At 44.7% G+C, this 71648-nt stretch overlaps 3 protein-coding genes across 3 annotated transcripts in view; 1 reads left to right on the plus strand and 2 right to left on the minus strand.

Annotated features, from left to right (window-relative positions):
• Positions 1-5927: 5927 nt before the first annotated feature.
• Positions 5928-10475, minus strand: LOC144153253 (uncharacterized). The gene is made up of 3 exons (XM_077684902.1): positions 10403-10475; positions 8353-9428; positions 5928-6167 (listed from the first exon to the last, which is right to left on the minus strand). The coding sequence occupies exons 1-3, from the start codon at positions 10473-10475 to the stop codon at positions 5928-5930; spliced, it is 1389 nt and encodes a 462-aa protein (XP_077541028.1).
• A 7108-nt stretch (positions 10476-17583) lies between these two features.
• Positions 17584-32440, minus strand: LOC144151595 (uncharacterized). Its single transcript, XM_077682704.1, has 6 exons — positions 32238-32440; positions 30500-30638; positions 24661-24812; positions 23978-24045; positions 22059-22139; positions 17584-17905 (listed from the first exon to the last, which is right to left on the minus strand). Exons 2-6 carry the CDS (start codon positions 30614-30616, stop codon positions 17769-17771), a joined length of 555 nt encoding a protein of 184 aa, XP_077538830.1. The 5' UTR covers positions 30617-30638; positions 32238-32440; the 3' UTR covers positions 17584-17768.
• Positions 32441-60497: 28057 nt separating this feature from the next.
• The window catches only part of LOC144153254 (uncharacterized), an 11404-nt gene continuing 253 nt past the window's right edge, over positions 60498-71648 (plus strand). Inside the window, exons 1-4 of the mRNA XM_077684903.1 lie at positions 60498-60620; positions 65488-65639; positions 66172-66239; positions 67922-68002. Coding sequence (XP_077541029.1) covers positions 60498-60620; positions 65488-65639; positions 66172-66239; positions 67922-68002 — 424 coding nt within the window. The remainder of the gene's footprint in view (positions 60621-65487; positions 65640-66171; positions 66240-67921; positions 68003-71648) is intronic.

Below are 71648 nucleotides of genomic sequence, written 5' to 3' on the forward strand. Positions count from 1 at the left end.
GGTACTTTCATTTTCAATCTATTTTAATGTTGTTTTCATGAGTATACGTCCACACCACTTAATAGTCCAAAAGAACTTAATTTTCTTCTAATGTCACGCTACGTTCAAAAAATTCTAGACGCGTTGCGAATGACGCCCTGATTCAGGTGGCTGCAGTTGTATCCCTCTGTGTTCACGCAAGGAAAGGCGTAAAATTAGAGTTAAGTAATTTGTTTCAAACCAATAACATAGCAATGGTAGCATGCATACAGGAAACCTTGCATACTGCAACGAATAGGGCAATAAATATTTTATTGGTCAAGGTTGAATGCGTAGGGTTCCTAACCCGTCGGAGGCAAACTTGCGCCTCTGGAAGTTTATTTATTTATTTATTTATTTATTTATTTGATGCCAGCTTGCCTTTTCATGCATTACAGAAGGGAGATACATAACACTAAGCATTAAATATGAGACAAAATAACAAAATATTTCTACAAAGCGCACTGAAAATCGTCAATATAAAAAGTTAATGCAATCATACGTGGAAGATAATTACACTGCAGTATTGATGTAAAATAAAATGAATCGCGCAAGGCGTCACCTTTAAAGAAAAGTTAATAATTTGCTTTAAGATAGCGGTCCCACTTTGCGATATGTAGAATGGCGCTTGGATATACTTCTCCCCTTCTACTCCAGTTTTCGAATGATAGATATTACGAAAAAAGTTCCACTGTGGTTTCGTCTGTGATTTTTCACGTCCTGCCATTTCAGTTTCCGTTTACTTTCTCTCATGCTAAGTTGAGCGTGCCAATTACCTAATACGAATCGCACTGAAATATTCTGTATCTTTTCGAGCGTATCAACCAGCTCTTTGGTGTAGGGATCCACGAAAACACATGCGTACTCCGAGATTGAGCGCACATGAGTGAAATACGGTTGTTCTTTTCAGTTAGATGGAGGTTCACTGAAATTTCATCTCAGCCAAAAACATATGCAGCCGTAACTTTTATGGCGTGAACCTGCCTATTTAACCTCTAACCACTCCCTAAATAAACTCCTAGGTATTTATATTCCTCGGCCGTTGTCACAGCAGCATAATTTACGGTATACGTATTCAATTGGAACGAAGGTTTTCTTGTAAAGGTGCCGTTAACACACTGTTTAACATCCAAAAACCTTTCTGAATCAGCACACCAGGATGTTATTAAAGTCGAATAAAGCTGCAGGTATACGTAATCACGTTCATTCGCTATAGTCCGGTAAACTACACAGTACTTTTGAACAAAGCTATAGGGCCAATAGTAATACAATGCAAAAACCGATTACTTCAGTTCATAGGATAAAATGTAAAACGCAGAAGGGGATATGGAACACCATCATTTTCTTTTTGCAGTCCAAGAATATACAGTCAACCACTTTAAGCTTATCTATTGCAAGAGCCAAATCGTGCGTGAACTCAACAATCTGCGTTGAGCAAGAAAATCCTGACAAAATCCGTGTTTGCTAGGATGCTGGCGATTATGTTTAACCAAATGAGTCATATCCAAAGAGTAGCTAAGCTCACCTTCAAACATAGGAACTAAATTAGCAGCTAGGCTTCGTCAGTGACAAAGCTCTGTTGTTATCGCAAATTTAAAATATTTTTTTTTCTAAATAGGCAGTCGTAAAATCCCATGAAGTAACATAGTGCAGGGCATGAAGTTGATCCTACCAATGCACGAGCGAGTCTCTTCTACGTTTATCACCAACAACATAGTGCAACATTGCTTGTCGCAATTTAATTGTAAGCAGAATAACTTGCGCTTTTGCTCGCACTTGCCCTTCTTTTGTGGGGAGTCCTTCACATGGTGGCGGTTTAGCTCCTGCGTGGTGGCTGCTTGCTCGACGCCCTTGAAGGCCAGTTATTTTGGTGAACCATCCCCATCTCGCCTCGGACATTCCTCTGCCGGGTCGATGTCTCCAATGCTCTCCATTTCTTGAGGGGGCGAATAGCCTTGAGCTGATGGGTCGACGAAGCCGGCGGCAGAGGCGTGGTAGCGGCGATGACTGGCCAGGCCTAGCTCACCCGTCGGTGTGGCACAGTCTTCTTGTGGCAATAAATGACATTTCGATGGCCTAAAAGGTTCCCTGCTAATGTCCAATGAGTCCTTGCACCTTGCCCGTTCACCGAGAACACTCATTACTGTTTGACAAACGATGTTCGTTCATTTAAAACGTAGAAACACGGAGTGGATGAAAAACGCGTCCCCGTCGTTCGGCTCCCTAACGGCTTTTTCTCCCCCCGGAAAAATTCGGTCGGTCTCCTTCCAAACACGTCTGTGCATCAATTCTTTCGCCCAGGCGCGTGCCGTTGTTCGGCTGTATGCCGTTTGCCGAAAAAATGACGTATAACCAGATACCTTACGTAGGCCGGTCTCCTCTTGAACACCGGTTGCCAAATATTCTGTGGCCATTCGCTTGCCGTAATTCGGCCGAGGACAGCTAACCGAATGAAAAACGTATATTCTGGGGCCGTACGTCGGCCGGTATCCTTCATAACACTGGTTGCCCGATATTCTACCGCGGGACGCGCGGTTCACCGTTGAAACAATGAATGCACGGCAGCCGCGCTCCGGCCGGTCTCCTTTCGAACACCAACTGCCGCAAGAATACGCATATTCTGTGGCCGGTCGCTTGCCGTGCTTCGGCCGATTACCGCTTCCCGAAGAAAAAACGGATGCCCTAAGGCCGTACTTCGGCCGTTTTCTTTCTCAACATCGGCAGCCGTAAGAGAACTGAATATCTGGCAGCCGGTTAGCTGCCGTTGTGCGTCCGGACACGGGCGGACGGAAAAATACCGAAGCGCTGGTTGCCGAATGTTGGCCGTTCAACGCATGATCAGTGGCTGCCAGAACCTGGATGCTGGCCGGACATGCCAGAAAGCGGCCATAGACGGGTCGGTCTTGGGGCACACTTTCTGTGCCGCCTGGGTTTTCTGCGGTATGGTGGCGCCAACTCGAGTAATAACGGTAAACAAGGCTTGTAATCGACAACAGAGGAGTTCCTGTGATGTGATTGCAAACGTCGCACTAAAACACATGGTTTTGGTGGGAGAATCAAAATTTTACCCTACATTAATTCTTCTGTGAATAAAGCATCGTTTCCTTCCGGACAAGCGCTGGGGGCACTATAAACACGAAATCTTTCGAATAAAGCAAACTTGTATTTTTGTTTGCATGGCCCATTTAAGGGGTGTTTATGTCATTTAGATCACACATCGCATCTTCAAGTCAATTAATTTAGGCGTCGCTCATAAAAAGCCGTCCTGTTTAACAAGATGAGGCAACAAGCGATTTTAGTAGGCGCTGTGCTATTTGTGCTTTACTTTGTGCGTCCCGTTTATCCCCCGTGCTAAATATGATCCACCTTGCAGCCTGCTGGTATCACCTTACCAGCAGGTGGCTGTGCACGTGCTCGGCCGTGGCCTCGACATTTTCGTGCTTAAAGTGTACATTTAGTTTCCTGGAAGGCCTTCCATGACGTGTTGTGTAGGACACTGAATGGCCATGGGCCCTCTATGGCGTTTGATTTCCGGTCGGCTTGTTTTTTTCTTTGTTCAGTTCCTCTTCAGGGTTCGTGAATTACTATGTCAGCGTTGTTCTATTCCTTTCCAGCCCCTGTATGCATACTGACTTCACGATCAATGCCATCAAAAGGGAGGCTCAGGGCATCGTTAGAAAAAAGTGCGAAGAAATATCTACGCATTATTTTCATGTGACTCGATTAAAACACTCTTGAGCCAGGTGTACTCTTTTTTACTTTAGTTTTTTTTTACTGTTTCATGCCCAGCGAAATCCTTTCGAGCCACCCCAACCGACTCCAACCGCTCAGCTACAGAGGACAGAAGCCAGGCAGCATTTGGCGTCGAGACGTCCACCATTAAATTTCCCAACAGCATAACGAACTTGTCAGCTATGAGGTCATGATGCCTAGCTACGCGTGCACGCCCCACATTCCCCCCCCCCCCCCCCTCCACGGATTGATAAACTCGCAACCGGTGTTGTGCGCTGGCTTAGGCCTGGAAGACACTACATCGGCCAGCTCGACCTTCGAGAACACTCTGCCCAGCGTTTGTGACGTCATCTCGCGCGTGTTGTTCTACTCTCCTGTTTCCGAGCATTCGCGCCTGAAGTGGGGAGCGCAGACGCCTAGTTCGTGCTACTGAGGTCGAGTTCACGAAGCCGGTTGCCGGCAGTTCCTAAACGGGCTTGCGGTGAACTTTGCGACAGATGTGAAAGCCTTCGGAAAAAAACCAATCCGGGGCTGTCAGTCATGGAGAATTTTAAGTGGCCGGTTTGGAATTTCATGTGAGGTGCAACGGCCGGGTGTTCGACAAATGGGCAGGGCCGCCAGCTGCGCTGTTTCTCCAGCCCTGCACTGCTGAAGGGAGGTGCGCTAATTTTTTCACAATGATATTGCTTCCACGAGTAGATATGCAATGATAAAGCATTATGTATTAGTAGAAGGCTCTGTTGGGCGAGTTGGTTCATGGCTTCACAAAATTAAAACGAACGCAAAGGACGAGGACAGAGAAACACAGTAGACTGGACGAGCGCTCGTCCAGTCTACTGTGTTTCTCTGTCCTTGCCCTTCGCGCTGGTTTTAGTTTTTTGAAGCATTATATGTTCAGCACTAAACCCAGCCGGTCATTTCATTTCGTCTTTCTTGTTGCTATGCAACGCAAGTCAAAGCGGTCTCTCGCAAAGATACTGCCGGGCCTAAAATTATGCTTACAAATTTATTCTTTTCTGTTGAACTTCTTCATCTGCTGCTCTTAACGACTTCACTTTATGTTTAGCTTTTTTATTTCTTGACGTTATTTGTTTGGGGCAGTGTTCATATCCTACGCGCGTCTTTTTAAATACAAAAACGGTTGATGCCCTTCAGGGTAAAAAATTACACGCCGCCAGTGTAGGTTTGAAATCTACCATCGTACAGATGACAAATCTGACAGAATTCTCTCTGGTAGAAATGGAATAAATTTAGCGTGCTCGATTTTTCAAAAGAGAATTCCGAGAGGCACTCAAGACACCTTAAGTGGGCCACGTTCGAAATCGTGTGCTATATTAGGTATGTCATCGGAGCGGCCACTGAAAATCAGTGAAAAGGCCAAGAGCCTTTAGAGGCAGCTGTGGTCACCCCAATTCAATCGCGCGGCGTAAATATCTGAGAATAATGGGCAGGAGTGCTGACGTCACAGCCAAACTTGAAGTGGTGAATCAGCTATGAGTTTTCTCTGGGCAGCTGTCATAATTCCCCAAAAGCACCTAGTGGTATACGTCAGAATAATGGTATGACTGTCAAAAGCATTGAAGGTGATGACAATTTGACTTCACAGTTATTTTTAGACCTGATGAAAGCTCTTGATTGAATTAACCAGACGATATTATTAAATAGATTGAGCAGATATATAATACGAGGCGTCGCCAACAAATTGATAGAAAGATACATAAACACCCGAAAACAGCTTGCTTGTACGCCTTAGAGAGGCGAAGTCAGGTTCCTTAACGATTGAGCGGCGTGTGCCTGAGGGGTTAAAATTGCGATCCGTACTCTTCTTGGCTTATATTGTTACGTAGAGGAATACGTAAAAATGAAGGTGTATTTCACACACACAAAGAAGGGAGCACCGCGTTGGACCTAGCCCGAACCTCTTCTTCCTCACAGCTGAGCCCCAGCACATGTCCGCAATGCTTGGGGCTATGTACTAACATTTCCTTCTTTAACTACTGACACACTGTAACATAACCCCCGCGGCAAAAAGCGCCGTCTCGGTGCTTCCTAGGGCGATGTTGTGGGAGGGCGATGGTACGGCTTGAGGCGGGAAACGTGGACAATGTCTGTTTTGCCGCTTCCAAGGGGGTAAGTTGGCGAAGGGGCGGCTTGGGAGATTTCATAGGTGACTGGAGTCACTTGACGGACCACATGGTAGGGTCCCGTGTAAGGGAACAGCAGTTTTTCAGAGAGCCCCACGCGGCGGGACGGCGACCACAGAAGAACAAGAGACCCAGGTGAGAACTGCAGGTCTCGGTGGCGGGAATCGTAAAGCGCCTTTTGGGAAAACTGCGATGAGCAGAGGCGAGAGCGGGCAACTTGTCGAGCATGGTCGGCACGGTCAACTGCGGCTCGAGCATATTCCGAAGTTGGAACTGAAGGCGGCAAGAGAGTGTCCAGTGGCAAAACAGGCTCGCGACCGTAGAGCAGGTAAAAGGGAGAATATCCAGCGGTGTCGTGACGGGACGAATTGTACGCAAATGTAACGTACGGTAACGCCACGTCCCAATCCCGATGGTCGTCGGAGACATACATTGAGAGCATGTCGGTAAGTGTTCTATTGAGTCTCTCAGTGAGACCATTCGTCTGAGGGTGGTAAGAAGTCGCGATCTTGTGTTGCGTTGAGGAAGCACGAAGAATATCGGCGACAACGCGAGACAAGAAATAGCGGCCCCGATCAGTAAGGAGCTGACGAGGAGCGCCATGATGAAGGATGACGTCTTGGAGAAGAAAATCAGCAACGTCAGAGGCACAGCTGGTGGGGAGAGCGCGTGTAATTGCATAACGTGTGGCATAATCAGTGGCGACCGCGATCCACTTGTTGCCCGAACTGGATACCGGGAAAGGACCAAGGAGATCGACGCCTACACGAAAAAATGGTTCGGTGGGTATGTCCACCGGTTGGAGAAGGCCTGCTGGGGATGTGGTAGGCTTTTTACGACGTTGGCAGAGGTCGCAAGAGGCCACATAACGCCGTACAGAGCGATAAAGGCCTGGCCAGAAGTAGCGACGACGCACACGGTCGTAGGTGCGGGAAACTCCGAGGTGGCCTGCAGTGGGTACGTCATGGAGTTGCTGGAGAACGTCCGAGCGCAGACGTTCAGGAAGGACCGGAAGCAACTCTTGACCCTCGGGGCGGATGTTGTAGCGATAGAGGATCCCATTGCGTAACTTAAAGAGGCGCAGTGAAGGGTCATGGGAGCCAGAGTTGAGACGGTTCATAATTGCGCTGAGAGATGGATCGCGGCGCTGCTCGTCCCCAAGGCGTAACAAATCCGTTATTGCGAGCACACTACTTGGGTTTCTCGAAACAGCAAGGTCGGGGTTGTCAACCGGGTAACGGGACAGGCAATCGGCGTCTTGATGCAAGCGGCCGGACTTATAAACTATGGTGTACGAATACTCCTGCAGACGCAGAGCCCAGCGACCTAGGCGTCCTGTAGGATCTTTCAGAGAAGGAAGCCAACAGAGCGCGTGGTGGTCGGTTATCACCGAAAAGGGGCGTCCATACAGATACGGGCGAAATTTTGCTACAGCCCACACCAGTGCCAAGCACTCCCTCTCCGTAATTGAGTAATTCTGCTCAGCGGACGTCAGGAGGCGGCTGGCGTATGCAATAACACGGTCTCTACCGTTCTGTCGCTGAGCGAGGATAGCGCCAATGCCATGTCCGCTAGCGTCTGTCCGGACTTCGGTGGCGGCAGTGGGATCGAAGTGGGCCAGGATAGGTGAAGTGGTGAGAGCGGATATCAATTTAGAAAACGCTTCTGCTTGAGATGCACCCCAATGGAACTCAGCGTCCTTTTTAAGAAGGTCTGTCAGAGGGCGCGCAATGTCAGCAAACCCCCGTATAAAACGCCGGAAGTACGAGCATAGGCCAATAAAACTGCGGACGTCCTTGGATGAGCGAGGCTCGGGGAATTGCTTGACTGCGCGTACTTTGTCAGCGTCGGGTTGAACCCCATTATTGCCAACAAGATGGCCAAGGATGGTTATCTGCCGGCGGCCAAAGAGACATTTTTTTGAGTTCAGCTGGAGGCCCGCACGTCGAAATATTATGAGGATGTCTGAAAGGTGCTGAAGATGCGTTTCAAAAGAGGGTGAAAACACTATCACATCGTCCAGGTAGCATAAGCATGTTGACCATTTGAAACCGCGAAGAAGAGAGTCCATCATTCGCTCGAACGTTGCGGGAGCATTGCATAGTCCGAACGGCATCACTTTGAACTGGTAAAGGCCGTCTGGTGTGACGAAAGCGGTCTTCTCTCGGTCCAACTCGTCAACAGCTATCTGCCAGTAGCCAGATCGAAGGTCAATAGAAGAGAAATATTTAGCACCGTGTAAAGAGTCGAGAGCATCGTCAATCCTGGGTAGGGGGTAGACGTCTTTTTTTGTAATGTGATTAAGGTGCCGGTAATCAACGCAGAATCGCCAGGTGCCGTCTTTCTTTTTTACCAGCACCACTGGTGAGGCCCAGGGGCTGCACGAAGGCTCGATAATATCCTTGGAGAGCATCTTGTCAACTTCGGCTTGGATGCCGTCCCGTTCAGCGCGAGATACCCGATACGGGCGCCTGTGGATGGGGATGGCGTCACCGGTGTCGATTCGATGAGTCACGAGGCTAGTTCGACCCAGCACTGGATTTTCCAAGTCGAAGATGTCACCATACGAAGCCAACAGCTGACGCAGAAGGTGTATCTTATCTGGGGAAAGGTCAGGGCTAATCATAGCGTCGAATTGAGTGGTGGGCGGAGGTGTAGCGGACGAAGTGGGCGGATGGGATATGGTGTTTACAGTAAAAGCGGAAATATGGAAATCGGAGACCGGACAAACAGTAGCGACAGTCATTCCTTGCGGAAGAACCTGGGTGTGGAATGCGAAGTTCAGGAAAGGCAAGGAGACGTGGTTCTGCTGTATGGAGACAATAGTATGGGGAAGGGCGACGTTTCGGGTGAGTAGAACGTCAAGGACGGGCGCAACGACGTAGTCTCCATCGGGGACGGGCATGCTTGAAGAGAGAGGGACATAAGTAGCGGCTTGAGGCGGCAGGCGAACGTGCTCATCAGAGCGTAAGTGGAGGAAAGGTGGGGCGTGGTCGTCGGAGGAAAGTGGGAGCTCAAGTCGAAGCAGACCCGTCGAACAGTCGATTAGGGCAGAATGGTCTGAGAGGAAATCACGGCCGAGAATGACGTCATGAGGGCATTTGTCCAGAACAAAGAACATAACAGTGACGGGGTGTCCAGCTATGCTCACTCGGGCAGTGCACATACCCGCGACAGCCGAAGTTCCTCCGTCAGCAACGCGAACGTGCGAAAGGGCAGGGGTGAGTACCTTGCGGAGGCGAGAGCGCAGCTGTGCACTCATGACGGAGATGTGGGCACCAGTGTCAATTAGGGCATTAACAGGGACTCCATCAATTTCAACTGCTAGCAAATTGTCTTCAGTCGGCAACGTCAAGAGAGGGTTTGCGGGGTCGGTCGTTGATGCAGCGTCACCTCCGGGAGCTGCATCAGCTAGTTTCCCGGAGAAGAACGGCGAGAGTAGTGCGGCGAAAGTCGACGAGGTTCCGGAGAGCGAGACAGGCGACGGCGTTGGGAGGTTGTACTCTCCGGTGGAGCATCTGCTGGTAATTGGGTCTCACGGTGGGGCTGCGAGCGATAGTAGGTTGGGCGGTGTCCATCGTTGCGGGGGGAGTCGTCCCAAAAGGTACTCCTGGAGGACCAGCGGTTCCGACAGTAGCGCGCGACGTGCCCAACACGCCTGCACGTGAAACAAATCGGCCTGTCATCCGGAGTTCTCCATTCAGCGGGGTTTCGGTAGCGCGTAGGGCCGTACACATTGCGTGGTCCGGGTGGGGCATAACTGCGGCGGAGAGCAGGAGTTACGGCGCATACTGGCTGGAAGCCCATGTTGGTAATTTCCTCACGAACGACAGCTTGAATGAGTGAAATGGCTGGAACAGGGCTGGTGACGGCATGGGGCATAGTTTCGGCAGGAGCTGTCGCTTCAAGTTCTCGGCGTACTATCTTTTGGACGGTGTGTTCTAGGGCGTCGCGGTAAGAAGGCGCGGGCGAAAACGACTGAGGGGCTGGTGCGTCGCAAGAAGAACTAGCAGCGGTGTTGGGCAGCCGTTGGAACTGCTGCGTGATGCGCCGACTCTTCGCATGCTCGAAGCGCCGGCATTCTTTCAGTATAGCATCGACTGTCGTACAGTCCTTGCATATTAGCAAGTGAAAGGCGTCGTCAGCTATTCCTTTGAGCACATGCCCGACCTTGTCCTGCTCGTTCATGCTCGCATCGACCTTACGGCAGAGAGCCAGAACGTCGTGGATGTAGGCGACGTACGGCTCGGTCGACGTTTGGGCACGGGAGGCAAGTTCACTTTTTGCGCGTAACTGGTGGGCGACAGGGTTGCCGAACTCTTCCAAAAGCTTGGCTTTACAATCGTCCCAGCTGGTGAGCGTGGATTCATTCGTCTCAAACCAAGTGAGGGCCGTACCTCTGAAGCAGCAAGGGAGGTTGGCGAGCATGATAGTGGGGTCCCAACGGTTGTGAGTGCTGATCCGCTCGTAGTGCTTGATCCAATCTTCGACGTCAACGTTGTCAGTGCCGGTGAAGAAACCAGGCTCGCGGGGCTGAGTAACGACGACCAGCGGGGTCGCCGACTGGCTGGGCGGAGCCATGGTGGCAGGGTGAATATGACGCCCGCTGCGGAGTAACGTGATGAATGGTCACGAAACCTCGAGGATTTGAGCGGCAAGACGAGAGGTAAGGGATGTCGGGCAACCTCCACCAAGATGTTACGTAGAGGAATACGTAAAAATGAAGGTGTATTTCACACACACAAAGAAGGGAGCACCGCGTTGGACCTAGCCCGAACCTCTTCTTCCTCACAGCTGAGCCCCAGCACATGTCCGCAATGCTTGGGGCTATGTACTAACATTTCCTTCTTTAACTACTGACACACTGTAACAATATTAATGACATAACTTCAGTTTCGAAGTCCCCCGAGCTGATAATGTATGCAGATCACACCAATGCCCTTTTCGCATAAAAAATCTACCCAAAAACTTGAAACAGTATCCCTCATCGCTTTCCTTGTGGCCTCGGCCAAACAAACTGCAACTAAATTCTGAAAAAAAAAACAAATACGTAATATTCAACCAATAAACAAACCAATCATAACAGAGCCAACAGTAAGGATTGAGTAGGCCCAATCAATACGACGAGGAAGCGAAAATTTCTTGGAGTATGGTTCAACGAAAAGTTACTTGGAGTACTCACAATACACTATTAAGCAATGAACACGCCCGGACGGTTCGACTGTTGTACCAAATCGCACGAGCCAACCCCTTTCTTTTACTCCAGGTTATGTTATAGTGCACTTGTATGGGGAACTACAACTGGGGAAATTACAAAAAAATATTTACATTGCAGAAGAGAATGCTAAGAATTACCGTTAATGAGAAAGGCGGCATCAGTGACCTGCGAACGGCTTCATTATTTGGTCAATACTGCTTGTGTCGGGCGTACAAGATCTATTACTTAAGGCTACTGCAAATCATTCATAAAAATAAGACACAGCGCGTATACAACTAACCCGACAATACCTACTATTCCTTAAGGCACTCAAATCGGCTTACTCTCAGAACAGGAACCAATTAGGGAAAACAAGCCTTATCATATCAAACTAATATAGCCCTAAACAAACTATCAGATGGAATCGACTTTAATGTGTTCATTACAAATATACCAGCCAAGTAAGAGATCTACTCCTTACAGTGAGTGAGTGAGTGAATAAATTTTATTTAGACGAGCTTCAGGCGCTGATGGTGGGGCGCCCGGCCGGTGGGGGGCCTCCTTTAGCCCAGCAAACCCTCTTCCGCGCTGGCTGCACTGCTCTTCTCCACCAGTCGACACTGGACAGAGGTCGGTGCTGGCCAGCTGCGCCGCCCTCCATCCGTACGTTGGGTGAGGATTGGGGTCAAGGGATGGGGTTTTCTGATACTCCCTTACGATGTGGTACAAAGTGCCAGGTAGGAGACATAAATTACAGGTAGCGCAGTAGAAGTTGTTGTCAAGGAGGTTGTATAAAACTTCTGGAGTGGAGGCCGCCCATAGCGGGCAACGCGGGGAGGTGAAGCCGGGCGAACCGGTCGGCGGCCATATTGCCGTGGGTAGAAAAGGTGCTGCGCCGGCAGGGACGCTGAAGCGCGGTCGCTTTTTTTTGGCTTTACAAGGGAGAAAACGATGGTAAGCTAGTATATCGATTACGATATTTGAGGGCAGACTGAATTTTGCCTTACGCGTAAGGTTTTGACGAAAGATATGGTTCAAGCAGCGAGTTCGCCTGTGTATATCTTACGGTGGTCAACAGAGCTGTCGATGCGGGAAAACGCGCAGCGCTATGCTAAAGGCACCACCCCTGATTTTATTTCAATAAACGTTTATTCGGTATAGCTAAGGCTATAGACCGCCCCCTTAACATTAAAATTACCTCATGTTGCGCGCCATGGCAAGAGATTCCGCGTTATATAAGGTTACTATTACCCGTGATTTCACGCTGGAAGTGCGGGACACGCGAAAGCGCGATTATTTGACGCTTGTTTCTTTTAGCGGCGTGGCTAGGATTAAAGAATGTTTATTCATTAATGATTAATAAATAATAATGCAGTAGCGGTTCGAATGGTTTTTAAGCAGTACTGCAAGAATCATATCCATCAAGATATTGCAATCTTTATATGTAGTGCAAATGCACGTTTTCTGGTTTAAACAACATGCCCAGTTTTGCCCTTGCCGAAGACCAAATTAAGCACGAGCTTTTGATTGATTGATTGATTGGTTGATTGATTGATTCATTGTGGGGTTTAACGCGCTGACGCAACGCAGGCGATGAGGCGCGCCGTAGTGGAGGGCTCCGGATTAATTTTGACCACCTGGGGAATCTTTAACGTGCACCGCAATCTCGTTCACACAGTAGTTTTCGCTTTTCGCCTTCACCAGAAAAGCGGCTGCCGCGGCAGGGAATCGAACCCGTGTTCTAGGGATGAGCAGCACAGTGCATTAGCCACTGAGCCAACGCGGCGGGTCTATTTCCAGCTTTTCAATCGTATTTTGCGAAATGGATTTGGCACACACTGAAGCACATTAAAGCAGGTTTTTTTATTCCGCGTGCACTTTACAGAAGGCATGGGACTCCCATTGACTTTATTTTTCAAATCCAGATGGTTACTTAATTGGATGCACGACTACATTAACCGCGCACGTTGGCACGATAGTAGCGTGCTATTGATAAGAAAACTACTCGCAGGAGGTTACTCAATCACATTAACAACCTAGTTGACCGCGCTCGCGAGCAGCGTGCTATTGATAACAAAATCACGCGGACGAAGAACGCGGGAGAGCATTGCGGTGCATCAAAGACTTCTACGAAGCAGCGCTAACGAGAAACGTCAGTGTATTCACGTATGGCCGGATGTAAAGGAAATGTATTAAACAAGAGTGCCTTGATTTTTGACGGTAACTGCCTTAGCAATACTCTGCATTTAAATTAGTGCGGAAAAACAATTTGCGCCCCACAGAGTTACAAACATGTGATTTCGCGCCGCCAAGCGACTACAGGACCACCACAACTACAAGCGAAAACATTCGCATATCTGCGCAAACAAGCGCGTACGGTATGCTCAATAAGCGGACGGCAGGTGCTACGGCAAATTTTCCCTTTACATCACGCACAAACGGCGGGCAAATGTGCACTCATAACGTTATAATACTAGTAATGCCCTCGAAACCCAAAACAAACAGATACCCTCAGTACTTACAGATGAAAGGTGATCCCCGACGCCTTCTTCGCGCGATTAGCGCAGCCGAACGCGACGCACGAGCAGACCATTTCTGCTTTCTACACCTTTGGAGCATCCATCCGCGAACGAGGATCGAACGAACACGAGTTCTGCTCTTTGGCAAGAGAGAACTCCGAAGAACGACACATGGGGCAGAAAAAAATGTCATTGTGTCTACTGTTTATTTTAGTTGTTAGCGCCCAAGAATGTAAATAATTACCAGATGTGTGCGCCCCCGGCGCACGCACGGGCTACTTGCGAAGCGCTTAATTCTAGAAACACGGAGAGGGGAGCATAACCGAAACCACATGCGGCGAAATGAACGCGCGCAAGAAAAGCTCGGTGCGCTTGAAGGTAGCCGCATGAGAGAATCAACTTGCAAAACAAAACAAAAGAAAACAAAAAAAAAGAACGGAAGCAAAAATATAACGTAACTTGCCGCAAAAACAAGTACATTATGCGGCGAATGCAATGCGTCTGCTACCGCGGAACGAGTTTTCTACCCATGGCAAGATGGCGGCCGTCGGCGTCAGTTTTCGAGCACCATCTCCACTCCAGAAGTTCTATACAACCTCCTTGGTTGTTGTACAGCCTCCCAAATTTTTTTAATGATATAGCGGGAGCGACGACCCATCGGCATCTCAGCGCCTTATCACAGTGTACAGGTGCGAAATAGGTGAGAGGGCGCGCAAGCGCATAGGGATATCTGCTGTGTGAGTGTCGTCTGCGGCGCTGTTTTCCTGAGAGTTGTACACCCCATGCTACTCCATCTGAATGACACCGTTCACGAGAAACCGTGATTATTTGAAGCGCATGTGCATGTCAAATGCGCGTTTAATATTTCTTTCGGATCACTTGCAAAGCACAGCGTGAAAAATGTCACTGGGAAGATGAATAAAAGTAGAACAAGACCTGTTTTATTGCCGTAATGGACTTAGGCCGCTGCGCGAAATAATGCGATAAAAAGCAAATCTGATAAAAATGAAAACTTGAGCCCCACGCTGCTTAGCTACCTTTGGCGGTAGCGAAACAGCCTTGCAAGATATGACACACAGGAGTGTGTTTCCCGGAGGAGAACAGCGGAGCAGACGACGCTCCCACAACAGGTAGTTCTACGCACGTACGCGTACTCTCACCTATTTTGCCGATGAACACCGTGGTAAGGCCTGACATGCCGATGGCTCGTCACTCCCGCTATATTATTAAAAATTTGGGACGCTCCAAATGGCATGCAGAACATTCGTTTTTTCAAGGTCAGATATTACGGTCTAAATCTGTGACGTTGTTCTCCATTATTTTTTTATTTCTTTCATTTTTCTTCTTTTTTCAGAAGACTACTACACTTCAGTAAATATAGGAATTGCGCAATCACTTGTCAGAACATGCTATGTGAATCAATTGTTACCTGGATCCTTTCCTATGCTTGTCATTCCTTTTTCTATACAATTCCTGCTGCTTGTAATATATTTTGGAAATAGTGCGTCCTTTTTTGTGTTATTTTTCGAGACCTTGCTTGCGGAGTTTCTTGCGTGCGATTGGTATATTGTTTGTGTAACTGCTGTGTAAATGAATGTACGCTAAAGTATAAGAGTTGCTTGTACATGTTTTCAATGCCCCTGACACGTGCCAGTGTGGGGACCTGCGGCTTCGTCAAGCTTGGAGTTTATGTTACAGTACAAGTGTTGCCTGCACATGTTTTAAGTGCGCGGTACACCTGCCAACGTGGGGGCCTGCGGCTCTATCAAGCTGTTTTCCCTCAGCTTTTTCCGCTGGCCTCCACCGTTATGCCCCCTTTGATGGAAAATAAACTCTTCCGTTCTATTTTATTCTGTTCTATTCCAGTCAACTTGCCACCACCAGGGCCTTTCCTACATTTGTTGCCGTTGTTTCCATTGGTGCGCACAAACATTTCTGCCGCAACCTGAAGCTTAACGACATAGCGGGGCGATAGATATGTCACCCCCAAATTCTTAAATTCATGATGCTTTCAAACCACGGGACGCAGCAGCCATAAATTGCCCTGCAGGAGAACTCACAATGCTGAAATCTCCCGTTTCGAGTTTTTTCCCTATCTTACACTTAAGTATTCTTCTCCGCACTTTTTGTGACGAGATTTTAAGATAACCGGCTGACAAATGGGAATGGCGTGCAAAATTACATTATGTTGTTGTGGCGGGTTTCTTTTCCAGCATGTGCGGGAAGAGAGTTCATTCTGCGAATGACGCACACGCCCTTGAACGTCAGGCTAAGCTTTTGATCGGCCTCGGCATTTCGTTCGAGTTAATTTCCCAGTTGGCATACCCCCTGCTTCTATGAAACATGACTAAATACTGAGCTCACTGCACTAGGATTCATTTGTTTTCGCTGATTCACAGTATATTGTCCTGAGCTTTTCCGGTCGATTGGCCTCAAAGGATGCACCGCCATCCGGTGACAATAAGGGTGTCTTGTATGTCTCGAATGCGCCCATAGTGTAGGTTAAATATTTTTTCTAAACTTGCCCAATCCCAACTGTTCACGTGCTCATTTTATTGCGATGATACTAATGAGGCTAATAATTGTCCACTTTGTGAATACAGCGCCTCACTCATGGAGGTTTCTTTCACTGTGACATTTCGAATTCCAAATATTTTGTTTCTGTCCCGATGTCTACTTGTAGCAGTGAGTTGTGGGTAGTGGTTCAGACAAACTTCTGAGTGTTTCCTAAGTTGGGGCTCCTCTGGGAAAGGCCTATACCCACAGTTCTGTGCAAAGGCGTTCTACTAATCTTCAATTTTTTTCTTATATTAAAACACGTCCTCGTCCCTATGCTCTTTTGTTAAAAAACATTTTGTTCGTCATGTCTCCGAGCTTCGGGCACCTAAAAGATGTACTTGAGATATATAGTATTTTTATTCCTTTACGCAACATAAAACAGGGGCATGTGGCTAGAATTTTGTATTTTATTTCGTCCCTCCTTATTAGCTACTGCACAAACAAACGAGTGTTCAAGTCTCCTGACATTATATTGGATGAAGTGCGTCCTGAACTATCCCTAAAATTTACCCTCTAATTTTACTGCCATTTCAGTAGCAGTCCTTCGTAGAGGTTCAATTTTTCTTTATTTGGTTTTCCGTTGAAATTAGCTGGCTCTATTTGTACGCACTTTTGGTTTATTAGTGTGCTTCACGTTCACGAGACTGCAGGGGTTTTGTTTAATAGAACTGTCTTTTCAAAGTCATTTGGCCTCAGCTATTTTGAAAGATGCTGGCTGGACTGTAAATTTATATGCGATTCTCTACTGCAACGTTATTGTTGGGCACAACCACGCAATATTTGCACAGAAACTGGACCCATCGAAACGTCTGGTGTACATATAAGTTTAGTTTAAGCCTATTCACCAAGAGCAGAGACCTTGCCATACGTGCTACGTGCGTGCCATTCGGGCTGTACCTTGTGAGCATTTTGCAACATGCATCTTGCGAGCATCTTGCCTTTCTCTCGCCATCACAACTTGTGATCGGCGACTTCCTTTTAAACTAATCTAACTCGCTGATGAAATGATCCTGTCCAGTCAACTACAGGTTAACTAAATCGTGCTAATGGCAACAGCCTTTGGCATAGCCAAATGTCATCAATAATTATGCCAGTGTTGTGATTCCTTGACCACGGTGCTTCTTGTGTCTTTTCGCAAAAAATGCATTATAAATGTTGATCAAACGTTTTCTCAGTAGCTTGGAAGATGTTTTGTCGGGTGCGTTTTGAGTTTTTGTTTTGGTTTTGGTAACCACGGCAATGATCCGAACGGGCTTTTGAGCCCTATGTGACCCTCGAGCAGCGTTTAACTCCCATATACATGTAAGCGGCTGGAAAACACTGAAGCTTCATTTGTCTATAAACATTTTATCACATCTAGAGTAGAACCGTTTTAGAATGAACACCACAAAAATACCAGCATAGAATATTCACATTTACACTTGCATATATTTTTATTCTCTTTAGAAGTAACGTCTTTATTGGCAATTACCAGCAGCCTACCACCCACGCGAAAACCCGTGCAAGTGCTATTGAGCTAATATTAACAGGAAAGCTATGCCATATTCAAAAGCACTGGAAAAATCACAGAAAACGGCCCACATGCTGGACACATAATAACTAATGTTCTCCTTCGCCGTCATAGCACAGGTCTTGGCTGTAGAGTGGAACGGCAACCCCACAATCGGCGACAAACTTGTCAATGCAGTGCTGTGGCACAGAGTCTTTCAATTCTTTCTGAACCCAGAGAAGGCATCCTGGAGGAACAGAAAAAAGTACAATATGTCACTTTTGAAAAAAGTTCCCCTTTGAGTTGTCAACATAATTAAGGTATTGCCTACGCTTGGGAAGCAAGAAAATAGAATTTAAAACATTGAAGTTTAGATATCTTGTGGTATATCTTGACCACCGACTGGTGTAAAGCTAGAATGAAAATGCCGCAAAGCGTATAAAAAACAGGCACTTGCTACAGCCCCAATATTTACTAGCCGACACCACCGCAACCAGTATTACGCGAACATTACGCAGCAGACATATATGCCGCCTGTGACGGAGACATGGCGGCAATGAAAACAGTCATACATGTGGGAGCCCCACATTTACACATGGAGGTTCGTACAACTTCAAACAAAACGTAACGCTTCTGGAATCCCATGCGTCGCAGTGTAAAGTGTCTCCCTAGTGTTTTTTTTTATTTTCCGATGGTTCGTTTCAATCGATTGCTACAAAAGCTAATTTATTTTGATGTATCCTCGACCTTTTCTACACCTACTCAGGATTTGAAAGTACTGTGCCGAGTTAAGCAGCGTGAGGCACAGGTATAATCCACCTGTTCTGCAGTCTACATGATTTGGAAGTTGATATCAGAATTGCCCCCACTGTGTGGAGGATTTCGGTTAAAGCCTTATCAGAACAGTCTGCACTGAAAGAGGGATCCATGAGGCAAAACAGGCTTCGCGTTTCTACACTTAACTACTTCAGTTAGGAAAGCATATGCAGTCGCAAACTCTAGATTACAGGGGTATGCCTTGAATGATGCTGCAAACAAGAAGATACTGATGGCCTAATATTTGTAAAGCGGTAGTCGAATCAACACCGTTTCTCATATGAACGAATCTTTTTTGTTACCCTACCTCGACTTTGGGAAAGGACAAACAGAGAAATGTCAAGAAGTTCTGTAAATTGTGTCCGGAAGATCTTGTGGCTCTGAGAAGCCAATACCACCGAAGAGTACACGCGCAAAACTCAACCAGGTATGTGAGGTTGTGAAAAATATCTAATCCCTCTGACGCTTCGGGAACTTGACCAAATCAGTGAATTGTACGAAGAAAAAGATGCTAAGAATAGAGTCTACAGATTTCTTCCAGCACATCTGCAAATTTTGGGCATTTTCGAATATTGCGGGTGAATATTATCACGTAGCGAAAGACGACGCAGCTGTCTTGAAAGAAAAGCAAGTTTATTGGAGCACACTTGTGCTCCCCTAACAGCTAAAAGAATACAGAAGCGTCGGAGCAGCAATTACGAAGCGATGTGCGCAGGCGATTGTCGGCGACGAATGTGGCAATATCTACTCGACGAGCATTTATGTTTCGGCGTGATCGTTTCTCGAACCGTCGAATTACATCGAGAACACTCGAGATGACAGAAGATTATTCTATTGCAGTAACGACAGCGCAAAACACGCTCCTTATCAAATGAGATAACCTGTGCAGCATAAAAAGAGTCACAGAAGCCCCTAGGTTGAAGCCGGATGGTTTAGGGGCCCCGGATTCTGGGCAGGCATGCGTGCGCGAATTTCGGGAACACCGGCGTACATACCTCGAGATGTTCCACCTTGCTTTTCTCTTCAAGGTCTCAAAAAAATGTCAAAGTTTGTTGTTTTCTTTTTCATTCTGCACCGAAAGATTCGCTCCTTTTGCCTGTGACTTGTTTGTTTTCCGGTAACTTTGTATTTTGGCTTGTGTCGGTTTCTTTTCCCCCTCTTGTTGAAGGGGCGTTTGATTGCTGAGGCTTTCATGAATTTCTTGCCCGCTTTCTATTCCCCGTACTGGTGCAACATCGGTAGGGTGTCATACTCGGCTTCAGAATCGCATTTGCAACAAGAGGAATACGTTTGTGTCTCGGTTTGACCCGCCGCGGTGGCTCAGAGACTAAGGCGTTGCGCTGCTAAGCACGAGGTCGCGGGTTCGATTCCCGGCCGCGGCGGCCGCCTTTCTGATCGAAGCGAAGAGAAAGAAACGCCCCGGTGTACGAGATTTCGCCGCGTGTTAAAGATCCCCAGGTGGTCAAAATTAATCCGGAGCCCTCCACTACGGCGCGCCTTATCGCCTGCGTTGCGTCGGAGCGTTAAACACTACAATTAATCATTCAATCTCTCGGTGTGAAGATGTGAAACTATGTCGAGCTTTTTGTGAACATCACTTAAGGGTACAGTTTTTTTCCATGTAGCTTGCATTCGTAGTTGCACCATGCCATCGCAAAACTTCGTGGCAGGGTTTTAGCGGTGAAGGGAATGACGACCAGTTATGACAGTTACATCTTTCCCACACGTCTGGCCATGGTTACTGCCATCCTTCGTGACGTCAGTTGGGGTGCCTGGAACGAGCACCTATATCTTATCGTCTGAAGGGAGCATGGGATTCTCTACGTTATACTGCCTCTTCTTAACACAGGTTTCAAAAGAGTAATGTCGACAGTGAGCTCACTTGAATGGTTTTTAATTGCACCCACACTCTAAATATGATGTATGTTCATGTATTCAAGTCGTGATGACCGCTCTGTATTCTTCATACCATACAAAGAACAGAGGTATTTGGCTGAACTCGATGTCTTGTTTCGGCCGTAACTCTAGCTTGATATAATCAGGTAGGAGCATCAACCTGCGTATTGTGCAATTTCTTTATGTTGCACGCAAATGCCCCCTTGCTTGCGTCAATGATGTTCGGTTTTTTGGATAGCGCCAGTGGTGGTCGGTGGGCTAGGTTTGATCGGCTGGGGCTTCGCGTGATTGAAGCGTTGAATTCTATGCATTCGCAATTCACACGTTGCAGTTCGCTGTGAAAACGTCTAATGCCCAATACTACTTTGTCAGTCTTCCTCCAATGGATTGTCGATTGCCTTGATAGGACCCTGCTTGGAGCTGAGATTCCGACTGATGGAGACTGATGGGTCCGCCATGGGCACACCCATAATGTCGGCCGATTGAGCTGATTCAAGGAACTGGCCGAGGCATATGCTTTATGGGTGTCATCAGCGTAAGTGTGCAGAAACGTATAGCAGCTAGTGAAAATCCATCTGACTAGGCAGCAGAAAATACTGCTGGCTATGGTAAAATTGTGTGCCTATTGGCTTGATATGCTGGTAACGCCGGCCAAAGACGACAAAGCGATAGGCATCTGCCTCTCTTTTTTCACGCCGTTGTAAACTTGTTTTCAGACCGAATCTCTTCAGTAAGTCGTAATTTTTCGTGTCGCAGTTAAGAATACCAAGAAATCACCGAGCGGGTGCACTTGAGCGCGGGCCTCGCGGTGGCCGCCCCGCAGTTAACTAAACCAAAAAAATTCCGAGAGCTCGTGTTGCGTGCCTCGCGGTGACCGGCGAGTGTCATCAGCGCGCGTTTGCAAGCAAAGCATCCCACTTGGGATATTTGCCAAGATTGGTAAAAAGTGAAAACTAAACTCTGGAGGTCGCCGTTATCATACCAACACTTTCTCGGAACGAGAAAAACTGGTGATTGCGTATGCCTCTTCGAAGAGATGTCCAATCATTATCACTTCCAAAAAATGACACAAGCTCACATTTATATGAACAACGATGAAGTAAAGGTAGTTTGCGGCTGCAGCGAAGAAGCAAGTCGGCTGCAACCGCGGACTTAAACGGTCGTGATGGTCGTGAAGGCTGCGTACAGCTTCGCCACCTTTAAGTATCACGCGTTAGTGTGAGGTTCCTCCATTTTTTATTTTTTATTGTGAGAAATAATTCAGCGTTCTTTCCTAGACCAAAACGCTAGTATTCAGTTATGTACCTATATTTCGCTTCTAATATGGCGTTGGATCTCAGTGCGCGTAATAATTTCAACGTGTATGACCTGTGTAAGAGGTTCTGGCAGTTTGAAATTGTGATGCCTATATACATTTTGCGTTATACATACTTCAACGGCATTTGTTGTCCCGGCGGGTAAACACAGTTATATAGAGAAAGATTTATTAAACGTTTTGCATTAGGTTCACCGAAAAAATCTACCATTTTCAAAAGTTGTCATAGTGTACTTCATTCGCTTGTCATTGAATGTTGGTTTTAGACAGAGGCGAGGCGATACCACCACTGTTTGACCTGTGGTGAGGCGTATGGCTTAAAAAATCAGGTGATTAATACTTTCAGCATAAAAAGAACTATGTGACTACTCACTTTCTCCAAAGAACTCCATTTTCAATGTTACACAGTTTTCATAGTCGCTGTAAAAATACACACCATCTCTTGGCGTTGGGTCTGAGGTAAGGAATAAAAATTCACTTTAATATATATAAATAGTTTTCAATAAACAGGCAGAGAAAGCAATGCTTGCTACATGCGTTGTTTTTCTCGCTCATGACACGTCAGGGAGTAGGGTTCACACTTCTTATTGCCACTCCGCAATCAACCAGGCTTAGCAAAAATGCACTGCTAGAGACAAAGGACTTAGAAGGCGGCACCATTAGAATGGGAACGCTTAATACACGTGCAGCAAATATATGAAGTACAAGTTATTTTGGGCCATAGCAGTACCAAAAATGTGTGCTCGGTAGGAGTTATGGCCATACTCTTGCTGGCCCTGTAAAAACCTTCTTTTGTTTCTGGGTATGGAAAACGGACAAGGAGTTAGGGCTTGGGCTCTTCTAATGTTTCAGCTGTACGCCTTGCTACGGCTTTGCGGTAGCCAAAGCTATCAAGTGCCAGGACATTAAAATCAATATTTTAAAATGCCACATGACGTAGACCAAATGCTCCTTCTTTTATCTTTTCGCCCCTGATTCACTTTGTATAGACCTTTTTAACTTCCTCGCCCTGGGCGCGACCATTTTACCAGTGGGCTGTGCATGCGGATCTATTATTGGCGCAGTCGACAGGATGATCTTACTGCGCATGCGCAACACAGCCCAGCGCATGGCCTAATCGCATTAAAGATTAACGGATGAAATGGTCTATACTTGCTGTATTACAGGCTGTGGCTGTGTCTGTGTGGCTGTGTCGCGTTTCTTCGCTTAGCTTTTTTCTTTTGTGTTTTCTTGTTCCTCTGCATTGCACGTCCGGATACGTGAATAGCTTTGTCTTGTCTATTTTTTGACGGGCTTGTGTTTTTGTTGTTTTAACATCCACCCTTCAACTTCCGCCCTCTTGCCTTGTCTATTGTCTTACGGGCTCGTGTTTTTATTGTATTGGTATTAACCGTTCGGCTTCCGCCCTCTTTGTGCACATCGACGCCACAAGAACCTCGACCAGTGAGAGCCCAACAGCTTACCTGTGAACTTGCCGTTTCTACACGCGTTAGGGATGTCGACATAAATACAGTGCGTGGGTTTTGTCTCACCTGATCTTTCCTATATCTTTACAAAATTTTGCTGCAAAATACAACACGAAAGACAACACGAAACTCAAAAAGACAACACGAAATTCCAGGAACTAATTCAACAGCTAACCTAGCACTTTCCTCTTCTTTTTGGATTTTTTTTCCCGTCCTTGAAATTGTGTACTGAACATTTGTATTTTTGCGCTGTATTTTATCTTTGTTCTTGTTGTTCTGATAGATTGTACATCGTGTCGTGCTTGAATTTGAACCATCTATATTATATTCCTGTCTCTTTTGTTTGCTATAATGATTTCATTACTGCGCTATCACTTTTTTCAAGTTAACAATGTGTATTTATTTGCGTTTTCAGTGTAAAGATTCCTGCTTCTTTTTGTTTATTTTTTCCGCTTTACTGCGCTAATACAACACGTGTGCTATGTAACCCCCCTATGTAATACCCCCTCACGGTGGCCTTTAGGGGCATTGTGAATAAATAAATAAATAAATAAATAAATAAATAAATAATGGCGGTGTTTATCTTATGCAATGATAACGTGTCAAAGTATCTTGTCACTGTACATTGGGAAGCATTACACTGGAATTACGTTTCAATTAGTTCAAGCATGTTCTCGGTGATCTCGGCCTTGGACAGTATCTGAGCTTGTTCGAATATTTAAACCATCATAGTTTCGGGGTGGTATGAAATCTGTTCTCATGCGCAAATTGTCCACTGAAATAAATATTCACTATATAGCGCGGTGAACAACAGTGAATAACTGACCATCATCTGTGAAAATAGTAAGGGATCCAGGTTTGCGTTCTGCTCGCACGAAAAAGGGTATCTCCTTTCTGCAAAAGAGAATTCGGGGTTCATAAACTGGTGGTATCAAAGAAAGTTTATGCTTTTAAAATGGACATTAGATGTACCTAGTTGTAGCCTATAAGAATACCTTTCTTGTTTGTAATAGTTTCTGGGATTTTGTCTCTGCTATTGATTCCGCGGTGCGTTTTAGGTTTTTAAGTATGATGGAAATTACAGTATAGTAATTTCTGATAATATTTTTAATTGCGTATTTTACTCTAAGGGTTGGCCCTATGTAGAGAGTTGGCCCTAGAAGAGCAAACGCAACACTACAACTGTGCTAGAACGCGACCAAAAACAACGTAACTCTCTTGACATACCACATCGTATCTACAGATTCTTCAAAAAGTGGCAAAGTTACTATGCGACATCTTCCGTTTGTATTGATCGAACAGGGTGGTTTGTCTCGCAATACGCTGTGCAGGTGATTTGAACTACTGCACGCGTTATGAAAAAAGCAATAATAATAACAGAAATCAATTGACGATCGTATTAAATAAATAATTTATCCAATATATACGCGCAACCACTTTTCCGATCATTTCAAATGGCGATCACCCGTCGTTGGAATACACAGCGGCGCTTCGAGTGCGGGCTCATACCTTATCTTTCCGTCAGGAGATTTGACCTCCCATGTGTAAACGCCTGTACGTGCATCAAGATCGATGGCCGTTCTCCTTGCCAGAAGACACTCGAGGATGGTGTCATTGTTAGAGTCCAATATTCCAACAATATCTTCAAAGGTCTGAAATACCTGTGAAAAGATTTGGATTATTTTGGTCGTTTTCCAGTCAGAAATTTCCAGGTGGCATGACCTTTCGCTTAAGATGCCAGAATCCGTGAACATCCCCTCTCATTCACTCGTCAAAGCATGCGTATGTATGGGGATGTTAATGTTGCTGCCAATAAAAACTTGCGAATCAGCTATGAGCTTCGGACAGTGTCTGTCGATGTTGTTTAAGGAGGATACAGACCAATGCGTTCGGGGTCATCGCCGACCGAAAGGTGTTGACCGGTTTAATCACATGGATTTTATATACGTAGTGACCATGACGCTGACCATACTTCATAATCAGCAGGGTATTTAGCATACCCCTTCTCCCACAATTTGCGCTTCTACCAAAAAAAACGTTACGAGCTGGCCCATATCCTTGAACCGACAACCTCTCTTGTCCCATCTTGCTAACAGGGCTAAGCCGTAAAAATACGGAGTCTGTGGCCTTTTCGGCAAAGTCAGACGATGTTCATCAGCAGTTTTGTGTTTCTTATTACAGCGCCAGTGACACCTAAGTGACTGTGACATCGTCGATAGCCAAATGTTGCCTGCCTGGCGCTGCCATTCTCGGTGACGCTGTCAGTCTTGACGCAAGTTTTACGTATTGACTTCCAGACCATTTCGCTGCCTGGTTCTGATGATCTGTGTATGACAGGTAGTAGAACATTTTGGGGGATGGTGGCTCGGTAGCTAGAAGTGACAAAAAGCTCGGGTGTCGGTGGTAAAAGGTCGCCTAGCTGTGATCACGAGGCTTCGTTGGAGTAACGGTCGCTGAATTAATTGCAATTTACTCGACAGTAGCGTGATCAATCGTGTAGTTTGTTTTGCATGTTGATCGAATGCACTTTTGGCTTCACGCTACGCCCTTTTTTTAAATACAAATGACGATGTGGACAGCATGAACCCAAACTAACAACTGATTTATTAGAAGTGCACAATTTGCATGAGCATCAAAACAAATGATCTACATGCACCCGTGAGAAAATCCCCACATTGATAAACAGTTCTCAATTTTACCGTTTTGTTTGTTTACGCCATAAATTTCTTGCAGATGGCTGTTGAGCCACGTAACCTTTTTCCCTTCTACCGATGCTTCACGCGGCGTTCCGATTTTGCGGCAAAACCAAACTGTGCGTCTAGCTTGCTTTTGAGCGAGCCTTGAGTACTTATGACGGGATGACTCGCTGCAGCGATTCTTCTGGTTTTCGTTGCATGACGTGAGTTCGCTGCTCTTCTGCCTGCCTCGGTTTCAGTGGCAGGTTTTTTTCTAATTCGGACGTTTTCCTTCGATGGTTGGTGCCAACGCCACTTAAGGTTCTGCTGTTTCCGGATCAAGCACTGTGGTTCCCTCCCATTTAACATAAGTGGTGTTTAGATTTTTTACTTCAGAGAGGAGATACAACTGTTGAACGGATGAGTGCAACCTGCTGCCCTACTTTCGCAATTGGTGCCAGCACGCTTTCTGGAAGTTCCGGAAAGGAAGCGGGAAATGAAGACAAGATGTAAGCTACCTGGTGCCGGCTAAAATGCGTGTACAAGCCCCCGCAATTTTCCATTTAACAACCATCGTTTGCGTTTCCCGAATCTCCATGGTTTGTCACATGTTCTCGCCGTGTACATTCGGGAAACGCAAATGGTGGTTGTTAAACTATAGAACACTATATAAGCTTTGGTGGTTTTTTGTAAGGTTGTGTAAAGTCTGTTCTGCTTTCTGGCTGTTTTCTGGTATTCTTGAGAATGTCTAGTGGATATGTTTTTGCTATAAAATATTAGACGTCTCTAGTGTCACCAGAATAACAGTCTATTTGGGAAATACCATAGAATCGATTTTTTTAAGGTTGCTTTGTCGCATCGAGTGAAAAGGGGGACTAAGGAAAGCCTGGAAACGAAGAAAGCAGTGGGTATAGCTGACCGCTTTCTTGCACTTGTCTTTGATGTCGTCTTCCATTACAATTATAAATGGTAGCCTAATTCGCTATTGTATGTCAACTTTAAAACAGATTGTTTTAGCTTGTTTTAGTTTCAAAACGTAGGGATGGGGTGAAGTTTTTGTTTGGTTGGTATCTGTTAAGGTGATGTTGAATCCTAATCTAGCATTTTTGCGGTAAGCACGCAGTACGAACAGCCAGAAAGTTCCGTTGGCCGAAGTTGTTCAGTTAGTGCCAATTGTAGTCGCTCGTCGTGTAGTCTCCTGCCTGTGGCTGTGGGCTGGGGTCAGTTGGCGTTGTACCAACACCAAGGATGGGAAGGCATTTTATCGGTACAGTCATGGTAGTCACGTCCCCGTCGAGACCAACGGTAAATACCCTGGTGTTGGCGTCCGTGTCCCCGAGCAGGACAGTTGTGAGCATGCGGTATTGGTCAGTCATAGTGCCAGTTGACTCAGAACTAGCATGCTATTATTTTTAGTGGGTCCCACAATCCAACAGCCATTGACATCGCTGTTTCTTTCATGGATGTTAACTGGTCCCCTCCGTTGTTTTATATACCACACATTTAACACAACAGGAAGCATCGTTCACGTTCACGAGTGACCACAACGAGCCTGATTTCTTTAAGAACAAGGTTCGGCTTTAAACTGTGACGATGGTGCCGACATCTTTCTTTAGTCCTGCCCGGCATTAGATTCAAAAATCGTCATGGCTGAGTGGGTGCATAAAATTGGGTTGTTATGATGACGTCCACTTCATATTGCTGTTTTGAGGTTCTTATAGCAGCTGACATCGTTATTGGCTGAGCTCATTTTGTTGGCCTCTGCGAGCTCTGCGAAGCTACCTTGAAACTGCAGCGGTGAATCAAAGTGATCTTTGGACAAGTGTGGTCGCTGACATTGACTTATTCACACCAGTGGCTTTGTTGAAGTTAGAATAGTCATGAAAAAGACTTACAAAAGTCATAAATACCAACGTGCAATCTTCCAAATAAAGACACTCATGCATACAGTGCTTGAAGCAAAAAAAGAGGAGAAAAAAGAGAAAGAATACAAGACTGGCGTAGTGCCATCGCACTAACCACCGCTGGTTATTCATGCTTCTAGCGTGGCTTGCATTTTTTTTCACACTCCGCAGCCACGTGAGACTCGTTGAAGCAGCTGTTAATTTTGAACGTCGGCTGCCTTAGTAACTACCCAATCCCCACGAGTGGAATTGGCTAGTTCTGCCGTTGGAGTCACTGAAGTTTCGGTACGGAGGGGGAGGCTACATGCCACCAATAAAAATTTTTGGTGACTGGTTTTGGTTCAGAGCAGCCAATAGCAGCTTTTAGCACGTCGATGACGTGGATTGCGCTGTTCTGCCAATTGAGCCAAGTACTGACTCAGTGAGTATGTTCACGCATAACAACATGCTAATCAGTTATGATGCACCATAATGGGTTGTTGCTTCATCTAAAAGTGCTCCACGCCACCTTGAACTGTACTAAGTACAAAATATATAATTTATTGTAGCAGTGTAAAAATGCTTGAATACTTACAGGTTCAGTTTACTTAAGATCGCGGCTTTTCATCAATTCAACAGCCACTGCAACACTAGCTATTAATGTCCCAATTGAAGGTTGTTTGTAGCGTTGCTTGGTTTCTTATGCAACAAAAGCGTACAGAGGCTACCTATAATTCAGCTTTTTGCTCCCTAACAGATAATTTGGATGTGAACTACAGTAACTTCTTATCACTAAACCATTTTGTGGGTATTTTGTGTTCTTTTTTGAAGTTGTTACTGTCCACATCTTCAGTGCACGGACACCAAGTTTTACCTGGGTTTACAATGCGAGTGAAACCGAATGCACTTTGTGGCCCCGAGGTAATTACTTCATTAGACGAGGGTGCAGTTATCTCTCCAGTTGGTTTTCGTACACTACAATCTTTGCAATCTATGTAGTGCTCTTAGTGCATACAATTTTATCGCAGTAATTTAGTCTGCTACATTGTCTGAATGGTACGTATAACGGCTTTTGTCGCAAGTCTGCTGACGTGGCCAGAATCTGGAAGTATTATGGCTTCCACGACCACGAAACGTATCAGACTTGCTTACACCTGCAGTATACCTTGCGTGTTTTGCTACCTTTCCTTCTTTCCCCTTTACTGTTTACCGGACCGCAGATTGCTCGGCAGTTTGAAGTGAGAAGTTGGGAATGCATAGCATGCCCGTCTCATAGAAAAACGTTACGCACGCGATACTGACTTGACCAAACTACGCTGTATAGCATGGCGGGTCTGTGTGCTTTCTTTTGGTCTTAGTGGCATATTTTCGCGGCCGATCGTGCTCTGCCGGTGTGTACATTGCCGGTACATTATTGTCCGCGCTCCACATGAACGAAATGCGGTGTCGCATGCGAGAAAAAACCACGTTTTTATTAGGAGACACGACGAGATATTGTAAGAGGGAGCAGACGGCACTCGGCCACTAAGGGCTCTTGATCGTTTTGTTTTACCAGTGAATGTTTTGTTCCACATTACTGAATTCACTGGATTTATTAACTTCTGACTTATACCTGATTGTATTTATTTTCTTGTTATCCACTATGACTGTTCGTTTATGTTTCCGGAAATTGGGCCACAATATTCTCCTGTGGCAGCTATCCTTCGGGAACACAAACAAGTTCAATAACTTCGCTTTTATACACGCGATCTGTGTTTCGTTATTGACCGTTATATCTCCCTGTGAGTTTCACAAACTTGCGTGCGTCAACGCCGCCAAATACGATTCTCCGCGTGGCTGAATAGCCGGCTATCCTTTGTACAAAGGAGCGTTCTGAAAATGTGATCCCAAAAACTGATTGTTTTGTTTTGCCTTTTCGGGTTCGTTTTCTATTGTGAGGATATTCGATGTACATTAAAAACATTGTAGGTTACGTCCCTGCAAAGCAATCGAAAGCACAGTCACGAAGCTGTAACATATATATACTCTTCATGGATATGTGTGTTAGGATACCTTCAAAGTGCAAATGATCGTTTTCTATTGTTCTTTTTTATGAACTGCCCTTTCGGCTAAAATCCCAAATGGGATTATCTGTATCTGTAAATAAATTAATAATAAATAAGCCCATAATGTACTACATGCATACAGTAACAATTTACTCGCATCACCAAATATAAAATCCTCCAATAGAGAGCGTTGTTCCCAAAGTTAGTACAGCCTGGCTCACGTATAAATTGTGCGTACTACGGCGAACGACGTCCGTGTGCCCGTCGCGCTGTGTCAGTTGGCGTATTTTAAAGCGAACGCTTTCTTAGTTGAACCAATCGCATCCTGTCAGAAAACGAATCCATCTTTGCTGGGATCGATTGGTTTACTGAAATGCTCTGACAAGATTTCTGGACGCAAGGGACGTGCGTGAAACTCGGCTTACATTGTGTGAAAACTGTTACCTGAAAACCGCAAGGCAGGACCATCTCTATATAAAACAATAGACGCATCGATCACGAAGGAGTGCAATATTATACCTTTTTCTAATGAACCACCTGTCTCTATATAATTAGATCGCTCTTAGATAGGTTTACTTATTCCGCAAAAGATAGTCGCACGTGTTCGTTCTTCGCTTACGATTTAGGTCTTTGAAGGTTTTAGGATTCATTGGAAGCAATGTAATTGAAGGTTGGACGCACTAAAATTTTAGACCAACAAACGTCCTGGGAAAAAAAGAGTGTTAAAGGAACTACCAGTGCTTACCTTGAATGCGTCAGGAAAACGTGTTTCTTTAGTGCCCGAATCAGCGTACACCAACATTGTATTTGTCGTTATAAAGAGCAGCGGAGGTAAAAAACAAGCCGTGAAGAGAAAGTTCATCCTTGGGAATGGCGGGCTTCAGCTGCAATAAAACATGCGTTTTACACAATTGTGCCTGTGTCCCCGTCAACACGAACATCTTATAGAACATTTTGAAGGGATCATTTACAAATTGTGGGAAAATATTTTTGTGTTTAAACTACTCGCGGATTTTCACCGTCTGACGGCGGATTATGTTTAGTGCGTACTCAACAGATATAAGAGCTAGACTCAGTGGGACTATTACAGGTGCCTCGTTTACATGCCTGTGCTGGTGATACCACCTGTTGTGGCACCATATTTGTTGAAGAAAAAGAAGCGGGGGACCGCGGGACGTGGGTGATTCTTTTTAATGGCGGATGGAACTGCGCAATGATGGTGATATTGTGGGGCAGCTGCAGATACCCACCTGCCTCTTCTTTCTCTAATATTTGTAACACTACCAGAGCACAACTGAAATCTTTTGACGTTTCGGCCCCAGAAACTACGTGAGTCGCTGTTCTTCCTGCGTACGTATCCTACGGCATGTCTCTTCCTCGGGTGGTGCCACGTCGCATTACGTAAAATCAGCGAAATTCCACGCGTGCACCCGAGAGAACTCCGCTTTGGAATTGGTTTGCTAAAATTGGAAAAACTACCATATAAACCACCATTACACATCAGGAATTACATTTTAACCCTAGCAAGAGTACCTCAAAGAAAACGTAATTCGGTGAATGGTTGCTTAAATAAACCTAAATGGAAAAATTGCGGAATTAAGCCTTCAAGTTTGAAAAAAAATCGCCTCCTGCAGTGGTGGCCGATGTTTCCGCGATGAAAGGGTTGTTCGTATATGTAAACATAAAAGGGGAGTTTGATACGAAAGGGAATGCATAGCCGTTAAAACACGTAGACCACGGGGTGGAAAGCAGAAAGAGAAAAGGAAGTAAACAAAGAGAGGCCGCAAGCAAATTCAACGCCAAAGAACCAGCCGTATGAATATGAAGAGGTTGTCGCTTACTGAGAACGAAATAAGCGAAGCCTTTTCATTGCACATAACCTTACGGAAGTAAATATATCATGCCAATTGCCGTTAAACTGAGGTTTCTATGGAATGCATCACAAGTTTTAAAAACGAAAAAATTCAGATTTCTTCCACTTTTAAATGATAAAAGCCAGCGAAGCTACGGCTAAGGTGGATTTGATATGGGAAAAACTGGCTGTAATTAATTTATGCATTATTGTTATTGGCTCCGGTGGGCCTCCAAGCACGAAAGTTGGTATTCAAGAAGGGATCATCAGCTACTATGAGAGGTGGAATTTGATGCGGTAACGGTAGCGGCTCCACGTTCTGCGGCAGCGGCTTTCCGCTGTTTTGGGGCAGATTTGCTCTTTTGTGCTATCTGAAGCTCCTTCGATTTCCGTTCTTCCTCCGGCCGAGCGACATGCGTCCGTCCCACAGCGAGTGAGTTCAACTGCTGAGCGCGCCATTATCAACACATTTCTAAAGGCATCGGTGATGGCAAGAAGCAGACACTTTTTAATGAAACGTCTGTGGCGGCTAGTCACTTCTATCTTAACGGAGAAGCGGGGCTTAGTAAGTCGCCGCCCGCGGAAGGGAAACCCGGGATCCTATCCGTATACAGTTTGGCATGAGACTTACCTCCAACGGCCAAATGTTTTGGGCTTGTGGTGACGCACGCAAGCACTTGTTATCGGGCCGCGCTTGTGTACCCTTTTATTTACAATTGGACGTAAGGCCTGCCAAAATTATTCGGCGTTTCTTTTTGAAATTTTTATGTCGTTCTGCTTTTCACAGGTGCACCCAGTTGCTGCAGTGCCGTCGTTGTCACACACAGATACGGCCGTTTTTCTCGGTCCTACGTTCGTTTAGGCGTACAGCTTGTGAATTGCCCCAGGAGATCCTAATTGAATTGGAGCGGTGCCCTATGGCATCCATCCTATGTAGCGTCAGTGCAGAATCCCCAATTTATACAACGTCTCACTCCGGAAATTTACAACCCACATGTAGCAGGTTCCATGTTACTGTTCGGTTCATACAGACGCGACAAGGAAGGGTCAATGTATGGCATTGGTCACTGCTGTTTTAATGAAGAAGCATGTAATTGAAACCTTAATGGATATTAGCAGATGGTTTCGTTAAAAGGCAATCCCTTCAGAAGCCTACCAATAATATCATAGCCAAAGTGGTACTTTGTATAGAGCACAGGATCATTTTGAATACGAACGCTTCAGAAGTATCGTACAGAATGATGTTATATCTGTTCTTGTCACCGTGACACTAATCTTCATTGGGTTATGGGTTATAACTTTAGGGTTTCTGGAATCCGGCCAAAGAATTTCTACAGTTCCAAGTGCCCACAGAGAAAGTGTTGCGTTTCAACATTGGCAACCCTTTCTGCAACGCTCCGCAGTGATTCACTGAAAAATATCTTTGGCAAGCCCAACAGCTGCACCGCAGCATGCCGATGTAATCTTTGCTATATATAGTTGTGCGTTCATGTGTGTTGTAATTAACATGCTATTACGCGTTTTCTTGATATGTGGGTCAAGTAAATAGGGTCTCACTAAGGTCTCACAGAACCTCTAGAGAACATCCTAATCTACATCTTTTGTTTGCTCCAAGTGGCTATCAAAAGTTGACTCAGCAGCAATTGAGTTCAACGGTCAATGTTTTTTTTTGGAAAATTTGCATGCTCGTTAGCTAAGCACAGCACTTATTTTTTCCAATTAAAACGAATGTAGGTGGATGTCCATCTGTTTTTGCCGCTTTAGAATCCTGAATTCCGCCTATAAATATTCAAAGCCATGGTTAAAGTCTCGAAATAAAGTAATGTGGGTGCCAGACAAAAAAGAGAGGGGTAACATTATAAGATGAGGTACGGATGTTTGCTCTGAGATATTGTGTTTCTAGGCAGATACAAAGCTACCGGTCAAGGTAATAATTTGTGCACTCTTCCTGTCGCTGGATTGCAAAATCACGAATCAAAAATTATTTTCGTATTAGAGGAGGTTTATAATGCTTTGCTGATGATCTCAAGGTTGGCGCAGTTCTGCGTTCAACTTTGGGTTATGTTTGTTACTAGTAACCGCTTTGCAAGCAGTTCGCAACATAGAAAGTTGGAGTGGCAAGCTTGGACCTTACAATTTCTAATCATCCTGCCGAAAGCGTGGGCAACATTACAAAAAAAATGCACATGGGGATTTTCTAGGCGGGATTTTTCCTACGTTCCTGTCGTCATTTTCACTGCCACATCACATGTTGTTTTGTGTCAAAACTACAAACATTTCTCGCGGCTTTCCAAGATGCTGCGCCCATGACACTAATACAGTCGGCCTTCTATAAGGAGACGGTTGCTCTGGAATCTGCCCAAGAAAAATGTGGCAGTGTTCGTGCAAGCTACGTGTTTACATCAGCGCTAAAAAGCGTTCATCCAAGATATTCATCCGGGTATTTACTATGGGACACATAGGTGAGGGAGATGCACAACAATATTTTTTCAACGTCGGAAAAGGGTGTAATATGTTTGATGTTAGATGCGTGCAAGTTGAAAAGTGCTGATATTCTGAACTCGTTATGGAATTGTACAGCTGTGGAATGAGTTGGCGTTATCCATAACACGGAAACAATTCCTAGAATCAAAAACTTGGCAAGGTTTTGATGCACAGCTTTCTGTTGCAAATCTCAATCCTAACCCAGGCTTTGTCTCCACAGTGGCGATACACCTTTGCTGCTACGGATGATGGCGAATGAGCCAGCGATATCGTTGAGTGAAAATAACCACGCATGACTGATTTTCAGGCAACTGCTCTTGACGAAAAACACTGAGAGCTTACGGATGCACTTGCAAGAAATCACTGTCTGCGCTGAGGAAAGGGTTCATAATTTCTTTTCAAAAGCCAACAATATAGAGTTACATGCGTTATAAAAAGACATGCCCATACAACGCCTATTTCTACTCTGTTAATTGCTGAGAAGGTCAGTCTGCTGTTAGTGTGGAAAGGAGTGAATGGCTACAGGAAACTCGCTGCTCTGTGATGTGCATTCTTAAAGGTGTTGTGCCACCAAATTTTAAGTCCGTAAAAAGCCTGCTGTAGGCTTTCTCTCTATGCAAGGACCATCAACACGAAGTGCTGGGTACAGCAAGCGCTTAATATATGTTTTAATTCGCTTCTAAAAAGTACCTAAAAGTTCTTCTGGAGATCGGGACCCATCGCTAGCACCACTAACAATGACGTCAGTGAATTGCCAGCATAACAAAGTTTGTGACGTCATACCACGTTAGCGACTCGAGCGACGTCAACGTGAACTCCAGTACCACAGTTTGTTTGGTCGTATCAGACACACTAGGCCGACACGACGGCGACGACGACGCGAGGCCGACGACTCGCCAAACCATCGGCCAACTGCCGAATTGCCAGACCGTGTTGTCACACCACGCCGACGGCGACACAAACACGTCGGGCGATGGAATGTCTCCGTAGTGTGACTGACTCGCCGACCGAAGACGACAACAAAACCGGTCGCCTGACTGGTCGCGCAACGCGTCGCCGGGAATCGACCGAGAAGCGAAAACTGCTCCCCGACAACATTCGTTCCGCAATGAACGCGGCTCTATTTTGTTAGTTTCTAGAGTGTAATAAACTCAGTAAGGTCCATGAAGCCCATAAAACTCAACACTAGCGCTAATGCGATCCGTACTTTGGCGTTCGACGCTTCGGCCGTGCTCTTCGGCGACGCCGCTACCGCGGAATGCGTGTGTGATCGGCTCGCCTGTAGAAAATATAAGGTCAGTTTCATGCAAAAGAAAAGTTACGTAGGGTAATTTGGGTAATAAGAGATCAGTATGAGCAAAGGGTTTTAACGTATAACGTAAAACCAAAGTACGGAAAGCACTATCCCTACAGTGCAAAATCGTAGTCGCAGCCGGGGACACTTATTTTTGCGAGCGCTTTCGCGAAGGAGCAGAGTTGATAGCGATAAGCTATTGCAGGAGCTTCACGGAACCTTGCTGCGCAAGCGCTATTTAAGAAATTGGAGTTTACAAGCGAGGAATTATGTAAACTAGCTAGTAAACACCTACGTACGACTCCAAGGATGGGCCTCCATCTACTACACCGGCTATTTCGCGATAGGAAACCATTTGTGCAGTGGCCCAGTGGTCTCGCGCGTCGCGCCCGCTCGGTCAACGTTGCCGGTTCAATTCGCGGCGGGGCCAGCTTTCTTTTCTTTTCTTTTTTTTGGGCGGTTTTTTTTAAGGGGCATGGTTTGCATATCCAATTGCATTTCCCTGGTTTGCGTATCCATAGTTTTCATTTGTCTGCAGTCTGCATCCGAGGACGCAGACAGAGTTCGTGTCGGAGGTGTCGCGGCTTGACATGACGAGTCGGCGTGTTTACTTCCGTGGTGAAGCACGTGTGTGCGGGAGCAGACGCTACAGTAAAGTCGCAGCGTACCTCAGCGCCACATGGTAGACACACGTGGCAGAGCGTCCTCGCAACACTGTGACGTCACTGCTTGAATCGGCGCCCAGAAACCGAAACCGAATCCTGTTCACATGAATCGTGCGATAATAATATTTTACTCAGAATATGTGCATGTGAGAGCATGTATCATGCTTTCTAACGAAATATAAAAAGTTTGCAACAAAGAATGCACAAGCAACAAATTTGGTGGCACAACACCTTTAAGCCGAAATATTGCTTTAGCCAGGGGTGCACCCTAATTTGGGATAGACGTTGAAGAACATAGTTCAGGCAATATCTGTAAAATTAAAGCACCGTCAACGTGCAGGCCCCCGTCCTGCAAAACGCGTAGATATTTACCATTTTTGTAGTCCGTTTTCCCTGATGCAAGTGACACGTAACAAAGCATGCTAAAAACTCCGCATGCGTTGGAGCATATAAACTAACACGCGCAAACGGAAGTGAATTGCGTTGACGGTTATTCCATAAATAAATTTACGATATCTTTGTCGGAAGTACATGTGATTATGTCTTCCCAAACAGTTGACGTAAGGCAATAAACAATCTGCCGCAATTGAGAGAATTGGCTACTAATGCCGCGTGTACAGAGTGTGAGTTTTTTGCAGCCAAATATAGTTATAAGTTGGGAAAGACAACAAATTTTTAAAATATTTCGACTTTTTTTTGTTTCTTTCTGCCAATGGTGTAAATACATGCCATTATAGCGGCGAAGCGCCTTTACTTCGCAAGTTAGTGATTTTTTCGAAGATGCAAGGAAGGGGTGCTGCAGGGGCCGCCCCTTTACACCATTTTTCCACGTATTTTCAACGTTCTTTCGCGAACCTTTTTGTTTATTGTTCCTGTTTGTGGGGCGATGTAAAAGATGCATATTCTTGATTGTGATAGATCATTTCTGTGAATTTTTTGTTTTTTCTCTTTTTCTTATATTTTAGTTTTTCATTGCTCTATTCGACCACTTATCTTCATTTACGCTATTCTAAAAAATAATATGTCGCACTTCCGCCTAATCTGCATTTTTGAGAAAATTCAGGCCGTTACAGGGCTCTCATTTTCGGCATTGCTTCCTTCGTATTTTGAACCTTTTTCTAGCGGACAATTTTTATTCGGTTTTTCGGAACAGATGTATGAGGTGCGCATTTCTGACTTTTTCCGATAATTTTTTGTCACCGTGTTATAACTTTCTATATGTACTTTCGTTTTTCAAAGTCTGTTGGACCAATTATCTGCATTTACATTATTCTAACGATTGCTGGTGTGTTTTTTTTTTGTTGGTAAGTCACCATTTATGTAAAAATGCAGAGCTTTACGCGGTTATTCGCCATTTTTATTTCCTTTCTGAATGGTTTTTCGCGGTCTTTTTTGCTATTATTGAGTTTTGGGGGAGATGAATAAGGTGCATATTTCGAATTTTTCAGATCATCTTTAAGGAAATTTTTTATTTTATTTTTCGTTTTTCCTATTGATCGGTTTCATAAAAGTTTGTTATGTCCGTTGCTTCAATTACGTCATTATAAGGATTACCGTTGTTACTTTCGCCGAATTGGCCTTTTTGTAGAAATGCAGGGCGTTGCACTGTCACGGCTGTAGGGTTACTCGGCAAAGAATGCTGCTCATTAAAATATTCTGCACACCTAGCTAATCACTTATTATGGTGTCGAGAAGACAAAAGTATTTGCGTTGAGTTGACATGCCGATAGGTTGGTACTGTGTGCGCTGTCATGCTGTAGAAGCAGTGATACCATGGCGCACTTCATTCTCTTTGCGCAGGACACTGCTTTGGGTGTTCTCTAAGCGCTGTACTATCAGTGGTGTCTCCCAATTGTTGTTGAGGTTCGTAGCTTGTTGGTTTGTTGGTACCCCTCGTAGTCCACTGCAGTTCCTTCAACTTCTTTGCGCCCACACCTCTGGGTTTGTCGGTCCAATCATCTTCACTGGTCGCACTCGATTTTTCTGGGGCACAGCTTCCCGTCTCTACAAGCTTTGTTACCATTCACGTTTGCTCCCTTTTCCGCGTCGTGCCGCTCCATCTCTTCTTCTTTGCACATTGCCATGCATGGCCGTCGTTAGCAGCTGCTCTTGATGTAGACAGTTGAAAGTACATCACCAATACAGGACACCGATGATCAGTTTCTCTGGGTTAACAAATATCTGGTTGGATATGTAATTTGCTATATACGGAGGTATATTGTTTGCGCTCATTTGTGGTACAACTTGTTCGCAGCTAAAACTTTCTAAAAAGTTTTCCAATCTTCTTGGCACCTTGACCGGAACATAACGTTTCCTATAAATTATAAACAAAGAATACAGCAAGAATATATTGATTAAAGTTTTATCACTACCCTCGCGACATTTTCTTTCTGACCGACACGTTTTCAGATTCTCTTGTGGTTCTGGAGCTTACGCTGATGAATTCGACGCAATTCATCAGCCTGCACATGCAACTCCAGCAGTCGGTGACCCCTATCGGGCGCCAGCAGCTGGAGAACGCCGAAACTAGACCTGCGCAAAATGAATATATGTCATAGTGCTCAAAATAGGCTAAAGGAAATAACGGGTACGGAAAAACGTGTGGTTGTAATGTGTGTATATTTGATTCGTTTTAGGAATAACATCTTTATTTACGAATTCACAACCATATTTCAACTGCACGAGAACTCGTGGCAAACAATTTTAGGAATTGTTCAAAAGGCCCAAAGCGCACTGTCTATTTGAAGAAGGGGGGAGGGGGGAGAAGAGGCAACAAGGGCAGATATTAGCAACCGGACGGCTAGTAGTCGCCTTCCCCATCATAACAGAGGTCACGGCTGTAGAGTGGAACCGATTTACTACAGTCAGCGGTAAATTGTTCAATGCAGCGCTGTGGCACAGAGTCCTTCAAGTCACGTTGAACCCACAGCATGCATTCTGCGTAAACGAGAAAAAAAAATAAGAATTACTCTTCAAAATATTCTGTCGTTTTTTTGAGCAGAGCGAAAAAGTTTTCACCAGCACGACGTCAAGCAAATCAAATAAGAAAATTATCTACATGGATGTTTTGCTTCTATTAGCGACCGCTGGGGATAAAAATTCAGTTCAGAAGCTACAGGGACACATTTACAATTTACTCTAAGTGGCACACTCTAAAAAACTGCCGCAGGTTGCTTCACCGCAGCGTCCTATAACGATCAATCAGCGTTACCCAATGTACAAATTTGGCAAAAGACGGAGGGTCACATCAACTTAAAATATGATGTTTGTATTACAGTGCCAAAATATGCTAACATACTTTGAGAACGTCCTCGAAAAGTGTGATCCTCGGATTCGCACTAGCAGTCTTTTAACAATGGGGCCAAACGCACCCCTATGTGTAACCCACCCTCACTGAAAGTTTCGTGTGAGGCAAAGCGATAGTTACGTTACAGTGTTATTGTTTTTTTATGAACGCTTACTAACAGCTTTTCTATAATTACTTCCAAACATAGCTCATAACTATTTGAATTTTTCCGTAGTTCAGCATACGCCGCAATGCCGCTGCGTTAGTTAAAATAGCATTGCGTATGCATTGTAAAACGTTTGCTTACATCTGGTTGGTCCTCTGTTATTCAGTTTGCGGGTATGTATTTTGTTTTCTTTCCGACAAATTAGAGTTATCGTTCACCACTGAAGTCCCCTAGGCTAGAAGACTTGCCTAACTTTTCTCAGAATACACGCAGGAAGCGACAATTTGACAAAAGAATCAGATAAAAACTTTCAAGTAGAATTTCCGAAAACATCTTTTTTTGACAAGAAGAATTTTTTCTGGAACTATTTGTGTTTCCGAAACCATTTTTATTGTTGTTTATCAATGGCACAAACGCAATCTGAACCAAAATAAGTATGTTCTAACCAAAAGTAGTTTTTTGTTCAGACTTCTATCTCTAGAACTTTATTGAGATTTTGTTCGAGTTGTGAGTATTTTTAAATGTAAATGGTTATTGACCCCATTATTATTCTCGTTCAGACGGAAGCCTCGTGCATGTAGCACATATAGAAAGTGTTTCAGCCCTGTGTCTCTAAAACCTTTCTGAAAATGTTCCTTAGGCTGAGAAAGAAAGCTAAAACATTCTAGATATTTATCTTCAAAACTATAAATATTTTACTATAATATTTTGCACATGTTTAGTATATATTTATTATATACACCCTCCAACATTTCAAGGTTCTTGTTAAAAAAACAGCTAATTTAATTAGGTGTACTTGGACACCTACGTCAACAATGCATCTCGCATTAAAAAATACAACCTATAGCTGAGACAACAGCCCATAGCCAGAAAAAAGAAATTCTCGTTTTGCACTGCAACCAGCCGCAAAGTGCCTTTTTACCTGTTAAGTAGTGCATTCAAATTTTTCCGCTTTTAGTGAAACCTGTCAGAATACCTAGCCTAATAGCATTAGAATGCACAGCTCGAGTATCAGAACTTACGATTTCCATCAAATTCGACTTTCACAGTCACGCAATCTTCGTTGCTCCAAAGGTACACGCCCTTTTTTGTAGTTGGATCTGAGGTACATGCAAAAAATATGTTTCAGGAATGATAACTACATTCCCACATGAATATGTAAGAATCGTGTATACAAAAGCCGCTTTTACAACGTTTACGTTTTCGCAGAAACAGGTGAGTATGTAATTCGCCTGTCGGTTATAAAGAATGATTTCGGAATCAAAATGGCTGAAGCATTGTGCTCCAGTTGTCGTATGCAACCTTGTCACACCTGCATGGGTTCATCAGTCGCAAATATTTGCTACAGAGTAGCCGAAAAAAGGCAGTTATTCGTCCACTTCTATCCATTTCACTTCCCAATAAGGAAAAACTAAAAACGGGCTTGAGGAGGAACTCAGGAGCACCACGCTTTGTGGAATCCAATACTTTAAGAAAAAATACTAACTAATCGGATATTACGTCCCAGACGCGGTACCCTTCAGTCAGTGAATAAAAGCCTGAAAAGGCACAAATAAACATCCTATATCTCATAAACAAGAAGGAATTTGTAGCTGCTGCTCCGGTTTCACAATACTTTTAAAGGTTTTCAACAAAGGTTATTACGTAGCTGCTAGTGCACCAATGGGAGATACTTGAATGGTTGTTTTCAACCAAAAAGTTCGGAATAAAAATTAAGTGGAGAGGCTTAGAAATTCCTAAGAATGTGAAGGCAATAACCTGGTTTGACTTTTTGTCGATCAGCTGTTGAAGGTTTTTTTGAGATGTCGTGTTGCTCATGTCTGGCCCCTTTCGCAGTTTCATCCATAACCTGCTACTTCTCGAATGCGCTTACGACGTGCGGAATTCGAAGCTCCTCCTGCCTCTTCAACCGTGACGATTGCTACGTCGAACTGCATGTCGAGTTGCTTTAGTCTTTTCTACCGTGACCTCCTTTCTAGATTTTTCTGCCCGCCACAACCGCCTGTCGCGCCGTCACCATAGGAGTCTATTGAAATTCTCATCAACAAGGCTACCTTTACAAGTCGTGTGTGGAATGTTCAACGGTACGTAATTTGGTTGTTGCCCCTCCGCCGTGTGTGCTACACCACCTGTTTTCAGTATCCAACTTCAGCTTCAGCTGTTTCCCTCTTGTTGCTCCCGTTTCGGGCTCACACGCTGATTTTCTGTAGCACCAATTTTTTTCCAGAATTCTATACCTCGCAGTGTTTCAGAAAAATTGATATCTGTGGCTCGCGCCATAAAACTAAGGTAAGTGGGTAGAAGCAGATGATGACTACTTAGCGTCATAGCAAGCCTGCTTGCGCAATACAATACATAACCATAATTAAAAAGATCTTTTAAGGAAGTGCGTGAAGAGCTTTTTTGTGATATGTTTTTGTGATACGTTAGAGCGTTGAGACAGGCGTGTATTAAAGAAATGCAGGCGTTCCCCCTTCAGAAAGGCTGCCAACGGCTCTACGCAGTTTCGGGTGTTTTCAGCTACCGAAATTTTAATTTACTCTTACGGGGAATTTTTTTCTTTTGAGTTAATTCAAAAATATTCAAATACTAACCCATTAAAATTATTTGTAAGTAATTTCTCGTCGTCTCGAACCCACGCAGCAGTGTGTGACCTCATCGCACGAGTTAAAATTTTGTTATTGTGAGGCAAGGGCTACTTCTCAAATACAAATTTCTCTTTGCCCCTACGGGCCTAATTCGGAGTTCGGCCTGCTTCAAAAGAATGTCCATTTCGCGTTCATTTTATTTCCGACGTAATTGCACTTGCGACGCTTCTGACGAATGAGTTTCGCCGAAAGCGACCCCCCCCCCTTTTGCCTCTCCGGCGTCAAGCAGTTAGGGCTCGCTCGAAACGTCCATGTTACAACGAAGATTGAATGGGCAAACTGTCTTCCGGCCAAGGTATCTTCCAAATCATGTATAAAAATAGTAAAGAACAAACCATAGTTTGTGTAATAAGTAAAAACTCCAGGCGCGTTCTCGGCGTGGGCATGAAACGTGACGTCTTCTCTGAAAATATAAATAGTTGTTAGGCTCTTAGCTTGGTTACACAGACGATAGTACATATGAAATTATGTGGTTAGCTTATCTGCTCGAAGTGCTCAAAGTTTACAACTGTGTCCTTGCAATATGTCGCGCCACCTAATTTGTCCAAAGGACGCAGCAAACTTGCGTACTTTCTTACGCGACTTTGCGTTTATTTATTTACTTATGGTTTTTTTGAGGAATACTGCCAGCCTTACACAAGGCCCTCGGCAGGAGTGGGTGTACATTGTAACACGTACAAAAAGAAAAAAAATCTATACATAAAAAGAGTTATAAGTAATGCAAGTTTGTTAAAAGCTCCAGAATGACCAGGAGGCAGCAAGCAAAAACTTTACAGGAATGCAAAAAGAAAAGAAAAACATAAAAAACGCTTTTACGTGCGCTGTATCATATTCACAGTATCATTTTCTGCTAAACCACTACCCGTACACCGACAAACAACTTGGCAAGCTGTTGAAAGAAAAATTAGAGTTATTGAAATGGCCCACCAAGTATAGCGAGTTGATGGAATACTTCGCCAAAATATCTTCTGCAATTAGCTATATTTCTCGGGCACTGAATTAGTGAATAATTATGCACGGCAGTACCAAAATAACTCTTTTTCCAACTACTGCCACCGTATTCGATACAAAGAGGTTGAGAATAACTAGCGTAACAAAAATAGAGTCATCGCTTTTGTATTGGCTGGGTTCATAATTTTGTTTCAACCAATTCAACAATTAGGAAGGGACATCACTCATTGCTCGTGTGAAACCCTCTTGATGCAATCACAGGTGTTTTGCTGGAATCGCTGTGTTTGAGAACCAGATTTAAATTACGGCACATGCTACGTAAAGACTAAAATCAGCTGTTTCTGTACAGATTAGGCAACATTATCTTAATCAGAAGTAGCGCAAGGGGTGCGCAGTGCCTCGCTTCAAATGAATTCATTAGCCTTACATTCCTAATCATTCCCTGAAATATCAAAGGGTGCACACGCGTTCAGTTGTTTTTCCCCCGAGAAAATCGGCAACCACAAGCCCGAATAAAACCGGCAGTCGTGAGCTCTATAAAAACCTCTTAGATGCAGAACAAGACGGAATATGTTATACTTAGGCAATGGTTCCTGCAAACACACAAGTAACATCCAAACCGCGGAAGACAAAGTGGTGACAAAGCAAGCCGGTGTGGTAGTTTGACTTTGTGATGCATTTAAACATGAAATGAAGTAAAAATTCACAGTGTCAGTTCATAAAAAGAACTCTTCTATGTTTGTGCCACCATATTTTTAAAAATTCAATGTAAAAGCATACCGGATATTATCATCCGGGGAATTGATATTCCATGTGTAAACGGCTGTACGTGCATCCAGATCAAGGTCATTCCTCTCTGCATTCAAACACTCGAGGAGTGAGTCGTTATTGGAGTCATATACGGCCGAAACTTCATTAAAACTCTGAAATACCTGTGAAGAACATGGGATTAGAGTTTCCGCAAGTGAAAGAATTTTAAGCCATGTGGTTTCGTATTTCCACCTCTATCAAAAGTGAAAAGCTTCCGGTGTGAGTTTTTGGCTTCGCTTTCTGGCAATGCCGCTACAGCCGATTTTTATGTTGCCGACCGCTTCCGCACAGTACAATCTTCCCTGGCTATTCTGAAGCTGCTTTAATGACTGCACTGGCGTTCCAACCTATTTTAAACGGTTTAATACGCTAGTTTTATGCTTCTCCGGATTCTCCCGAATTGTCATCGGGTTTTCTGCCGTTTACGTCAAGCATTCATTTTTGTTCCTAGTAGTTTTTATCCCTTCTTTTTGAAAAGGGTACCTTTCGCGCACAATTGTTTTCTGCGTACTTCTTTAATGACCAGGACTTTTCAACTCATACTTGTACGATTTTATGAGCCATACCAGGGTCAAAGCTCAGATTTATGCACTGAATGGACAGCTGTCACTTGTCCAGCTCGCTTGCGCTTTCCTCACTTCGTCATAAGCCAGCCATCCATGGCCCTATGACCACCCGGTAGCATAATCTTTCCGGGTCTTGCGAAACCATTTCGCCTTCAGTATCTAAGCGTACACGAATCTTATTATAAAAGACCAAGCAGGGAAAATACAGCTTTTGTATAACTCAATAAAATGCGATAAATACACGTCATATAAAACATTGGAATGAGTAAACGATAATATAATGAGAAGCAAAAAAACAGTGACATCTTCGCTACGAGTTTTCAATGACAACCCTAAAAAAACAATGATATCGCTCCTGTGAGTTTTCAATGAAAATGCTAACCTATTTATATTTTAAGTGCAATGCACTTCTTAAGCGACCCTGAACCTCCGTCCACCGGCGATGTCCGCATCACATACCCACGTGGGGGATTGGCCAGGAATCTCCTCGTCTTCCTTGGCAACGGGGGGAGATGGGCACGCGCTGCCTGGCCGCTGACATGGCACATACCCACGTGGGGGATTGGCCAGGAATCGGGCGTGAGAAGGGCTAATGCACACGCTTAAAGGAGTACTGACACGAAATTTCAAAGCTGAGATCCGCTCTAGCAATCAAGTACAACGACAACACAAATAGGTGTCTGTGAATAAATGCATCTTTCTTTCTTTGTAGTTGTGTGTGTGTGTGTGATCTCTCTTTCACGAACATTACCGAACCGCGGAAATTCAACTCGTGCATTCGCACTTTCACATTCTTCCCCTCGGGGAAATGCGGGGAATTTTTTTCTGCCATTGGTTTTTTTAATGCTATTTTGTTACACCATGCAACAATGTTTGAAGCCTTATAGTTTGCAGCCTTGCTGTACGAGACTTTGAAAAGGAACTGGAATCCTAAAAATCAACGTAGAATTCAAAAATGATTTCTTTCTTGTTCACGTGTCCAAAGCTGGTGTCTGTATCCTTTACGAATGTCTAAATACAAAATTTAGAAATATGATATTAAATCCTGGCGAATACAGGACACGCGTACACGTGACTGGTTGCACATACAATTGTCCCTTTTTTAAAAAATAGGTTATTGCTCTCCATGACACCATCTTTCACAGGAACTAGAAAAAAAGTTATCCTTTACGTTATTTCAGAGTGGTTTACGTAGTAAAGGATGTAAACAAGTACTGCTGAATGTCGGGTATGTTACAGGAAAACAACCTTTTAAAATAGAAAGGTAACGAAACAAATGTTTTGGCGCTATTTATCCATATTCGCCCATGCGCCACAAAAATTCATTCATGAACATCATACATGAACAAAGGGCTTGGGCTTACGTCTAAGGCGTAAGGGAAATTGGTTCCGTCTGAGCCAGAATCTCCAAGCACGTGATTGTTGTCCACGGCTACGCAGAGCCAAAGGGCAAGGAAGCAAGTTGCAAACAGGGATTTCATCTTGAGTCCGCGTCTTGCGCCTGCAGAGGAAAACTCTTTGTTCACAGGGCTTCCTTCATCGCCAGTTACCCAAAAAACGCAATTTGTCAAAATACTGTGGAGAAATATTTTCCGAGATAAGTTGATTCCTAGTGCGAGGAATTTGTTTATCACCTCCAACATGTGTACATGCTGCTCTTATGCCGTAGCAATATTTTTTACTCCTGGCCTTAACACAATGATAGCTGAAGAATCATTTTTAACCATTGAGCTATTTAGCTCGAGCTTGGTTCCTTGGCGTTAGCAAAAACATGCTAAGAAAAAACCCTCCCAGCGCTGAATAGCACCACGACACAGGTTTGTCGCGGCACCCTGCGGAAGAAAACAACGCATTGAGTGTTGTGGTGCCATGTTTGAGCATATCGACGCTCTTCTGGCCGTCTGCTAAACAGCCAAACAGACAAACCACGACAGCTAAACAGTGACGCTGCTCGCCAGCGGGCTATTAATTTTGCGACGCCTACTGTCTATTGCAAGATGGTTGCAAACAAGGCACTTCCTTGTAGATGCCGAATGTTAACTAAAAGTGGTTATGGGGTGCTTCTTTAAACTAACCCGGCCTAAACGATCCAAGCCACGCTTAGATACCAAAACCGTGCGTAGAATTCATTCAAGACAAGTCTGCAACCAAAAATGACGTGAATTTACACCGGGCAGTTCCTGCAGTTCTAGCACGTCGGTTTAGCAGAGTGACGGGATGAATTCACCCCGAAGCTTACCGAAACGATGCCAAACTGCCCTTATTTATGAAAAGAATGCCAAGTATTTTTATCACAGAAGTTTTCTCGAATAAAATAAAAGGGGTCTCGCAAAAAAGTTTATATAATGGCTGGGGCTCAACTTGGCTGAATGAAGACTGAACTAGGGACTTCCGTCTGCAATTTCTCTAGAGATTTTCGGATGGGTTCAACGTAATCTGCAGTTTGCAGATGGTTTCAGAAAGCAGCCTATATGACGCAGCGTGTTTCACCCTTCTGAAGGCTACTTCGGAAAGCGTCTGTCAGCTAAAACACGCAAATTACTCTAACAAAAGAAGTATTACTGAAACCCACATGGATAAGCCGAGCAAGACTTGAATGTTTGCAAATGGGTAAGAGAGTAAACATACGGATACGGCATAAATTTGAAGGACCGTGGTAAGAGCCGTTTACCGATGCAGTCTTAAGAGTCTACAACCGCACAAAACAACTGACTATAATAGGGCAGCAGTGGTTTTAGGAACATCAGCAATGTTTTGTCAGCAATGACTCACCAATGCCTCACCAATGCCTCAACTCGTGCAAAGAGCGGCAGGCTGCAGGATTGCGCAATCGTCTTGAATGACCTGCCTTCTATTTTACAGCATCAGGTGAGTGGATTATATGAGCTTGTTGAGAAAGCAAACTGTTACCTCTCAATGCAGTATATCTGTTAGCTCCACTCGTAGCGCCACAACCTCTCGACACCACAGCACTCATGGTGAATGGCATTTTATAGTTGGTTGTACGAAATGTCGCCATTATCTTCGCTGCCTTTTGATTACTTTTTTGGGTTTTTTTGTGGGTACGAACCCCTGTGATAAAACTCGGTAACTGAACTTTGTGAACATTACCCTGAAGCTTTGTACTGAACAAGAATCATTCCGACCTAAACACCCGCAGTTCGGAATACTTAGTGCGGCTCAAAATAGCAGGGCAAAAACCTGAACAGCACTGTCTCTCTCCGAATGCTCACAGCATGCCTTTTGCAGGATGGCCGTTTTATATGTTTTTAACGGAAATCTATAAGGCAGTAAAAATTTATTTGCCGCGGTCGCTGCCCTGGTCTCATCAGGGAATGAAAAATGGCACGTCTCGAATCAGCTTCTGCGCTGGAAAGTTAGCTAAAAGGTGTTGCAAGGAATGCCGTAATCACTAAATATAAGAAAGGCAAACGCCGTTTACTTCCTTATTTGGCTTCCGGATTTTGAGTTTCTCTTTCCTCCAAAGAATGCCGTTGATACTGCCCAAAGGTTTCATTGCAAGCGCGTCAAACAGTTCATCCATTCATAAGAAAATCCTATTTTTTATAGTTTTGGGGTGTAAAAAAAATGACGAATGAGAAACCTCTCGGCACCCGTCTACCAGTTCCATTCATCAATGCTGAAAGTATTGTAATCCTGATGTTTTGAGGGAATTTATGTTGTCCTGAAGTAGCGCTAGACATTGTAGGAATTCCCACATCCAAGAACAACATATAATTGTGCGTTATATAGAATTTGCGGAGCACTGAAGTGAGAGCTGTTGTCTCTCAACAGAACGCAGTTCTTTTTTTTCATGTAGAATATATTTTAGAAAATACATTTCTATAGAAGCTGTTTCACAGGTGCTGTTGAGATGGACGCGTGGTAGTCCCCCGCAATTTCTCTTATCTGTAGGAACTCCTGGTTCTGCGTTCCCGTCGTCTCCGCTGCTCCGTTCTCGGTTTGCGTCACGCTGGACAATTCATCGTTCCTTTGGGTCTGCGTTAGAGGCTAATTTGTCTCTCTTCGTCGCATTAACCCTCTCACCCTCCTCTGTACCACCAAATTTCCGTGGTCGAAACCCCTTCGGCTGCTGTTGATGACGACGGCTAAACTTCCATCGCTGCATACACCACACCGAGGATCAGGACAAGGCGCGTCGTGTAGAAGATAGCGTCGCTCGTGGTTCCTGCAGTGATGCCACATTCGTTATATCAGAATAGATGCACGTGTCTAGTGTCTGGACTCTGTCCTCTCGTTATAACCACTATTCCGTTCGTCTTCATCTATTCGTTCGTTTTCTAAGTACTACGGCACAGAAACTGCGCTGATCTTCCTTGTGAATGCTTTTGTCGCGAACTTCGCTTGCGATCTAGTAGCTCTTTTTCTAATTCACAGCGTGAAAGTACTCCTGTAAGCCGCAGCAGTAATGCACGTTTATAGGTTGAAGGCAGAGATGAATTCCCTATGTCCGCATTTAGTCAGATGAGATCGTTAAGATATGGTGATCAAAGCGTTTCCTGCTCATCTGGCATTCCTTAGGACATGGAATCAGCTACCCAAAGATCAAACCTTGCCCTACATTTTTCCATCCCGTAAGTTGTTGTTTTTTTATTTAGAGAAGCATACTTGATAAATGTATGGTCGCTCCACGAATGCATTTATCTGTTTTTGTTCCATTGAAAAATCAGTCACTTTGCTTACAATATCTTCTATAACTTGGACACCGAACTTCCGAATTACGTAGTTGCATAATGCTTTAGTATTGACAAAACCGCTCTCTGAATAACACTGCTTACTAAAATATTGAAGAGAAATAATTTATATGCCACGCAAAAGTTTATAATAGGTGTGTGATGGAAGCTGTGTTACAATCATTTTCGTTGATAAATTAAAGGAACACTGTAGTAAAAAAGCAGCAGATCTAAATCAATATATTAGGCATTTGCCACTGTTACAAGTACCTTTTATACAATAATGTGAGACATAGTGAAAACGTGAATACCGTTGCCACAGTCTTTGCCTATACTGCGCAACCTACATCGGAGGTGGCTGAAATTGCATGACAAATATTTTATGAATACGCCTTCACAAGCGTAAAAAGATTGACAGGAAGATTTTGCAGTGTCATGTTTGAACGTCAAAAAACAAGAAAACGAACCTAGAAACAATGTTATAAGAGCCCAGCCATCAGATCACGAGGCGACCCCAAACGTCATCAAGTTTTTTTTGTTTATGTGCTATGCCTTATGCAATCTTTACCGTATTTACTCGCGTAATGAATGCACTCGATAATGAACGCACCCACAACTTTAGTCGAAAAATTAGGTTTCTTTTTTTTCGCGTAATAAACGCACCTGCAACTTTTCAATCCTGCAGTTTCACGAACGGCTGTACTGTACCTTTCCGACTTTACTCGTTCCCGATGATGGTGATCGTGCATGTCTGGAGGGGTATTCAGCACAGTTGACGTCGAAAACATGAGATAAGGGATAAACGGAAAACACGTGAGCCATTTGAGGTTTGCCGACGACACAGCCTTGCTAAGCGAGTTTGCATAACACCTGCAAAAAATGCTAGAACAAAATTCAGAAAGCAAGGCCGTAAGGCTAAAAAATATGAATACATCTAAAATAATGATGAGTAAACATACCGAAAGGGCCTCTTCAGCGATTCTAACAAAACGCCACAATACCTAAAAGTTAATAACTGCTTCCTTCGTCCTCGTTCGTCTCCAGCCACATGAAAGAAATCTGGAGCAGAGTAGGTATGGGCTGTGGTGCAATCGGCGAACACTCCAAAATAATGAAACGAAAGCTACCCGTATCACTGGAAAAAAAAAATATGCAATAAATGCGTCCTTCGACTCGTGGCTGTGATAGAGCGCGAATTTGGCGACTTACTAAACTTGAAAGCAAACTTAGGTCGGTTCACCGAGCCATGGAAAGGACAATGATAGAAGCAGGGTCAAAGAAAAGAAAAAGAGCTACGTGTATGAGAGCACAAAGTACAAGATGTCATAGATAAAACACAGAAACAAATTCTGCTCCAATCCAAGCTGTGAGGGTGGTTGGAAAGCAAAGCTTTAAATCACACCCACAACAACTGCCAATGCGACGTCACTTGAATTCTTCACACACGTGGCTCTACAAAGAGTGAAACCAGACATTCTACCAGCCATTACCTGGAATTCGAGGGGGCGGCGTCCCAAACGCAGCAGCAGCGTCGGCCATGGCCGGGCTAGGGCGGGGGACGCTGCCACTGCTGTAGCCTTTCCGTGAGTCGGAAGTTACAGAAAACGGAGAGGAGCATCTTTCGAAGGGTAAAACAGCGGAACTTAGTCATCCTGATGTGCTATCTTAATGCTACGCCAGTGCGGGACATAAGCGTAGACAGTGAAACAATTCGGCATGTGAACTTAGTGATTCCCATTTATACCGATTTAATATAGTTTAGCATGTTGGTGAATTGCGAAAAAGCTGAGGGAAATTTTATGATCGCTGCTTATCACAACCAGTTGATTCTTTCGCCTTTAGTAATACCTCTTAAAACACGACCAAATCGGTATTCACCAATTTAGAAAACGGAGTCCCATTCGTGGCAAGCTGCTCGAAAATCGTGGCGCTTCTGTAGCGGCCAGAGGTCTGTATGTGGTCTCTGCATTTTCTTTTCCCCCCTGCAAACCAATCCTTAACGTATCTTTGCAGTACGACCACTCAATTCCGTCGCGTCCGGGTTACCCAGGAGGTTCTGTCGAACAAGTTGAGCCTCGCGAACGAAGCGTGCAATGTACGCAAAGCACGCCACAACAGGCCAAAAACAACGGTCGCTAAAGCACACGGCAAAGCCGTCCCTCCAACGCATAGATTTTCTTACAATATACACTAGAGAGGAAAATGGCGCTTGCGTCTATGGGGCGCACATCAAGGCCGTCTGTGTCGTCATGGACCACCATTACATCATGCGCTCGCCTTAGTTTCATCACTGGCTTGGATTGCAACGTTTTAGTGTACTTTACAGGGTGTTTGTAAAACAGGGTGTTTTAAAACTAAGGAAAAAGGAAGTAAAGCGTATTTTTACCGGAACGGTTGTGCCTGCTATTCTGCAGCCAAAGTGCTGGATGCCAACAATGTTAATATTAGGGGGGGGGGGGGACTCTTTAGAGACTCTTATTTTAATAATTTTACCACGATTTCTAATAATTGGTTGTTTTAAGAGTTTCGAAAGTTTTTTGAGCGCGCCTATGTAACCGTCTTCTTCATGGTGAACCGGTGCACCGGCCGTCAGTTACAGTTCAACAAAACTTGCTGCTGAGCCAGTTAGTTTATACTTGAAGGAACAAAGAAAAGGTGGCGTTAAACAGTCGTGTACGATGACAAGATACGACGGACAGAGGTGCCCGTATCTGTCGCATCTTCTCTTCGTCGAAGTATGTTTTGTTTGTTTTTTTCGTCAGATGGAAATTTCCCGGGGTATACTACCCGCTCAGTCATACGTCCTCAGACTGCGGCCTTACAAACGTCAGGAACGATGATGCACTGTCTGCTGTTTCCTCGAACACGGCTACCACTGCACAGGGAGGATTTCGGATTCCTCGTAGCTCATAGACATCTTTGTTAATTCATTAGCACGTGTTAATGCATAGACGTGTAATGCATCCAATCTTTGTCGGTAAGTAGTGAGTGCAACGGAGCCAACAAGCAGACTACAAAAAGGGATGCCATGGCGTTGTACCGTGCGTGGTACCTGCAAAGGACAGTAGATCGTTATCAGGGTTTCCTGTACCAAGTGCTACCGAATATTAACCATGATTAGGTTGCTGCGACGTTCATTTCTTTCTACCAAAAATTTATTCTTGGCACTGACCGTTTGCTCACTGATTTAATGTAAAGTGTGCACAATGTGAAAAGCTAGCCTCTTTGAGACTGGTAAAGATAGTACGCATATCAGTAATATAAAATATATATCATTGATATGCCAGTATAAATGAATTCACCCAACGTATCGGCCGGTTAAATTATATTACGGGCGCTATTTTCTGCACCTATAGCTTATGGTATGACTATCCCGTCAGGGGTTCCGAGTCGCATTTGGCGTAAATAACTAACAGCCACACGCAGACATAAAATGCTTTTTTAATTGGTTTTGTCCCAGCAGCAAAGAACTACAATCTAGACACATCGACGCATCCCGGATTACAGTTTCGAGCAAAAAATCATTAGTATTAAAAACATTTCCGAGAGTTTCCGCACAATGCATTGCTGCAGGAGCTGTAGAAGAATGAATTATTGCCCAATACTTTAACATTAGGAAATAGCGGAAGGAAGTTTGTATCGAAATAGTGTAGAAAACAAAGTGTTTGAAATACACAGAAGTGCAGGTAGGTAGGGAATGAACGCTGATGATAGAAGAAATGTAGCGCATTGAACGAGAAGCAGGAACAAAAGCTGGATTTGGGGAAAGAGCATATAGGCGAATTCTCCAACAAGGAATTAGCGCTTGTGACGCGAGCTGGTGTTGTGGCGAATATGGTAATTTTGGCATTCGGGAGAGTGAAGAGCATTAAAGTAGTGCTGCGTTTTTTATTACAGAAAAGGGATAATCTCAAGAGTAGGTATTTTCTTCTGCCAGGAACGAAATAGTGCAAAACCGTTGTCGGGGCACCTGGTTAGTGGATAAATGTTATTACAAAGGAAAACAAGGTTACCTGTATAGGCCAAATGACATTGGTATTCTCGGTAGCTTCGCTCAAAAGTTGTCATAATTGCCTTTCCCAGACAACTGATTTCGCGCATATTTGTCGTATGTGCGGTTCCCCCTGTCTTGCCTATCCATCTCTGTCGCTTCGGATCGCAGTAAACATCCGCACATGTTCCTTAGGAGCAGCGCTCCACTATTTCGTATGTCCTGGACAGCTTCGATATTAAAAGCTCTATTCCCCACGATTGGGTGAGTGCCAAATGCTTCAACTGCATCATCTTCGTCATCATGGTGTATAAAGTCGGCTTTTCTGAACGGCGTTTTGGCGTACGCTAACACCGACGGCTGCAGTTAGCCAATAAAAGGTTTGCTTAAAAATCAACAATATAGCTTCTTGAGACAATAGGCCTACATCATGCTGTATAAAGTCGGCTTTTCTGAACGGCGTTTCGGCGTATGCTAGCACCGACGACCGTAGTTAGCCAATAAAAGCTTCGCTTAAAATTTAACAATATAGCTTCTTGAGGCATTAGGCCTACCTATTTAGCGACCACGCATAGCAATAGAGTGGGCTAGCATAGATGTTAAAGTGCCGTGTGCGAGCTCACACCACAAATAGGAATAAAGTTATCGTCTTGTCCACGTACAATCTTTCGCGCCCACCAGTTATATTTCCCAACTAATTATTGTGGGAAACTGAAGTGCTATAGTTAGTATTTTCGCCCAGGTGCTAGCAAAAAATCTGCTTGTATGCACAGGCTTCGGTGTACCAGAGTCCTCTAGATGAAAACAGAGACACGAAACCTATCCCAGGTGCTAGCAAAAATTCTTCTTGTATGCACAGGCTTCGGTGTACCAGAGTCCTCTAGATGAAAACAGAGACACGAAACCTATCACCAGCCGAATGTTCGGCTGTAACACTTCACCCGAACTGTATTAATACGCCTTCAAGCTTTAAGGGCACAGGGTAAGCCGTATACTTCCCATGCATTTTTGGCCATTTTGAGGTACATTTCTCTCAGCATCTAATAAAGGTATCTACATAACGTATATATCATTTTCTTTCAAATTTTGTGTCATTTTAACTGTACTAGAATTATGAACATTCTTGAAAAATTCATGGTTTATAATTTTTTGTCCGTTAGTACCTAAATTTTGGCATTATTTTAGTATTAAAAGTTGTGTACCAAAAAAACTGTTACGTGCATATTTTCAATTCTAGTACAGCAGGTTATCTAGATCTAGATTATCTAGATAACCTGCTGTAAGTTATCTAGATGACAGGGGAAAAAATCAGCTCGTTGTCTTGGAAGATATAGGAAATAATGGTACCTATGTAGGAAAAAACATTGTTTTGAGATAATCAAGTTTAAAGAAAGAAAAGAGGTGAAAACAATACTTTTTTGCCAAAAACACCACTGGAGCCATTTATTTAAAAAGCACCAGCTTCATAATCACTCTCAAAGTAATTTTTTTGCTTTTCACCCGGTCGTCTGTCCTTCCTTGACTATTTTGTGCACCATCATACAGATCTGTTCACAAGGTATTTTGCTTGTGGTCGACCTCTTTGAGACACTTGATGGTGGTGTTGCGCCCAGGTTTTGGTCTGAATAATTTCTAAATGCTGGCTCATGCGTTGCTTCATCATTTAATGAAAGAACAGCATCTAACGTTGCAATCATTAGAGTGTAAAGCCCAAAAAAGATGATTTTTTGTGCGCGGCTTCGAAGGGCAAATGTGGAAAAAACGCACAACAGGGTCTTTGGATTGCCCTCGCTGAAAAATCAGCCATGCAATGGTTGCTAAGCAATTTCTTAATACAGCTGGTTCCAGAAAAGCATTTTGATCTGAAACTGGAAGTTTTTTGATGAAAAAAATGACAATAAACCCTGAGAACATTCTTAAGAGGATGTTGGCACTCACTACTTGCTTACAGGAAAACTGCTTTTTAGTGAGAAATGGGACTTTTTAAGGCAAGTGTGAATATGGAAAATGTGCACAAGGAATTGAACTTCCCTAATTGCGAAGAAAAACAAAAAGTCATTTTTTCAAAATTTCGCCTTACCCTGTGCCCTTAAAAGAATTTGTCCTGTGCTTATATTCAAGGGGAATCCTTGTCCTATGCAAGAATTCAACTTTCGGGGCCATTGTTCATTGTGACTCCGAATACTTTCCTTTTAGCGCACATTTTGGCGTAGGTGTCTGTATTGCTGATAGCGGTGGTGGCTTCAATTACATTTCCCATCAAATGAAAGATCAGGGACCAATGTGAGAAATTGTGATTGGTTGAATGCGCATGTGTGCAGATAACGGTCAGAAACAGCGGTTGATAAAAATTTGTTTATATACAGAGAGAATACGAAGCAAGTGTCGTTCAGATTAGAGCTTTCGCCCCGAATCTATTAAGGATGGATACAAAAGTTGAGGGCTGCGTGTGTTTTGAGGCCATCCGGGGTTGTTTAAATTGAAGCGAAGCTGCAGAGTTTGCGAGGCAACACAGCGGGAACCGCGCATGGCCACATAATTGCTTAATCAACTGTGCGTGCAAGGCAGTTTTGACAGCCTTTAAGCCTAGCTACCCATAAAGCCGACAAACGCATGGCGTGATGGAAATGTTTGGGACGGTTGATGCGATAACCGATGTCATTCTGTCTTTACAGGTTTTTTTTCTTTTCCTAAAATGCTTATTCACTTACCAGATGCCCCTGTAGACCCCTATTTCAGACGATTTTGTTCATGGCACGAGTAAATACATAGTTGGAAGGCAGTGTCTCACAGAAGCAGGCTTCTAATGTTCGCCAGTCTAAAGAATAGCCGATTTCAAAAAGTTTGCAAGAACGACTCTAAGCCTCACACGAATTCATTCTTTCTGCCTTTCGGCTGAGTTTTCCGACTTCTCCTTTTGCTCCCCGTTCTCTTTTAATAGGCTGCATGTTTTCTAGCATGAGAGTTCCTATACAAGACAAATCTATACCCTGCTGTGCATTTGGAATATTGTGCTTTCTACGAAACTGATATTCAAACTTCCTCACGTTATTTTCCAATGCCGAAGCATAAATCGAATCACCCAAATCTCCGGCTCTTGGGGCAATGAGTTTTACCAAAATTTTCGAAAAAAAATTTTTTTACTTTCGCTTCTTTGCTTAAAAGTATAATCCCGGGTACGTAAATGTGGTGTAGAATATGGTTTATAGCAGCTGGTACGAAATCAATGAGAAGCAGCCTAAACTTCTATGTGTGACAGTCACTTACGTCTAGTGCAAGGGGGGACCGCATGGGGAAGAGGCACCTCATAAGGTATAGCTATAAAAAACGGTGGTCTTTACATATTTCAACTGTCGAGTCCGTCCAACAAATTCATTTATACTCATGTGAGATGGCACGTTATATATTGGTTCATATAGGTGTAAGCTGCAGGAGTCTCAATAAAGCTAGTTGTGCATATTACACACAGACTACATCAAAGTCAGCCAGCGTCCAGTTGGTGCCACGAACAAATTTATTGAAAGAAGAAATGACAAAGCAAATACAGCTGCTTTTAATTGGTTTTGTTCGAACAGCACAAAATTACAGTACGGCCAAACCTGAATGTAACGAACATCAGTGTAATGAATCCCTCGATTTAACGAAGTTTTTCATTCTTCATTGCAATCCCGTTGAAGCCCATATGTTTGCGACCTCTACGTAACAAAACATCGCGGCAGTTAACCCTGATGCAACCAAGTAGGCCAGCTGATCATTCATTGTTTTTGGTCTTTTGCTCAAAAGAAGACCGGAGATATGAACTAATTTAGTAAATACAAGTACTACCTTAAGCAGTCAGCAGCAATAAATGCATCTCTAATCGCCTAAACACGAAATTCGTCCTGCTGCTGATGATGGTGATAATGACGATGGTGACCGGTATGGCTAGCACCATCCTGTGGCTAACGTAGCAGTCATTTCTGGTTTTGCTTGTGTAGTATCACAGCAGAACCAGCTAGCAAGAATTACTACTCTTCACTTTGTTTTCGCCCGCACCGCTACCGCGCGTTTACACGTGTAAAAGCCTTTCAGTTCCAGACTTATGTTTGGAGGTGGTAGGCCGTCCTGTCGACGTGCATGCTATAGTCGCGCGTCTCCACTTCCATCTATAGTATCGGTTCATCGGTGATCAGTGCTGTTGCTGAAACCGACGTTTTTTCTCTTCAAAAAAAACGCCCAATTTGAAATGCTCTCTCTGCTGGCGAGAGAGAAGAATATTGCTACCTGGTTAGTACCCCATGGATAGCACCCTTTCAACAATATTTAGTGCGGGAAAGGGCCTTAAATGTGCAAAAGCGTACGTTTTCAGCATACGTTTGGTTATTGAACGCGTTTAGGCGCCGGAAAGTGCCTAAAGGCAAAAGTGATATTTAAGTTACGTTTGTTGTTACGGGGGTGAGTGACCTGGCTTCTTTGGAGCGCCGTGAAGTGCCTAAGCTTGTGCGAAAGTGGGAGGCGCAATTACCGCCGTTTTTTGCTGTGAAATAAAGCCATGATTGGTGAGTCCACCTTCACTGACGTCTAGCACTTTGGTTTCGTTTCTGATTAACTCCCGCGAGCCTTAACTGAGAACCTGCATGTAACAAAAACCTGGATGTAACAAAAAATTTCCAACTTTTTCGACTTCGGTAGATCCAGGATTAACTGTATCCGCAACCTTCACTCATCCCGGATCACATTTTCAATAAAAAAGCGGAAGTATAAATAATTATTTTCAGAAATTTTCGCACAATTGATTGCTGCTCCACGTGACCTACCGACATGGGTCACTGGCTTAATGTTTGACATCGGAAAATAGCGTAAGAATGTCTGAATCAGAATTATCTAGAAACTACATCATTTCAACTACACAGGAAACGTGAAGCTGGGTCAGTTATAATGGGTGAGGCTAAAGATCATGTAGCCCATTAAAGGGAAAGAAGTAACAAAAGCCGAATTCGGGAAGGAAAGCAAATGCAACACTACGACTGAATGCGTGTGGCCCTTGGTGGGGCGGTTGCGAACTTTGTGAAATTTGCATTCTGGAAACTGAAGAGCAATAAAACAGTGGTGCTCATTTTGTCCCGAATAAAGGTTGTCTTCTAACAAGGTATTTTCTTGGGCCAAGAACGTAATCATGCAGAAGAGTTGTCGGTGAATCTGGTACGTTCGAAAACGTTTTTACAAAGAAAACGCCACGTGTATACACAGAGTAAGAATTGTATTGTGATGAAACGTCCAAACTTTGGCGCTCGGATCGCACGTGCGTACGCTTTAAAGGATAGCTGGGCTAAATGCTGTCAAAAAAAAACGTCGTGCGCACTCAGTTGATTTAGCGCATATGTTTGTATGCGTGGTTAACGCTGTCTTACCTCTACATGGCTATCACTTCGCTTAGCAGAAAACATCCCCGGGTAGCCTCAAAATACGAGCTGGGAGTCGCTATGCAACCACGTCAATATCAAAGGTGTTCAAAACTGCAGTCTGGGCGATGCTTGCCCAGTGAGCTCTATATACAAAAAAAACTCGTGTGAACGGCGTTTCTGTAAACGTTATGTGCACACGTACGCAATCAACGAGTGACAATTGCTCAAGTTGGCCTGTGCTTATTTCTTCGACAGGGAATGTAACTAAGGTCACCATCGCTATTAGGAATACAGACCCTCAATCGGCAATTTGCGCTGAAGGAAAAAGAGATCGCAGTCGTATTGGAGCTATCTTACGAAAGCAAAATTTTTGCAAGGGGGAATAGGTTCTTTCAATGTGAACCCCGCAGAAATACTTTCCAAATGTTTTGCCATCTCTGACATCTCGTAGTAACAGTTATGCCAGCTCTGATGAAATGTTCCCACCTAGAAGGCTGCTAGTGATCGCTTCCCAGTCTCTGGAAACAGATCCTCTACAGGTAAGACAGCTCATACAAAACGCATTTTTACTAAATAACCACTGGATACAACCCTAACAGTAGCAATTAAGAAGTCCACATTACTTCGCTGGAATATATAACTTGTGCGAACGGCAAAGCTGTACGTGAATATTAGGATGGCATTTCTCCGAGGTTTTTTGTGTGTTCACCCACGACACTGCTATACCTACGGTGCCACTAAACATATGGCTATGGTGGTGGCTAAACACTTCGGCCTTATGTGCCGTGGAAAGCTTGTATTGGCGGGCTTGCGCGGTTGGTGGTTGTGTATGCCGAAACGACTTGCGACAAAGTCAACTTTATACACGTCCTCGAATGACGATGATTATGACATTGCCCTTGAAATGTTCGGCACTTACCCACTCGGTAGGATTGGCCGCGGATAAAGTCCTCACTGTGGCAACTATATCCATGTGCTCGTCGGGAATGGCTCCCGCACGCCATTCGTGGCAAGTGCTCGTGCGTGCGCACATGTTTTGTGTTTTCGAAGGGTATTAGTTGGTAAAAATGTTTCTTGTATGTGCAGTCTTAGCTGTTCCAGATTATTCTACCTTGTGGGGACCGCGTTGGTAGTTCTGAAAAAGAACTGGGGCGACGAAAATAAGAATGCATACCTGCCGGCTCAGGTTACCGAATCCTCGCAGACAGCAGCAGCGCGTCGAAAAGAGAGAAGGAATAAACTTCTTTATTGCGAACACAATGAAGTCTTCGGGCTGGCGTCCTTAGTCCAGGACACCTCGAGCACGGTCCGCGCCAATATACCTCTTTACCATCTGACAGTGGTCCTCGGGGGTAAAGCTGACCAAGATTCTTTCTCCAAAAGATCATTGGTGGAATGGAGACTGGGTCAAGGAAGTGAGCTTCGTCGCAGTCTCCTACAATGTGATTGGGTTCCGAAGGACTCGCAGAAGCAGCACTGCGAGAAGAAACACGTAGGAGACAAAATGTGACTTCTAGTTTGGGAGCGGGGGAAGTATTCGTATGGAGGGCACGCAGGCGTCGCTTCAGCTGTCTGTTTAGTTTTAAATGTGAAGCTGTTTAAGATTCAGCTCCGTCCGTGTCTGGCCTCGCTGAAAACTCGCCGCAGCAAAGTTTAGACGAGGAGAGAAGAAAATTCCAAGCCAAAGTGTGAGATGGACAGTCAAGAGTAGGCAAGGAGCCGAGAAGGTTTGCGGAGTGCGCTCCTTTACGGAGAAAGACACTTCCCGTGGTCAGAGATGAAACTGGGTCCCTGTAGTTATGAAATCGGGGTCGATCCGATTACAGTATTATAGCATTCTGGACGCTCAACATATCCTTTTTGTTCGTAGCGCGAGCTTTAGGAACAGCAGAAGCGCATCCCAAACGAGCAGCAGCCCTGGCCCCACTATTCTGCACTGACTTGCTCGGACGATGTCCCCGAAGCCTCTACGCAAGCGGTCGGTGTCAAAGCTGGTGCTGCAACCCCTGCGCCAGTCGCTAATCTGGACGTCTGTAGCGTCGCCGTCACGCTTTCGCTGCTTTGGGCAGAGTCACGTGAGGTTTGGCTCGCACAAGTCGAGTTCATCTTTCCCTGGCATGTTTCGCCCTGTACCGGAAGCGCTGCTATTAAGTCGTCGCCCATCTGGAACCCCCCTCTTTGACAAAAAGAACCCTGATCGACTGCAAGTGCGTGAACCGAAATCCCACTACACCGAGCTCACAGCACCAAAAGTAACAGTTGCTGTAATGGTCTTAGACAGGAAACAATAAGTCCGTGTGTTTTCACAACCTGATACCACAGACACGCAACCGATCGCCAGCAGCTTTATAGGCGGAAACACTTCACCAGATATTGCAGGAATATTCCTGAACGTTTTGATGGTATTTCTGTAGTGTTCATATTAAAAAGGACTTCTAGACCGATGCGAAAATCTCATTTTCGGTTGGGTGGCTTCGGTAGGACTCCAAACACTTTTTCATTTAACGGACATTTCTCGCTATAGAAGGGCAGTCGAAATAGCGATGGTGTCTTCGGTCACACTCTGCGCAAAGAACAAGGCCAAAGTCAAGGTGAGCAAGTGTAATTCGCTCATTGCGCACGTGTGCACGTAATAGTTACTCAAACGTTGTTGAGGCGAGTGTTTTTTGTATATAGAGCGGACTAACGAAGTAGCCTTCAGATTGGAGGGTTGAGCCACGACGACATTCGTGTTGTATGCAATAGTGGAGCGCCGCTCGTATTTTAAGGCCATCCGGGGTTTTCGCTGTGAATCGTTGCGACAGAGATGAATAGACAAGCAGCGGGAACCGCGCGCTCGAACATCTGCTCGAAATCAACTGTGTAAGCATGTGGCAGTCCAGACAACCTTGAGCCAAGCTACCCATTAAACCCTACGCGCGCGCCATCTGCTCACAAAAGTTTGCTACGAATCCCAACAAACTCTGCCATTACAGGTAACCTTTTCCTTGTAAACACCTTTACCTACTTGCCCCATGGCCGACAACAATTTTTCCATTCACTTTTTGTAACAAAAACCGCAACACTGTTTTATTGTTCTTCAGTCTCCTGAATGCCGTTCCCACAAAGTTCGCAACAGTCCCACCACGCGTCACACGCATTGATTCCTTGTGTTGAATTTGCCTATCTGGTCTTCTCCCGCTTAAAGCTTTTGTTCGTGCTTTTCGTACAGTGCGCTACATGTTTGATAACCTCAGCGTTCATACCCTACCCACCCGCACTTATTCTATGTACTTGAAACACTTCGGTTCCTACCACGGATCAAGAAAAACATGGTTTCTACACTATTTCGATTGAAACTTTCTTACGCTTTTTTATTGTCCACGCATTATGGCGTCTCGAGCAATGCTTTGTGCAAGAAATCTCCAAAATGATTTTTAGAATTACATTTTTTGACTCGAAATTGTAATCCCGGATGCGTGAAGCTGGTCTAGATTATCGTTCATGCTGTTGCGACGAAACCAATTAAAAGCAGCCTTTAGGTCTCTGTGTGCATCTGCGCTTGATGCAACGGGGAACCCCTGACTGCATTGCTATACCATAAGCTATAGGTGCAGGAAACGGCTGCTTCACTTAATTAAACAGCCCCATACGTCAATTGAATTCATTTAAACTCACATCAGATCGTATCTATTTTAAACTCGCTCATATGCCTACCATCTGCACAAGTCTCAATGAGACTACCTCTTCACGTTTTGCACACACTCCATTAAAATCAGCGAGCAATCGGTCAGTGCCAAGAACAAATTTATGGTAGAAAGAAATGAACGTCCCTGCAAACAATCACTGCACATTTTCTGTTGCTCATGATACAGGAGACCTTGATAACAATTTACTTATCTTTGCAGGCAAAGCAAGCAGTACAACGCCATGAACTCACTCTTTCAAGTATGTTTGTTGTCTCCATTGCTTTTTGTACTTACGGGCAAATATTTGGCGCATGCCGATTCAGGGCCTAAAGGAACAGATTTTCCTGACGCATTCAAGGTAAGCTCCGGGTCACTAGACTCGCTTGCATCCATAAAGAAGCAGACTTCTTAAACATAACACATCGTAAATTAAACACAATAAACGTGCATTCTAAACACTAAACAAGTACCCAAAACAGACAAAAAACATTTAAAACAACCAATTTATGGGAGCTTGCACTCTCGCAAAAGACGTAAAAGGCAACGCTGCTGTAGGTGCGCATCGCTAGACACGTAGTTAGGTTTCAGTATCATTGTTTATTTGCATTCCTCTGGTGCTTGTAATCGGCGTCATATTCATCGAAGAGTTCATCGTCTTCTTCGGGCCGAGTGGGGGATGCAAAACCATATTCAGCATTGTGCCTTCCACCTGCTCATCCTCAAAGCTCACAATACGTCCCGCAAGGCTTGAACCATAGCGAAGCGGCTGCATTTCTTTATACGTGAGCACTGAAGGATTCATAACACCACATCTGGCAGTTAGAAATTGTTTATTAACAGCGAAGCTGTTTATCTAATCGTAATATTTTTGTGTCCGCAGTTAAAAATACCAAGAAATTGCCGAGCGCGCTCACGTGAGCGCGGGCGTCGTGGCAGCCGCCCGGCAGTTAGCAAAACCAAGAAAATTCCTAGCGCACGTGCGTGCGTGCCTCGCTACGACCGTCCAGCGTCCCCTGCGCAAATTCGTCAAGCCAAGCATAACCACTTCGGTAAATTTGCCAAGCTTGAGGCGACCGCTCAGCAGTTCAAACAAACCAAAAAAATTGCCAAGCCCTCGTGTGCGCATGCCTCGCGGCGACCACCCAGTGTCTCCGGCCCATGTTTGTTAAGCCAAGCATACCCACTTAGGAAGATTGGCCAAGATAGCGGCGAACGCCCGGCAGTTAAAAAAATGGCTGTGTCTAGAGTACCGTCCAACGGTACCATAAGCCCTACACTAAAGCGACGTCCACTGGCGTTTTCATGCAAAAATGCCGCTTCTGGCCCTACTTCGTTCGCTATAACATAACGTAAATTAACGTAACGTAACCTAACGAACAGCAAAAAAAATCTGAAATACTGAAAACTAACCCAAGACATGAAACTTTTATTCGAAATTAGTGTTTAAAAAAAACAAAACATGGCAAGAGGCGGACTCGAACCACCACCCTACGAAAAAAAAAGTTAAAAACGGAAGCTCTGCACCAAAACGGGAGACGCTCTGGATCGTGTCAGCTACGTCTTAAAAATTCGAATGTCATTGGAACAGCCCACTGGCCAGGCTTGTAGCGCTCAGCTGGAGCGCCATCGGACGGCACTATACACACCACGTAAAAAATCAAGAAAATGCCGAGCGCACGTTGTGGGTGCCTCGCGGTGACCACCCAGCGTCGCCGGGTCATGTTTGTCAAGCCAAGCATACCCACTTAGGAAGATTGCCCAAGATTGGCCAAGAGGAAAAAAATCCAGCATTCGCCGTAATTGCGGCGACACTTGCTCGGAACAAGAAAGACACGTCATAGCGTATGCCCCTCGACGGTGACGTTTAATGGTTATCACTTCCGAAAAATGCAGGAAGCTGACACTATGGGGTAAAGGTCGTTGCGGTAGCGAAGGAAAGCAAATCGGTTGCTGTCGTGGATTTAAACCTTCGTGATGGTCGTAAAGGTTCCGTACATCTTCGCTACCTTCAATTCTTACGCGTTAATGGGAGGTTCCTTCACTTTTTTACGTTTCGCGTTGGTTTGCACTCCGCTAGTAGTCATAAGCATCGTCATAAGCATCGATACTGTCGCGTTCCCCTTGCCACACATTACATGCATGCGAGCGTTTGACGACAGCGCTGGAGGTTTTATTTCTTTGCTGAAGCCACTAGGTGAGCCGGATCTCTGCGGTAGCCGCAAGGCACGCGCTTTACTGCGCATTGAATTTTCTCGGTCTAGATGAGTTTTGCCAGTTTCCTTTTTTTAGTTAGTGCAGGAGTTAGAGATTTTGTAGAGCATAAAGTTAACCCGAACATAAAATTACCCGCACCTCCCCGAGGGGGATTGTGAGGATGCAGAGCATAACGGACTGACTGGCGCTGTTTGAAGGTGCGCCAGACAGTTCGTTAGCAGATTCGTTGGTGTCCATTTTCAGCGCATCGAGACGGCGCTGCGCATATCAAGCGAAGAAGCAACTGATCCAGCGGCGCACGCACGGGGTATATAAAGCAACTGCCGTGGAGAGGAGAATGAGAGAGAGCCGCACATGCGCGCTTATCACACAGCTTGCGGATGAGACACGGAGGGAAAGCGCGCCAGCGCACAGACGACGTGGAGAGGAGAAGGGGAGAGGAGGGTACGAGCGCGCGGTAGCAGCTGACGTGGAGAGGAGGAGGAGAGAGAGACGCGCATGCGCTATCGCACAGCTGGTGGGTGAAGACGCGGGAGGGAGAAGCGCGCGTCGGGCGCACAGACGGCGCGGGGAGAGGAGAAGGGGAGGGGAGGGGTACGAGCACGCGTTATCGCACAGCTGGCGTGAAGAGGAGCGGTGCGGACGGACGCACGTTCGACGCATGACAGGCCCCCGCTATAAGATGCTCTGCATCTAAAATTGTTCCGGTGAAAATAATCTGGCGGGTTTAATGAAGTTTAGTGTTCGGCTACCTTTTTTCGCCGGAGTCGTTTTGGACACCACATCTTTTAGTAGTGAACTTAGAGCTGGTGGTGTACTCAATCTGATAGGAGAATTCAGATGGGTGATAATGGTGAAATCCAAACTTTATAGGCATGCCGTGCAACAATTCAACTTGTTTGTTGCAATTAGAATAAAACAGGTTTTCACTGCACTTTATTGGACTCAACATCTCATTGTTATTATTAAAGCAATACCGCGAATTCTTACCGTGCAATGATTATTATGAGCACGTTATATGAAGGCGAAACCACTAAAAGTTCCTGAAACAATATTTTAGGTATTTGAGATCTTTGAGGACACTGCTGCCATATCCGACTCTAACGGCGACAACATCCTCGAGTGCCTGTTGGGAAAGAGAACTACCATTGATCCCGATGCACGTACAGCCACTTTTACGTGGACAATAAATCCTCAGGACGGCACGCTCAGGTACATTTTCTCCCTCTAAACACAAGTTCCTGGTCTAAGAACGCTAGCTCCAGCCGGAAAATTTTAAAATACGAATGGTAAAAAAGTGGAATAAGCTCATTTTAGACCAACTATTACGGCCACTACCTATTAATCTCTTTGTCGAGCTTACTGTCGCGCTTCGGTTCACTCATGGGCTGCATAACACTGGCCACCAGAGCAATTTTGACAAGAAACTGTATACATATTGTAAAATGTGTTATGTCATTTTTCGCCTGATCGTTAGTGCACGTGTATTTATTGCATTTACTTTTATATCCAGTCTTATCTAATGTATTCAACCGAAAATAAATTAAGTCGATAAAAATGCCACTCGTAATAGAAGCAATATAGTTATCCAGCATGTTTCGTACCATACTTCTTGCTTCTCGATAGCTTACATGTATAGCACGTATAAAGACCCGAGCTATTGGAACAACGAGATGGCGATGTCGTCATCTACAAACAAGTACTCCTTTTAAAGATAGCCTGCAAACCACAATTTTTTTTGCAGTGAGAAGGCCTACTTCTGGGTGAAGGCAGAAGGTGAACCTGGACACTTTACTGTTTTCTCAAACGATGGTTTGTTTTTACTCCTTTCTATCACACATTATGACGCATGCATTGTTCCAGCGCAAATATATATCATTATAAAACGTTTTTTGCTAGAGATATCTGGAGAATTGACCTACTGCAACAAGCTCACAAGCTGGCTCACGGCGTAAAACAACAAAATTATTGAATCGTGCTTAAAGTAAAGTGTTATCATCTGTGATCGCAAGACAGCCTTTCCTGTTTGCCTGAGCGCCAAGTAAAGTACGCTTGTTTCCAGAAAATTAATAAAAAGCGCCGGCAAGGTCTCTTCAGCCACGAGTGCCAAATATTTTTATGAATACCTGTCTAACCCGTTTAAGGACTGTCATGGTTCTCGACTGTATCTGGCAGGTGTTTTGTTATGGAGTTAAGCCCAATTAAAATTGCTTTCACGAAAACAGGTTTTTCAGTTCTTCTTTCGAATATTCTTCATACCTTTCACAATTAATCTATTGCATTCGGTCGCTTTCACTGCAGTACAAAGTTTGGTACGCAAACCAGCGAGTAACTGTCTGAGAGGAAGTGGTAGGTGGAATATCTTACAAAACAAGAAATTCAATATACTCAAGAAATACTGCAAGCGGAAATCAAAGCATTGATACTACTGCTGTGGCTACTGCTCCTTAAATGTTTCATCACAGATGGTTCAGCACTTTTCTTCAGTTTTTTTTATTCGACCGTGCCTCACAAATAATCATAATAAATTTCCTCAGAGGTTCTTTCGGTTTCTCGTACATCAAAGGTTGGCTGCAAGAAATATTCAAGTGTTGAGGGGCCTTTTGTAATTCCTTTTAAATGCAGAGCATTTCAGTAACTCACGATGTCACCCGCGTTGACGTCCGTCGTAGTCCGCACCGTCGTTGTCCGCACCCCCCCCCCCTACACTATATAAAAAAAAACTATCCGGCGCCTGGTTTCGATCCCTCGACCCTGCGGGCGGAACGCAATGTACATGGTGCTCTACCCACTGCGCCACAAAGCCGACACAGAATGGGAGGCTACGAACGCGCCTTATATCCTTGACTCATTCAAACTACATCAAGAAGCTGCTGATACAACGCATTCACTACCACCAACTCCCCAAACACTAAACGTTAACGCAATACACCCACCCCCTATGTGACGTGACGCATTTACTCGAGTCCCCCTCGCGGGAAGATGGGCCCAATTACGATGGCAGTGCAACGCCGGCACGTGCGGGGAGAAAAGAACAAAGAGAACAGAACTCCCGCTGGCGCAGTTTCAGGCAGGGGGCGCGCGAGCACTGCAAAGGCGGGAAATTTGAATTGCATGGGGTGGTAGCAGTAAGCGGATAACGGCGGTACAGGCCACTATGGCGAATCACTGCTCTGCATTTCCGACAGCTTTCACAATGAGTGGAACGGCTTCTAATTTTCTTTTTTATACGCAATGGATTGGAACAAATCAGGACATTTGAACGAATTGGTGCGTCTCGCACCCTGTGGGCAATACAACATGTATGGTATATTAATGGTACTCTTGGAAGCAAAAGAAATATTTAAGGCCGCAAGGCCCATAATGCCTTTTTAACCTTCCGCTCGCGTCGCGCAATGCGGAACATAAATGAATGACGCATGAATGGTTTTCGACGACTTTTTGCAGCAACGCTATTTCAACATTTTGAAATTATGCACTTCCTGTTACATTAGATCCAACTCCACGAGACGCCGTGTACCTCTACAGCGACTACGAAAATTGTCTTATTTTGGTAATGGGCTACAACGGAGAGCGTGAGTCGTCTTGCAGCAGCTCTATACTAAAACAGTATTACAACACATTCTTTTACTCTTTATGGGAGCAGTGTAAACCGTCAGCATGACACGAAGGGAAAGAGTGCGGGTGGCACTCGGTTTTTCGTGAAGGGGAATGTTCGCGGAATGAATAGACGCCATATGTGTGGCAGTTTTTTGTAAGGACAAGTAAATACCTGCGAGAAAGACGTAGTGCGTTTAGTAGAATATCAAAGATTCTACTTTTCAAAAACATTTACCCCCCAGCCATTCAGTTAAATTAGAGAAGTGACTACCTCATAGAAACAAGAAGTTCTATGCTCAAAAAGACCCAGCTAAAAATAAAATAAAATATTATGTAGCATTCACAAAGACACATTAAGACATTTTTCATACAACGTTTTACAGGTGAAATGCTGATGCGGCGTGTGCAACCAATCTTTTTTTATTTTTACGTGCTGGTGTACCCTAGCTTTTTTTATTTTTACGTGCTGGTGTACCCTAGCAACACGGCATGATACTATGGATTTCTATTTTGTTTATCATACCCGTAAAGGTCCAGACATTACATAAGGGCGAAGGCGGACATGAACGTTTCGAAAAACACCATATGACGAATCTCCAGAGATCAAGCGATGCACAACGCCACCATAGTTCAACAACAATGTATGCAAATGTACAAGTTAAGTGGACCAACCCATATTTGTCAAATAGACACGTGTAAAAAAATAGGTAGGAAGTATAAGATTAGCGGTACCTAGTGGCAAAGCGGAGTTTATCATTCTTGTTTATTGTCATGAAACCGAAGACAACGCAGGTTTCTTACAGAAACAAAAGTTTCTTTGAGTGAACTTGTGCTCGTAGGTATACAAAAGCGGCGACGGAGCTGGCGACAACATGACGGGCACAGAATGTCAGCGAATCGAATGCCGGGGCGCATACTAGCATAAACCTTTTTGTGTGTATATTTCTGGAACCTTCTAATTATATCAAGGACTTTGTCGATCAAAGACGAACATTCTAGGTTCGCCTCTATCTAGATTCTAGGTTCTCTCCCTATCTAGGTTCTAGGTTCTCTCCCTACCAAAAGAGATAGCCTGTGCGGCTTACAAAAGCAATAGATGAGGGCACACGCGCGTAGCTTCGAAAACAGATAATACAGCTGGGCGCGACCAGCCGCTGGTGACAAAAACGCCAAAGTATGCAAGATAAGGTATGGTTCGCACCTTTGCACCTGCTATAAAATGGTGTCGACCTGATGAAAAAATGCAACCGCTGTTCAAATAAAAATCCCTCATCTCCCGTGGCATGGCTGGACGCGAACAATACGAAAGACTTCGGGCCGCAGGCATCTTAGTAAACTCCCACAGGCACCGTCGGGGAGAACCCCGTAGATTATTTAGCAAACACGTCGTTGAATTGTGTAGTGTCCGAAATACTATCGCAAGAGCTTCTCACTGAGTGCGTGTCGTCGAATAGCAGTCCAAAACCAACAAATCACCTGGATGTTGGTTGGCGTCCCCGCATCGGAGGTTGTTTAGTCCGACACTCACCAGCCGACTGCTCGTTGTACCGGAGTTCTTCAATGCTGTAAAAGCATTGAGGAACTCTGGAAGTACGTACGGGAAAGAGGCTGGTCGGCCTCCTCCGCTACCTGTAGGTGTCCCTTGACGTCGGATTTGGGGTGGGCGTTTGCTGCATGTGGCATCAGGGCATCGAACATTATCGTCGACGGTCGACCATAGAAAACATCGAATGGAGTGATCTGCGTAGTTTTCTGTAAGGTCCCAGCCACGGTGGCCACTTTTTTGATCGAGGCGAAAAGCAACAACGCTCGTGTATACAAGATTTCGGCGCACGTCAAAGATCCCCAGGTGGTCAAAATAAACCGAGAGCCCTCCACTACGGCGCGCCTTAAGTTTTCTAGAAGGCTGCATTGTACGTGAACGTGAACTACGGGAGTATAACTTCCCATATCTTGTGTTCAACATCTACGTACATAAACAGAATATCCGCGATTATCTTCTTCAGGTGTTCGATTTGACCGTTCGTCTGCGGGCGGTACGCTGTGGTATTCTGGTGTTCCATGTTGCTGTACCGTCCGACGCCCTGCATGAGCTCTGCAGTGAAAGCCGTTCCGAAGTCCATGATTAGGACTTCAGGGGCTCCATGTAGCCGCGCAACTTCGGTAATAAAAATTTTGCAACTTCTTCAGCTGTCCTCTTGGCAATAGTAGTGGTCTCTGAGTACTGCGTCATGCAGTCTGTGGTAACAACAATCCACCTGAACGCGGCTTGTGAAGTAAATAACGACGTAGAGATCCATACCGAGACATTGGAAGAGGCTCGATGGCATGGCGATGGGCTGCAGAATTCGGGCAGCCAGTTGGGAGGTGTTTTGAGCCGCTGGCAGTCATGGCAGCTCCAAACATTTTGGGCGACGTCCGATGTAAGGCGGGGCTAATAGAACTTCGTCATAATCTTCCCCAGCGCGCAGACCATACACAAAATTCCCATATGATGGGTAGACGAGGAATGCTTCCAAGATTGGGTAAAGGAGGCTGTGGAGCCTACAAGAAGGCGCTTCGTTATTGTTGTAGCGTAGAGGTTCTTGTTCACTAGCTGCTAATGTTTCATGCATAATGCAGCGGAGTTGCGCGTAAATTTCCTTGGCACGGCGGCGCTGTGTCGTCGAGGTAGCCGGACATGACGCGCGACTCAGGATTGGCTCCGTGCAAGACGGCTTGGTCGCTTTTTCATCACAATTCCGAACAACGACGCGTCTTTTTCGGAGTCCTGTGGTGGTGGGTCGACAGAGGCGCGTGGCAGGTAGCCGGTGTTAGAATGTTTCCTGCCCGATTTAAAAATATAGTGGCGTGGAATTCTTGCAAGCGGCCAGAATGGTCTTACAAGTGTACGACCCAACACAGCGGGTGGTGGTCTGTTACCACGTTAAACGACCTGCCGTGGACGTAATGGCGAAAAGTAGAAATGGCTTACATTAGAAGGAACATTTTTCAGAGGCGGAATAGTTTCTCTTTTTGTCAGACCTTGGCTTGACTATGCGATTTTTTTTCATCCGTCGTGCGTTTGAACGGCGATGGCCCCCATGGCTGCGCCCCGGGCGTGTATGCGCATTCCAGTCTCGGAATTTTCGTCAGACTGCAAGCACAGGCGGTTGCTGAAGGCGATTTTGGAGCTCGTACTACGCTTGCTCCTGAGCTTCGCCACAGCAAAACATCCGCCTAGACAAGACGCGTTTGTAACGGCCGCAGGCTCTCCCCAGAATGGCATAGGTTTCAACCGTTCTAGCTTATACATAACAGCCTTCTTTACAACTCTAAGCATTGGGGTTCATCAACTACATCTAGCGAAAACACATCAAGGTAGTAAAATATTTTAAATGTTACACCAAATTATCTACGTTGAAAAGAGTACGTTGTGTGGCAAATTGGCACTCGGCTAAAAAATATATCTCGGCAAAAAACACGCCCGGAGACACACAACAAGTCCACAGAGCCAGCGCTAGTCCGGTCTGTTATGTTGTAAGCCTTCGTAAATATCTGCGCTGATATATGCGAGCTTTTATTCCTTGCTTCCCTGTGGTAGTAATTTCGTGACGTTGATGACCAAAAAGCTAAGATTCC

Source organism: Haemaphysalis longicornis, unplaced genomic scaffold (assembly GCF_048455015.1).
Source record: "Haemaphysalis longicornis isolate Haplotype H1 unplaced genomic scaffold, Haemaphysalis longicornis Haplotype H1 scaffold_9, whole genome shotgun sequence".
NCBI classification, from domain to species: Eukaryota; Metazoa; Arthropoda; class Arachnida; order Ixodida; family Ixodidae; genus Haemaphysalis; species Haemaphysalis longicornis.

Coding starts and splice junctions, on each gene's coding strand:
- LOC144153253 (XM_077684902.1), bottom strand. CDS start 10,475: ATGGCTCCGCCCAGCCAGTCGGCGACCCCGCTGGTCGTCGTTACTCAG. Junction 9,429..10,402: donor CGAGCCTGGTTTCTTCACCG/GCACTGACAACG, acceptor CCCCACCGTGAG/ACCCAATTACCAGCAGATGC. Junction 6,168..8,352: donor TCCACAGGCGCCCGTATCGG/GTATCTCGCGCT, acceptor TGCCGCCTTCAG/TTCCAACTTCGGAATATGCT.
- LOC144151595 (XM_077682704.1), bottom strand. CDS start 30,616: ATGAACTTTCTCTTCACGGCTTGTTTTTTACCTCCGCTGCTCTTTATA. Junction 24,046..24,660: donor TCTCCTGACGGAAAGATAAG/GTATGAGCCCGC, acceptor TCTCTTTTGCAG/AAAGGAGATACCCTTTTTCG. Junction 17,906..22,058: donor AATGGAGTTCTTTGGAGAAA/GTGAGTAGTCAC, acceptor CTGTTCCTCCAG/GATGCCTTCTCTGGGTTCAG.